The sequence below is a fragment of the Callorhinchus milii genome, unplaced genomic scaffold (assembly GCF_018977255.1).
Source record: "Callorhinchus milii isolate IMCB2004 unplaced genomic scaffold, IMCB_Cmil_1.0 Scaffold4, whole genome shotgun sequence".
In the NCBI taxonomy this organism is placed as follows: Eukaryota; Metazoa; Chordata; class Chondrichthyes; order Chimaeriformes; family Callorhinchidae; genus Callorhinchus; species Callorhinchus milii.
The window spans coordinates 11,276,908-11,337,855 of NW_024704745.1; the positions used below are offsets into that span (position 1 = coordinate 11,276,908).

Sequence of the window (60,948 nt, forward strand, 5' to 3'; positions counted from 1 at the left end):
GTTGCTTAGTAGTTGAATGCAATCTCTCACAGTAAAGGAATCTGGCAAGATGACAGAACAAGATTCAGTTATGGCAGGAATACTGTAAAGGAGCAGATCATGTTCACAAGGCTCATAGAGTTCACAGGAGTAGTATTATTACCGCAACATTAACCCATACGAGCTGTAATATATATTCAAACACATTTTAAACACATTTCCTCAGCTTCGCCATCTGCTTCTCTTCCTAGTTTTCCAATTATTTTTAACTCATCAAAGTCACGTTTCATACGAAAAACAATTAAGCAGACACTGTCATGTCTGTTTTATTTTCGTCCTTATGAAACACAACTTTTGAAAGCTTACCTCTTCCTTCTTCAGTATCTGCACTATAAAATGATCCGAATAATCTTTGCATTTGATACAGCGTGGGGAGGACATCTCAAAACGCTTCAAAGGATTTACTGTAAAGTGCAACGCCTGGGTACTCTGTCGGCGAATGTAGCAACCAACTTGTGCTTGAAGTGAATTGACCAATTCTATCTGGGGCATTGATGATCTGCACTACATAATCCTTGCATTTGATATAGCGCCTTATCACGTCGTTGAGACATCTCAAAGCACTTCACAGAATATATTGTAAAGTGAATTGATTATGTATATTTGTGGGCGAAACGCGACAGCCAATTGCGCACAGCAGTGTTCCACAAACAGTCATGGATTGAGTGACCATATTTTTTTTGGGGGGTGGCAAAATGATCAGCCAATCAATTAACAATCGGGTTCCTACTTACTGCTAGGCAAACAGGCGTGTGGAGTAAGGACCCAGATCTTCGCTTGCGAGACGAGCACGCTAACCACTATACTACGGGACTTCACTTTCCACACCTCATGAATTAGATTTCTGAGTATGCGTTGCTACTTGATGAACCAAAAGGTATTTCCGTGTTCCTTGCTTCCTTATGATCTTAAAAGACAATGTGTAACGATGTAATAGCCTGAAAGCATTCAAGGTACTTGCTGCAATATCCAATTACAGGTGGGGGAGAACCCAGATAGAACAAAAAATGCAGAAAAATCCTTTTGTTTCAATTTCAATATTCTCTGACAACGGTGGACTTCAATATATAAGAAGTGAATCTGATTCTGACTCATTTTACACTGAATCCGTCAGAACAGAAAATAATTCAGCAGTGACAGAACCTGTTCATTACCTGATTATTTTTTTTGGTAGCTTTTTCTTTGAGGAGGAGGAAGGAAAAGAATAAAGAGTGCATTGTGCTCAAAGAAAGCACAAGGGAAGTGATATGAATTCCCAGAGACTCGGTTGGTGTTTGATTTATACTTGCACCAAGAAATTAGGACACCATTTCTTTTTGATATTAGTATTATCACTAATGGCGATTTATTAACTCGGTTAGTGTGAGCCACTTATATTTGGTAAAAGTTACCCTCGCTGTTATTGATTATCTGCAGAAGTAAAGGATTCACTTATAGTATACCCGACACCTGACCTTTGTCTTAATCATCAGACTATTTTCTTAAACTTTTAGCGTGCACAGAATTGTGGAAACAAAACTTCACGTTAGGTTTTTGAATGATCTTAATTTGGAATTTGCCCTTTTTTTACGTAATATTTTTGCTTAAGAAGGATTGCAGAAATTCAACTTCCAAATTTGCTTGGGCCAAATGGCCTGTTTCCCCGCTGTACAGAGTATGTGAATTAAGATCAAATTTCCAAGAATTTTCTGAAAATTCTGCACAATCTTCAATTTTAAGAGAATTACCTTATCCCTGAGTCCATGCTGTAAACCCAGGCCTTTGATCCTTACTTATCCTGCAGAATGGGGCTGAAATACAGAGTAAGCAGGAATCCACAGATTGAGAGAATGTTCAACTTCAAATATCAGAAATCAGGTCAACTACTCTTTGCTCCCGTAGACAGACTGTTGATACGGGCGGTGTCTGCCTCCACCTACACAGGCTAAATATGCACTGAAATACCTCATTGCTTCATGATGCGGAAAACATTTGCTGAGCAGATGGCCTGACTGGGTAGCAATGATAAAAACACATTTGTGCTTTGCCTGTGGGTGTGCATTTGTGGCTACACCACGGTGCTCCTGGATGCTCCGATCTACCAGCTGCACGTTTGATGAGTCATGTCAGAGGTAACAATGTCAAAGGCTTCATGAAAATGTATTCTCACTATTGAATAATTGCTTTCATTATGTATTTGACGCATGAATTGCTTTCATTATGTATATGAAGCATTGGAACTCTTTCTTCCTCAATCCCTCTATCTTGCCCCCTCCTTCCCCTCGTTTAGATCACGACCGAAGACCTTCCTCTTCGACCTTGCTTACGGTCAACTTCTCCCTCCCCCAGCTTGGCGTTGGGCTCCCCCACTGTTAAGTGCTTTGAGACGCTGCCCCGTGTGAAGGACGCGGAATAAATGCAAGTTGGTGTTGTATTTAGCAAGGCAACAAAAGGGGGACAGTTTGACAATCCGTTTCCTACTTTAATGCATCGGAATCCAACAATTATCTTTATATATTTTTAAAAATGAAATGAAAGAAAAGCTTGAACCTGCCGTTGCCAGGTTCTGCAAACTGTGGTTGCTTTGTGTCCACTGTTTGTACATTTCATTGAGTTTCTGAGGCTAGATTCGACCAATAATAAAGTCAAGACCTAACATGCTGGAGCTGTTAGGAGCAATTACAATGAAAACAATTAGCACAGATGTAGATGAATGTCTGCTCACATCAATACCATAAGTTTGTTGCGTGTGTGCACGTGGTGGGAGGGGGGTGCGGGGGGNCGGAGGTGAATCAACACAGGGCTGAGTCCCTTGATCAGGGTGTTGGCAATTTTACCAAGGAATGTTTTGCTCTCAACGTATTAGTTGATTTGAGGGAGTCACCATCCAAAGATGGAGAGAAGAAAAACAAGAGGAGGGCTCTGGGTAATCATCATCCCTAACAGTCTCTGAGACGCCGACCAGCGTGGAGAGCGCTATATAAATCCAAGTTGTTGCTGTTGTTGCTGTCCTCACCTTTAAGGCCATCCATGGCCTTGCCTCCTCCTGCCTCTCTGACCTGCTGACTCCCTACCAACCTGCCCGCTCCCTCCGTTCATCGGGCTCCGGTCTGCTCCATGTCTCCTGCCCAACCCGTCCTACCATCGGTGTCCGGGCTTTCAGCCTCTCTGCCCCCACACTCTGGAACTCCATCCCATAGTCCCTTCACCTCGCTTCCTCCCTCGTATCCTTCAAGGTCGGTCTCAAGACTCTTCTCTTCGACCGTGCCTTTGGTCTCCCTCCCACTTCTCTGCCTTCCCTCACCCCTACACCACCCCTCCCCCATGTTCGGGCCCCGATATCTGACTGTTCAGCGCTTTGGGACGTCCTCCCGACGTGAAAGGCGCTCTATAAATGTAATTTTGTTGTTGTTGTTTTGAATTTCTTCCTTGGCATGTGAACAATTGTTGGCAATGCTGTGAAGCCTTTTACCTAATTACTACAGAATAATCTGCTATTAAGTATCTTCTTTCAAACCTTGTTCTGATTCAGTTAGTTATATTGTATTGAAATACTGACAATCTGACAGTGCCGCAATTCGTTTCACCAGTATTCCTCTTCCTTATTCAAAGCGGTTATAATATAGTAATAATAATTCTTGCATTTGGCACCTTTCGTGTCGGGAGGATGTCTCAAAGTGTTTCACTGTATTTACTGTAAAATGTAGTGACTGTGTTTTTTTTAGCTAAACATCCTAAACTTTAGGAATTTCAGACAAGAAACTTATCACTACAAATGTTTGAAATGACATGAAATCATTGAAAATGTCTTGCTATCTCACATCTGTCCCGATAAAACTGGGGCGTGTTACTTTGCAAGGAAATTGTAGAGATATTTCATGTATGTTAAAGAAACCCTAGTTGATCGATAGGTAGAAGAAAAACAACATGTGTAAAACAAGCCATAGCTTTTACCAGACTTATCAACCAATCAATATCATCAAAGAACCAGAAAGTCTTTGAACTTGAGGGTTACAGTCGTTTAGCATCTGTATTGATTGTGGGATGGATCATAACCAAGTCACAATGGCAAGTCCTCAAATGAAAAGCATCAATATTTTATTTGAGCCTCTGCGTTTTGACTTGAGATGTTACAATAGGTGGCATTAACAGTCATGACCACCCCTTCACTTTTGAAAGCTGCAATGTTCGGTTTTTGTCACATAATTACCACTCGCTAACTGATTTTTCACCTCAGCTTCAGAATAATCTGCTTTTGTAATGATTCCAGCATTTGAGCACAGATTATTTGTTGAGATCTAAGATTACAAAGTTTAATTTTATCAAATTGGGTTTCTAAAACACTAGAAGTCGGAGCTTTTAAAATCCCTGTGCATGTTTACAGGCACAGCTTTGGCCAACTTAGTCCTGAGAGAGAAATAAAAGTAACATTTTGTTACTGTGGGGCTTCCACTGTTGATCCTTACCGTCTATAAATAGCCCTATATTAATATTGTCCTAAGCCTGCCATATAAACAAACTGGGACTAGTATCTTTCCGTTACTTATGTCAGGCTGACTCAATTGGTAGCACTCTCGCTCTGAGTCAGAAGGTTTTAGATTCAAGATCCATGTCAGGGCTTGGAACCCATATATTCTAGGCTGACACTTCAGTGCAATGCTGGGTTGTGCTTCATCCTAGGAGGTGCTGTCCTTCGGATGAGACGTTAAACTGACGTCCCGTCTGCCTGTTCAGGTGGACGTTAGAGGTCCCATGGTACTATTCGAAAAGAGAAGGAAGTTTTTCCCAGTGTCCTGACCCACAATCCCCCAAATAAAATTGGCCACTTGGCTTGTTTCTGGGATATTACTGTGCACAAATTAGCTGCCACATTTTCCCACAAAACACATATAGTCACATCACTTTGCAGTCAATCCTGTGAAGCGCTTGGAATCGTCTTGACAATGTGATAAGGAGCTATGCCAAATGTAAGGATTATTATTATTCAGATGTTTCACATAATAGACCAATTTTCACAAATCTGTAAATTAATCAGAACGTTGCCTAACCCTTCTCATGGATGGAGGCAATTTTTTCAATTTTTATATAATTTATATTTCCATCTCTTGTGACAAACCTCAGAATTCAGCATTCCTGTGGAGATGTGTTACTTTCAATGTTAAGAGGTGTGGATGGGAATGACCCTGCAAGAGGTCAACGAGTGAAATTGCTAAAGCCATGATGTCGTATCATTTGTGAAAATTACAACCTGTCATGTTTTAATTAACACGGTTGATATCGTAGGACACAATCACAATGTTTCCAAGTAAATTTGACTTTGGCACAGTAGTTAGGCTTGAAGATTTCCACTAAGCTATCGTTGTTTTCAATTCTACATTATGGATACCAGCTTAACTCAATGGAAATCCAATATAATAGCAAGCAAATGCCAGCTCCATTAATTAGAAAGAAGATTGGGGCAGGGGAATGGAGGTGTTAATGATGCAAAACAAAGTGGAGGGATTGCAAAATAGTGGTTCAAAGATTTGGGAAAGGGTTTTCAGGCTTAACCACTGTGCCAGAATCAGGAAAAGGTGTGTTCACGTCAGTGGTCTTTCTTTAGAAATACTGTAGATGGAGAAATGCAACAGAGTAAAATTCTCTATGTACGTTAAAGCATTCTTCAATGATAAAAATAATAATAATGTCTTGATTAATACTTACATTTGATCCACCGCCTCTCCTCTCACCTCAAATTCCATGGTTCTGTCCTTGACTGGTTCAAATCATACCTCTCACACCGCCTACACTTTATCTCCACAAATGGCTTCTCTTCTAGCCCCTGGGCGTCTTTGCGGCATTCCTCAGGGCTCCGTCCTTGGTCCGCTCCTCTTCAATATCTATATGCTCCCTCTTGGTGACATTATCCACAGACATGGAGTCAACTTCCACATGTATGCGGATGACACCCAACTCTACCTCTCTGCTTCTACCCTTGACTCCAGGACCACTGCTGTGCTGACAGAATGCTGTCTGAAATCAAGTCCTGGATGAGAGCTAACTTTCACCAGTTGAACGTCAACAAGACCGAGGCTCTCCTCATTAGCTCCCGTCAGCGCCTCCTCACCTCAGGTGCTGACAGCATCACCATCCATGGTTGCACACCCCACCTTGCTAAGCCAGTCCGGAACCTTGGGGTCTTGTTTGACCTTCAACTATCCTTTCTACTCCACATCTGCACCATGACCCGCTCTGCTTTCCACCGCCTCTGCAATGTCGCCCAGCTCCACCACTGTCTCACACCACAGGCCGGCGAAACCCTCATACATGTCTTCATTACATCGAGGCTTGACTATGCAAACTCACTGCTTGTCGGCGTCCCCAACTCCTCCCTCCACAGGCTGCAGATCATCCAGAACTCTGCAACCCGTATCCTCTCCCTCACCAGGTTTCATGACCCTATCACTCCCATCCTCACCCGACTCCACTGGCTTCCCATCACTCAGAGGATATAGTTCAAGATCCTGGTCTTCACCTTCAAAGCCCTCCACGGTCTTGCTCCCCCCTACCTCTGTGACTTCCTATCCTGTTTGCTCCCTCCACTCAATGGGCTCTGGCCTGCTTCATGTCCCCTGCCTTGCCCGCCCCACCATTGGCGGGCGGACCTTCCACCACTCTGCACCCACCCTTTGGAACTCCATCCCGCAGTCCCTCCGCCTCATCCCCTCTCTCGCCACCTTCAAGACCCATCTCAAGACCCTCCTCTTTGACCATGCTTTCAATCTCCCTGCTTCCCCCACTGCCCTCCATCCTCCCCAACCCCAACCCCCAGCTCGGATCCATAACTCTGTCTGTCCAGTGCCTTGGGACATCCTCCCGACGTGAAAATCACTTTACAAATGTAATTTTGTTGTTGTTGTTGATATAGTACCTTTCACATTGGAAACACGTCTCAAAGCACTTCCCAGGATATATTGTAAAGTATGGCTGTATATTTTTATAGGACTAACTTGGGTGAGATTAATATTGGTGTTAATTAAGCTAAGGACTACATGAAAGAATACTACAAATTGTATTCCAGTCTTTCATGGCAGATTCAATAACACATTCAACGATTATCAAATCTGTCACGAAACTCCACGTACAGTAATGCACCCCATTATGTTTTCAGGAAAGCTTAATGTGGAGCAGTGCCCACTGAAGCATCGATCGACAGAGACAGAAAAGATGACAAAGGAGCGAGAGAGAATGGAGGTCAGAGGTGGGACTGATAACCTGTCAGATGACAAGTCTTTTCTCATATCTTGTCCAGGAGTGCAAGAGAGATGTTCAAAGAGCCTCCTCCGATATGGTTTCAAGTCTTGCATGAACTTGGCTTTAATAGAGTTCAGAGTTGTGGAGGAGAATTTTTTTTTGTCAGCTTATTGAAGGCTGCTCAAGCAATCCAGGAGATGTGAAAGTTCCAATTGAACTCAGAGGAGACAGCAAGAGTCAGAATGTCAATGAATATAGAGGGATTAAGACTGGGAGCCATCAAGGGTATGAGCTGGTAGCTATTTATTAGATTTGCAATGAACAAAAAAACTCATCGAAGGGCATGGTTTATTACTTAGCCATTGTCCTGCAAAAGGAACCTTACAGATATATCAGCTCATTCCCAGTAATGGTGGGACGACAGACCAGTTGAACCAGATAGATATTAAATTAAACATACATGGAGACAGATTTAGTTCACCAACCAAGTGGTTTATTAAAAAAGGAGAAAAACCTTAGTGCCTTCCAAGCATCTGTAACAGACAATGCACCCCATTATGTAACAGACAACACTCGCCTCTTTGAAAACCTAAAGGGTTCAGGATCTCGGCTTGCGATTCCAGCGTCCACCACCCACTTTCAGCTCCCGCAGTACCTGCTCTAGTACTGATCGACATACTATGCTCACCAAACCCAAATAATTTGAAGCCAACATTGATAAAAGGTGGGATACTTGGTGTGGGTCGTATGGCAGGAATCTAATGTCAACATCGCGAGATATGACATGAGGTAATTGGTGCTCATTTAAACATTCAAGGACAGTACGTCACATTATATGGCTTATTACTCAGCCCGATCTCTTCTAACATCGCACATATGCTGTCTGCATAATTTACTGCTTTGATTTTATTTAGGTTTGTCTAAAAGCTGCATCACCTTGTTTATCGCCCATCTTTTCATTACACATCAGGATATTACAGTGCCCAAAATGCTGGCAGAAGCAGCAAGTATTCGCTGGAATGATGTACAACATCTCACTCCTGGAAAGTTTAGTTCAAGTGAATCAAAAGACACAAAATATTTAATTCAAGAAATGCTGCTTCATAAATCACCCAATGTTTCCACCCCCCAAATACTGTGAAGCACTTACTGACTTACAGCAACAACAACAACAACAAGATTTCATTTATAGAGCGCCTTTCACGTAGGGAGGATGTCCCAAGGCCCTGGACAGTTGGGTCAGGACCCGAGCAGGGGGGAAATGGTCAGGGTGAGGGGAGGGGAGGGAGGGAGCGAGGAGGGAAGCTGAAGGCACAGTCAAAGAGAAAGATCTTGAGACCGGCCTTGAAGGAGGAAAGGGAGGAAGCGGCGAAGGCACTGGGGGATGGAGTTCAGAATTAAACAATGGTGCCACCAAATGTGATTGGAATCTTTCAGCTCGGAGTTTTATCGGATAAGTGCTCCTCAGAAAATGTGCCATTTTCAATGCCAATTCTGTGTTTCTGGTTAATTTAGAGTCCTGTAGCTCAGTGGTTAGAGAACTCGCTTTGCAAGCGAGAGACCTAAGTTCAATTCCAGGCAGGGCGAAACCTTGGGCAAGTTTCCTTACTCCACACGCCCAATAATAATCCCTCCAAAAACCAAAAACAATAATAAATTCGTCATTTTCAACCTAAGACTGTTTGTGGGACATTGCTGTGCGCAATTGGCTGCCGCGTTCGCCCACAAATATGCAGTCAATTCACTTTACAGTGTGTTCTGTGAAGCGCTTTGGGACGTCCTCCCAACGTGAAAAACGCTATATCAAATGCAAGAATTATTTAGGATTATTATTTAATGCAGTGGGAGGGTGTATCGCTTGTATGATATCTGATGATAGAAAAGAGAAAATGGATTGTAGAAGAAATTGCCAGACTGGGTGCATTTATACTGATAATACTTTGGAATGGGGGCTATATTCACACAATAATTATGACAATAACAATAATAATCCTTGCATTTGATATGGCGTCTTATCACTTCTTCGAGACATCTCAAAACACATCACAGAATATACTGTAAAGTAAATTGAGGGTATATTTTGTGGGCAAAACGCAGCAGCCAATTGCGCACAGCAGTGTCCCAGAAACAGTTGTGGATTGAAGTGACCAATTTATTATTATTTTTTTGGAAGGATTTATTACCCCCAGAAAAGTGATCTGCCAATCGACTAATAACCAAATTCCTATTTACTACTCGGTAAACAGAGTCGTGTGGAGTAAGGATGAAGTGCATTTGGAAGTCACACGGCTGCCAATTTTCACGCAGCAATGTTGCACAAACAGCCATGAAGTGAATGACCTCTGGACAGGAAAATGTGCCAAACTCCCATCTCTTTTCGAATCATGCCACTGGATCTTTAAGGTCCAACTGAACAGGCAGATGGGGTTCAGTTTCATGTCTCATCCAAAGGACGGCAAGCATAGTTCCGTAGGATCACTTGCTGTCATTCGTGTTATATGAACGGGTGTTATGGACACAGGGTTTTAAATTTCCTGCCTGATTCTTCTCGTTATTAATTTATTCCATGTGTGACGGAGATTGCTGGTAGGTGCTGGGTGCTGGATTGCCTCTCTGCTGGGGCTGGGGAGGGTGGGGGTTGCATTATTTTCTCCTCGTCAGGAAGATTTCCTTCACGTTGCTGGGTAATTATTGCATTTTTAAACTCAATTGTACACAGACATTGCCTGAGATAAACAGATTTTATCACACTCTCGTGTGACATGAAATTTATGACACGGTGTGATAACATCTGGAACTAGGTTGTTGCCTCTAGAAATGCATAAATATGACAGTAACAGTAGAGCTGGTGAGAGTGCTGCAGAACACAGAGCCCACCAACACTGAACTGTTGTTACACGCTCCCTACCTCTCACTGCAGCTTTAATAGATCCTCACGCCAATCCCGATGTTACAGTGAATGCAGGCTTTTTAAGGGCAGGACATTGGATTATCAAAGAGGCTGTGAAAGATATTGCCGTTATATAAAAATTAACTTCACTCACCGCTTGGCCCTCAAAAAAATCTAGGTCGTAAAAATTTCCAGACTCACACTGCCCTTCTTATTGGTTTACAAATAATCTTTCAAAGCATTTCTACCCTTAAAGATGTTTGCTGTTTTGGGGAATGTAACCTGCACATCACTCTGCAGGAAACTCAGTTCCCACTGATACTAAACTACTAACGAGTTAAAAATGCAAGTGCAATGCTTTCAACGCAGTGGGTTTAGATAATTCTGTTTATTATTACTTTTGTTACTAATAATAATAAAATAGTAATACCCTTCCATTTAAATAAGTTTAGCGTTCTGATCTCAACTACACTTCTAAGTAACAGTTACAGTTGTTAATTATCTTCTGGGTAAAGAAAGATTTGCTGAAATTGCCCCTTTGGAACCCTGAACCTGAGCCCTCTTATTCTGTTGTATCAGTGCATTGAAAAGTATTGTTCTCGATTTAATTTTGTCAATCCCATTTAAAGAGCAGGCAATCGATAATCATCAACTAAAATTGTGATGTTTCTTTACAAATTAAACCAACACATTTGTGAGATATGGTATAAATTTGTTGTAGTTTTTGTCAACCCAGTAGGTGTTTCCAATACTGAATGAAATCTGTTCCTCTTCTGCCAAATAAGCATTGATTGCTTTGGTTCCAAAAGCCACCCACAAGGTAGGAAAGCTCAACATTTGTACAAGAACAAAATCACTTAGACAGCGGTGTTCCAAATAATGGCTCAAATAAACCTTAATGGCAAATTATCTTTTTTTAAAAAAAAAGCCTTGGCAGAAACTCTGCAGGGAGAACAATCAGTTTCTCAGGGAGTTTGTGAAGCTCGCAATGCAAAAGCTAATTTGTTAGTTTAATCTATCAGTGGTACACCTAGGGAATTCTGTGGATAACATACATACACCCAACAAGAAGGCTAGGCAGGGCCACTCTGTCATGGGCTGAGCGCTTTATCAAATTGATACATTACAAATGTTTTTCTGCATACACTATGTGTACACAATGTAAAACTCAACATAAAAAACACACGTTGAATACATTGAAATTTTGTTTTGCAGTTTCGCTCAATAGTAATCTGGCAAATGTTTATTTATAAATTGCTATTTACAGAGTTGTGCACAAATTATGTTACAGTAAATGCTGTGAAGTGCTTTGAGATGACCTCTCGACGTGAAAGGTGCTAAATCAAATGCAAGGGTTATTATTATTGTGTCAAAATGCCTTTAGGAGAGAACAAAATTGGAGGAGCAATGCTGTATTTGGAAATTTAAAAACACATGTGTTTTGGTGACAGTATTATTCCAATAAAACCAGAAGGAACAAAGGTTTACAATGAATCTGAAAGTTAGAAACAAACATGGAATTGGAAGATTTGTGACAAAATGACCAGTCATCAACAATGACAACGATATGAAAAGAGAGAATTGCAGCGGAGGTGAGTGTCAATGGCAGCAGCAAGCAGCACGCTAAGGCTGCAAATAAGTGCATCACCAGTATGGGTGTAGCGGTGGGAGCACAGGCCTCAGTGCTCAGCAGTGCGGCAGATATCACAAGTGGCTGTAATTATTATCACTACAAAGCAGCCCTTTGGCTGCGGTGCCAAAATGGAGTCAAATCAGCAGAAAAATACCAGGTAATTCAGTCTCGTTTGTGCTTCTGAACACTGTGCGTGAGTTGAAAGCATTTGGAATAAACAAAGGTCACCTTTTGAGAATGTTCTAACTGGATTCAATGAGTATAGATGCTGTCAGTTTGCTTAGTCGGAGTCACGGTGACAAAGGAATATGGTGTTGTCAGTCTGCGTTCTCATACCCTTTGCGGTTCGCCCACAAAATGCAGTCAATACACTTTACAGTATATTCTGTGAAGTGCTTTGAGACGTCTCAAAGACGTGATGAGGCGCAATATCAAATGCAATGATTATTATTATTATTCTCTTGGTCGCTCGTTGGCTTTTCTACCTTTAATCTTCCTTCATCTTCTAAAACGTGGCACCTTAGGCAGGGGTATAAACTCCACAGAAAGCCTCTGTTGTCCAGTAGCATGTCCAAGTGGCTATTTTTTCACAACAAATAATCAGAAATCTCACAATCTGATATTTAGAACCCAGAAGCCGCAGTTAACACAACAAATCCAATTTGGGAACATTGCACTTTAGAATCCATTTTCTGCTTTGGTTGCGGGAAACACGAGGGCTCGTTTGTAACATCTGCAGAGTGGCTATTCTACAAGGGTTTGTCTGGGACACTTAAGACGTACATTTGCTCAATTTCTTGAAGGTTTTCTCCTATCGTAGAGTGTTTTGAAGCTAAAATATCAGTTAACTCTGCATTCTTCAATCTTTTCATAAATCATTAATTTCTGCAGAGAATTAACTATTTATACAAAAAAAATTAACAATTAAATATTTATTGGCAAATAATGTGAGCAGGATAGCAGCCTCCTCTGCTGTTAAGGGTCAAACTCTGGTTAGACCTTTGCCGTCACACCGTCGCATCAATGCTGCTGCGCAGATCTTGATATTACAACAATTTTTGTAATGGTAATTTTTTAATGTGATTTGGCTCAGATATTTTTGTTTAGTGCGATAAAATAAGTCAGAAAAAAAGATCTTTTAATATTTGTGTTGCTCAAAATGTTTAGACATTTTAAAATCCTCTTACAGCCTGTCTTTTACATAGAGTTACATAGAATGATGTGGCACAGACACAGGGAATTTGACCTAACTAGTCTATGCCAGAGTTCATACTCCACGTAAGCCCCAGCCTCCTATTCTCCTCTCTCATACAACTCTATTCCCTTCTCTCTGTGTGTGCATCAAGTTTCCTCTTAAATACATTGATGTATTTTGCTTTAACGGCAGTCTGTTAATAGTGTTTTGCTTGAACCAACTCTTAATGCTACACATAACTTTTCAACTGCTAAATTGTTATTCCTTGCCTCTGTTTCAATCCTTCCAACATTGCAGTTCCCAGTGCCAGTTAACTTCCTCTGCACTTCCACTCCTTCAGTTCTGTAATTCTCTTGTCCCTCTAAAACAGATTTTTGTATATAAGGGTGACCAAAAAGTCATGATAACTACCCTATTATCTAAAAAAAACCCTAAAATATCATCATTTCTTTAAGATTTTTTAGACATTGTAAAGGTATCACCTCTTTTTGGTCGCCCATACTTTGTTTGAATCATACAAAAACATGTCATACTTTGTTTGAATCAACAAACTTATTTTTACTTTTGGCTGCCTTACTCTTATACTGAGTCCTATTTTTCCTCCTCTGGTGTTTCTTCCGCTTTGCTGATTCAGTCTGTTTTTTCTATCGGGTTGTTGTTTACAACTCTCAGTCTCCCTTTTGTTATTTTCTTATTTTCTGCCTCCCCTCAGAGATGCAGTCAACTACCTGAATTCTCTATGCCTTGATTTTTGTCCTATTTATCTCTCACTAACTTTTCTTATCTGTTTCCGAGCTCTCCCATTCTCTGAGATAGCCTGTTTTGTTTCCACCACATTACATTTCATAGCAGTACATAGAAGAGTCTTGTAGCACAGTGGATAGCGCACTCGCCTCGCCTCGCAAGTGAGAGGACCCAGGTTCAATTCCCAGGCGGGCAAAACCGTCGGAAAATTTCCTTACGCCTTTGTTTATCTAGCAGTAAGTAGGAAAACAGTTGTTAGTCGATTGTTGGATCGCTTCTTTTTGAAGGGTAATAAACCATTCAAATTTTTTTTATTAAAACTAATTTGGTCATTCAATCCACAACTGTTGTGGGATACTGTTGAGCGCAATATACAGTCAATTCACTTTACAGTATATTCTGTGAAGCGCTTTGAGACATCTCAACGACGTGTTAAGGCGTTATATTAAATGCAAGGATTATTATTATTTCGTTGTTCCTCTTTCTCATTCGCACTCCTGTGCCTCTCTTGGTTTCCGTGGTACTTTCTGCTCCTTCCCGCTTTCCCGTTTGGCTGTTCAATCCTGCTTCCCATTCCCGAATGCACTCCTCGTAGCTGCTACCGACACAGCTATTCAAATACTAGGTTGCACACCAAGGGAATTCAACTACACAAGTGAAATTTTTTTTAAAATTGTATAGATCACTGATGAAGCCACTTTTGGAATACTGTGACTTAGACCTTGAGTTTAGGACTAAGGATGTGTGTTTAAAATTAAAAAAAGGCTCAAGTGAGAAAAAAGAATAGATTTTTTTTTACATACACCGACCAGTGAGTATGTAGAAAAGACTTTAAACCAACGTTTTTCATTATCACTTTTATAAAACAATGGATTAGTATCTGGTTGAAAGCAATGGATGTTACAGGGATATATCCAGACTGAGCTGAATAAATGCTTCTTTGGATATGATGGTTTCTGTACTGTTGTGGCTTTGGAGGGTGAGAGCATGGAGTGGGGCAGGCTAGTATTAGGAGGTGGATATTGGGAAGTCTGTGCTTAGTTGTCTTCATCAGTTGAGGAATGAGTTGAGGGTGGAGATTACGGTGGAATGAATTTTGTGTGATCTGCATCAAGAGTAGAACCATGGAAATCTACAGGACATAATAAGGCATTTTGCCCATTGTGCCTGTGTTAGCTTTTTAAAGAGCAATCCTTTCAGTCCCATTTACCTGCCCTTTCCTTGTACCCTTGACGTTTACTACGTTTTAGGTAGAATGGAGTTGATAATAATTCTTACTTTTGGTACAGTGCCTTTCACGTCGGGAGGATATCACGAAACACAGGATATACTGGAAAATGCAGTAAATGTGTATTTTTTTTTGCGTGGGCAAATGCTAGTCTTCAAATGCTAGTCTTTATATTCGATGCTTTCTTGCACTTTTACCTTTTACACCAATGCTAATTGCTTTATCTTTCCGCACTCCTCACCTGTGTGGCCCCAGTACATTTGAAGACTCCATTTCGTACATTTCCTGATTCAAAATCCAGCCGCTGGGGTCTAATTTGCTCTATTTTCTATAAACAGATTCTTTAAGAAGTCACGCAAATGAGGACTCTATCCAATATCTATGTGTGGGAATTCTGCTCATAACGTAAGCTACTCCCTGAGCAGAATTCCCACACATCAGCAAAATTCCTTATTAGGAAATCCCACAAATAGACTGTATCAGTCTATTGCTTCTTTTTAATAAAAGAGAGGTCTAAATTGCAGCATGTGATATTATCACACAGATAAAAATTATGGTCGATAGATATTACTGGCTGAGCGGTGGGTGGGGGAAGTGGGAGGTGGGGGTAGAGGAATGGGGAGTGGAAGTTTACCTCTGAGAACAGCCATAACTATTAACAGCACACACAGAAACCAAACTATTCCTTATGTGTCCTGTGCTGAATGAAAGAAACTGAAAAAAACTGTATTCTTATTACGATTTATTACCACAGAGATACTCACATTGATTTTAGCAGAGGAAGAATGTTACAATCTGTTTGCGTTACAGTTTGCCGCTGCCCAATCGCTTTGAGCGAAGAGATTATGTGGAAATCAAAGTGCAAAAACAACAACAAAATTATAACAATAATCCTTGCATTTGACAGACGTCTCAAAGCGCTTGAAATACAAATTACATTTATATAGCGTCTTTCACATCAGGAGGATGTGCCAAGGTGCTGAAAGTGCAGCAGCTTTCTCAGACCGTAGGCTTTTAATTGCTCGGTTAACTCGGGTCGTTTAAGGCCTCTTTACTTTCTTGCCTCCCTGAAAGTGCTTGCTAATGTAGAGTGGTCGAGGCCTGTTTTATTTTGACTGAAAATGATATGTACACGGTGCTTGCACTTCCACTGTCTGGAGCACGGACCTTCCACTGTTTAAACCACATGTACAAACACTTGAGTTGGTGACTTTCAAGGATTGAGTCACGTGCCCGAACCTGAAGAAACAATACACTTTAGGAATTCCGCAACTGCTTTACCAGATGGCAATAACGTCGGGCTATAATTAACTATAACTGAGAGAATTAACCAGCCATTTCCTCCGTAATACACATTGATAATTTATTATGCGGTGTGTTATATCAGTACCTTTAACCTTCATTTTACAAGTGAGTTTGCTCTATAGATGTGCTACATGTTTCCTCAGTGTCTACTGCACTGAGTGTCTACTGCTTTCCCTGTACAGCTCCTTTCTTGCCATTACTGCTGCCCACTTTTGCCGACAGAATGAACAAGTGAGTAATGGATTTCTATCTAGGTGAGTAAGATGAGGCCACATCCCATGAGAGATAATAAGAGTATCACAAGGCTGATTTATAGAGTGTTGCAAAGTTTTTCATTAGATAATAATAGGCAGCTATGAGTAGGTACAAGACAGTTTCAATAATCAAATAGATTGGAGGACATTATTAGCCACTAGCTTTCAGGCTTGGACTTTTGCGCTTGTTATACAATCTAACATTTATGTAACGGGTTTGAACTAATTTCTTTCTACCTGTTATGTTTTTATAGTGTGTAAAATACTTCATACTATTTTTTTTGCGTAGGAAACTCAATTCGAGAACAGTTTTGTATTGTATTGTACTGCTGTTGTTTTAATGTCACTGAATATATGAGAAAAGGAAATGCATCAGTGAATCTTCCTCAAATCAGTTATTCATTGTCTTGTGGACATAATATTTGCAATTTGCCCTGTATTTATCTAATATTTACTCTGCATACCTGCGTTTGCTCACAAAAGACACAGTCAGTACACATTACAGTAAAGTACTTTGAGTTGTCCTCACATGACAAGACGCTATATCATATATAAGGATTATTGTTACTTACTCAACATTTACAGTGCATGCCTGGATTTACCCAATATTAGCATTGCGTACCTGATAAGAAGAGCTATCACTAAGCATGTGTTAATCACAATGCTGGGTTAATCTAAACATGTCTTATTTGACCAAATTGTGCTCCATTTGTTATTAGGAATGCACAGGACTCAGAAACGATCATTGTGGTTCATCTGGTCAATCTTTCATACCATTCTCACATTTCTCAAAGGATCACAACTGAACCTGCTCTTGCTTGCCTTCAATCATTTGAAAGGGATTTACTTACAAAAACACATAGTCACTACACTTTACAGTGAATGCTGTGAAGTGCCTTAAGACATCCTCCTGAACTGAAAGGCAATATGTCAAATGCAAGGATTATTATTATTATTATTAGTCACATGCACTTTCCAGCATGGAGTTTCCATTCCCTAACCCAGAAGCTACAAAGTCAGTCTCTGTGTAATCACTGCTGCTCGGATCAACAAATAAGCCAAGATTGAAATAGAGGGTCTGTGCTGTACCATACAATGCATTGATATACTGAGCTGTCATACAAGCCCCCACTGAATATTAAAATGGTTGTCCCTGATACTAATTCTGGGAAAAGGAGGCTTTATTCCCCAACAGTAAAGGAAGCGAGAGCAAGAAAAACAATTGAATATATGAGGATCTGCACTGCACCATCCAGAGTAGAGTACATAGTATTTTAATTAGAAACATCGAAAGAATATCTCCACAAAACTGTAATTATATTTCCTCACACGTTATGGTCTCAATTCATTGTTTCTGTTTTTCTGATCTGCTTAAAATAACACAATGCAATCCAGCCAAACAGGTTTCGCTGAACTAACTCAGTAATTCTGGAAGGATGACATCAATCCTGGCCAACAATCTCCCAAATAACATTGGTCATTCACTTCACCGCCGTTTATGGGACTTTGCTATGTGCAAATTGGTTACTGGATTTACTGACAAAACACAGTCATTGCACTTTGCAACATATTCTGTGAAGCACTTTGAGATGTACTCGCGATGTGAAAGGCCCTATAACAAATGTAAAGATTATTATTAATATCAAATGGGCTGAAAGACCTTTTTCATCTCAACCTCTTTTGTGATGGTGTAAATGAATGTCCCTTACAATGGAAAAAATACAATACAGTACAATTTATATTTATGTTGTACTTTTCATACGGTGAGTAAACAATGTGCTTGCTGTGCTTTAGCCTTGACCAATATGTAGCTTTTTTTTCTACACATTGCCAATGATTATCAAGTCTATTATTATTGATTGACTATTTTTATCTACATCATCAATAAGTAAGTTTCTCCCGGTGTCCTGGCTAACAATCCCCCCAAATAAAATTGGTCATTCGCTTCAGTTTGTGGGACAATGCTGTGCACAAATTAGCTGTCATGTTTTACAATAGATCCTGTGAAGTGCTTTGAGGCTTTTCACTCTGGATGTGAATAGCGCCACACTAAATGTAAAGATTATTATTATTAAGTCAAATTAAACTGCTGTTTTACAAAAAAGGTGTAATCTTATAGGAAGGCGTATCAGGTTTTGATACCATATGTGACAGGTAGCAATATTTCAAGACAGCACGACAGCTTTGCAGAACCATAACAAGGCTGAGCAATGTATCAAAATGATGTTGTCTGAGAAGAAAACAATGCTGTTTTGAAAGATTTTGTGCAGGTTCACATTTATTCTGCTCAGAAAGTACTCCACAGTAATATTTCTATTGCTCATCTGTCAAAAGAATAGACGTGATCTTGAAATTTGTGCCCACGGTTTGCAATTAGTTAGGCTTAATGAAAAGGATTCTGATAAAGCATTAGTAAAATTTGACATGCTCATTGTGGGGTAAACATTTGGTTTAAGCCTGTGTTCTGTACAAATTAATCCCTCCCAGACTGGTTGTGCTCATTCGTTGAGGCACCATCAGGCTCCAGGGAATGGCTGACAAATTTACTAACCCTTTCTATGTTTGACACATTTAAGCCTTCAAAAATTCAGACTTTGGGATTTAGATTGGCTACAAAACATGCCTTTGGAGCTGGTTTTGAACATGGATAGTCTCCTTGTTTAGACACTTGCTCCCACTTTCCACAATGGATAATGAGAGACAGGAGAAAGGAAAAAATACTTCCCTTAGGTTCTTTCAAGTATTTCTTTTTATTTTGGAATAATAATCCTTACTTTTGGTTTAACAACCTTCATGTTGAGAGGACGTCCCAAAGCGCTTCAGAGGATATACTGTAAAGTCTAGTCACTGTGCGATAAGATAAAAGGTTAAAAGTAGATAGATTTGATTAGATTAGACAGAAATAAAAGTGAATTAAATTAAAAGTAAAATAATATAATAATAATCCCTGCACTTGTTATAGTACCTTATCACATCATTGCAACATCTCAAAGCGCTTCATGGGATATACTGTAAAGTGGATTAACTGTATATTTTGTGGGCGAATTATAAAAGAGGAAAAAGAAAATGAGGGTGGGGGAGCAGAATTGAAAGCGTTTTATTTTATCATTTCTATTTCAACTTGGCCTGTAAGAAAGGTTAGCGGAAATTGATTTTTTAATTCCTTTTCTGATTTCCGTCAGATAATATCGCCAATTATTTTTATTTAACCGGTTTTTCAATTTTTACTGATTCCCTCCTCCAGGTTATTTTTTCAACCACAATTTTCATCACTCGGAGGACACGAAACAGGGAAACAGGGACAAATTGACAAATCATAATCAGCTGAGGATTAATCACAGACACTCATCCTTCAGATGAGACATGAAACCTAGGCCCGTCTCCCTGTTCAGGTGGATGTTAAAGATCCCATGCTTCTTTGAATAGAGAAGGTCCTGGCCAACAATCCCCCAAACAATATTGGTCATTCACTTCATGGCTATTTGTGGGATGTTAGCTGCCACATTTGCCCACTAAATACAGAGTAACAACACTTTACAGTATATCCTCTGAAATGCTATGCGAAGTCCCCTCGACGTTAAAGGTTTGATATCAAAGGTAAGGATTATTATTACATAAACTGGAAGCTTTAAGAGATCAATGACAGTAGAGCTAAAGCATAGATGAGAACCTGTTAACTTCCAACCTGATGTTCACACCCAAATTGGTGGGAGCCATGATCAAACATACTCATCAGCCGTTTCCCTCATTACTGTAACATTAATATTTACTACAACACTTGCTCTCATCAATTTAAGCAAAGCAGCAGGGTTCAGCATCACTCGGTCTTCACAGCACCTGTGTGGTGCTCATCTGTGCAACCTGGCTCTGGTAAAGCCTGAGATGTAAGTGCAAACCCGGATGAACTCTGCATCATTTGCAGCTGCAATTGATGTCCACGATGAGGAAAGGGCGATGGGGCCTCGGAGGAGGCACTGACCCAGGACTAGGACAGGAATTCCCTAATTTCTGATGTGTCAGACAACTAAGGTATTAGCAGATGAAGGCTCAGCAGGAATGTCAAGAGTGGGACATGTCAAATGGCCGTGTCTAATTTGGAGCGGTTTTCAAGTGCTCCAACTGCTATGAGGTGGCTACCTCGAGTCACGGCAACCATCTATTTCCTTCAGGCACCAGGGGGTGCTGTTCTTACATTGGCAAAGGAGATCCGGAAGCTTTGTTGAAACACACTCCCATTGAAAGAATGAATGGCTCTTCTTAATGAAGGAAGGAATCACAGCCAAAGGGTTGAATTTGAGCTACAAGTGCGATAGTGTGGGCAGCAATTCTCTATGATTCATCAGTTTCGGACCAGATTGTCCTAATATCTACTATTGGATTCCTGTAAATTAGTGGTTAGAGCGTTCACCTCACAAGCAAGAGGACCTGGGTTCAATTCCCGAGCAGGGCAAAATGTTGGGCAAGTTTCCTTACTCAACACACCTCTGTTCACCTAGCAGTAAAGAACCCGGTTGTTAGGTGATTGCCGGATCGCTTTTCCGGTGATAATAATCCCTTCAAAAAAGAATAATTTAGTCACTCAATCCACGACTATTTGTGGGACACATTGTGCGCAATTGGCTGCTGTGTTTCGCTCACAAAATATATAGTCAATTCACTTTACAGTATATTCTGTGAAGCGCTTTGAGATGTCTAAAAGACGTGATTACGGGCTATATCAAATGCAAGGATTATTATTATTATATCTTAATAATAATCATTATAATAATCCTTGCATTTGATAAAGCACCTGGCATCGGATTGGGATGCTGGGGATCAGACTTTCTGAAGTCAAAGATTTTACATCTAGTCTTCTCCAGGGTATAACTTTTCGAATAATTTGTAATCCTCACTACTATGTTTAGTTTCTGATTTTTTATTATATATGTTTAAATGTTTAAATTTAATTTTCAATTTAGTGCAAAAATGTTGAATGCAGTTTTCACGGGATAGACCAAATAATAAATGATAGATGTCTTCATTTACCCTGAATCGGGAAAAGACTTAAATCTCAGCTAACTGCTCAGATTTTGATTCTTATCTGCTCGTATTTTTACGTTTTTTTTAACAAAAGCTGACTTATTTTAGATGTGCATTAAACCTTGAAACCTTCGGTAAGCGAACATTTGACTGACGTTCACAAGTAAAATAACATGCACTCTGCAAATTGGTTCCCCATCTCAAATGATTACTATCATCTTTGCACAAATAGTTTACTGCCTTGAATATACTAGTGTCAAACAAACTCGGTGAAGTTCGACGAATATTTGTTTTCCTGCTATACGACTGTGATGAAATATTTGTAATATGAATTGGGTTAATCTTTCCCACCAGAATCTCTCCCTCCCCCAAGACCTTCTAAGCCTTATAAAGTCTCAGTCCAAGATTGAACTATTTTTCAGCAATTATGTTAAGAAACATAAAAACTTACAATTGGCATAGCTGGCAAGAAAGAAAGAAAGAAAGAAAGAAAGGAAGGAAGGAAGAAAGAAAGAAAGTAAGAAAGAAATTGCATTTTTATGATACCTTATCACATTGAACCATGTCAGAGCATTTTATAATTATTACTGTCAATAATAGTGAGTGTTTATAAACGTGCAGCTATTTTGCACACAGCAGGGTTCCACAAACACCTCTGAGGTAAATGAACAATTTAACTGGAGGATTGTTGGCCCAGGAAGCTGAGAAAACCTATTTTCACATAGTGTCATGGAATCTTTAATATACAGCTGAATAACAGGCAGGACTTCCAAAGGACGGCACTTCCAACAACAATACTTCCCTGGAATGTCAGGCTAGACTGTGAGCTCAATCCTGATGTGGTGGTGATTGAACTCACAACTTTATCACTCAGAGATGAGAGTGCGACTGACTGAGCCAGGCTGACACCTAAATAGTTAAATACAGTCTGAGGAAAGAATCGTGTTGTGTTTTAAGATTAGTTTCAGATTTATCACAACTACAGCTCACTACCTTTATTAGACAGTCACATAAAAGACTAATAATTAATCTTACTGTTCATTCGGCAGCAGTCAGTATTTTAATGGTAGGATAGTTCCACTGATGGCAAGACCCTGTTGACCTTTATTATGATCTTTATGGGTTTTCTGCGCTGCTGAGATCAGTCAGCTGTTTTCAAGTCCCCCTTCATTTTTGAGATTTTATCAGGTGGAAGGGGGTGGGGTGAGAGCAACTGTAAATGTGGACATTTGAAGGTCCGTTGTAAGTAAATGGAGATGTGCCTATTCAGTATTACTCTTTCATTTTAATTATTTTTCTTATGTTAACAGAAAGGTGAAAACTCACTGGCAGCGTTAGTGGGGTTTGATATGCCATTTGATTCAGTAACAGTACAAAGCAAGCCAACCCTGCTCTTGCCAAAGGTCAAGTGCATTATTTACAGTATTTTAAACTCTTTAATTTGCATTATTGGAGATTGTATTCTTTTGGGTAGTTTAACTTACCATCATCCCTTTGTAGAAAAGTACGAAGTGGCAAATGAACAGCTGGGCTGATAACTACCTGTAATTACTTCGCAGTTTCAACCAAAATAGCAATAACAACTGCAAACAGGGCAATTTCACCGAGAGCTTTATATTGCCACTGTGGCATTTCTCCTACACAACTGTTATAAATCAGTGCACCTTCAGTCTTACTTTCACAGTCATCAGCAAGTAGTGGAGAAGTGTGTGCAAGTCTGTAATTTAATCTCGGCTTCATAGGATTATCCGACAAACCTTTTACTCACTCCATCCAAAATGTTGCATACATACTACCTCGTGTTGTATAGCATTGCCTAAGTATTTTTTTTTGGTCCGCCGGGTGTCTGGCATACGTGGAAACCCATAGCCATGCATTAGAGTATCCACACCAGACTGAGAGTTCCACATTCAGGGTGGAAGTTTGACTAAAGATGATGATTGAAGTGTTGGTTCGAATAATCCGCAGTTTGAAACAATAAAACCGCATTAATCACAAGATGTATGTCCTGTGTTTAAATTTGTGTGAGGGTATGATATCATTCTATTTTCTCCCCAGGCTTCGAAAAATGGTGTTTTCAACTAATTTTACTGGGAGGCAGGCAAGTGCAGCCAAGGGACAATGCAATACTGCAGGAGTACAAACATCATAATTCAGCTTGAGACATCTTTGAGAGAAACACTATCTTTTTTNCTGTTCTAAGTGAATTTTTAATTTGCTTTGAAGTCTCCTCATACTTTGCACAATTGTCTGTGTCTTAGAGGCTTCCTCTATAACAGCACTGGCCTCACCATAACAAAATACTGTAGAAACTGATTATGAAATTCCAATTGGATATAAGCAATATCCCGCACAGTAAATTCAATGAAAGATTTTTTTGTCTGTTCCTTTCAATAGTCATCAGATCAGATAAACAGTAAACAGTTTTCCTTATATCTATAATAATATTACGCAAAAATGCTCTAATATATTGAAAGCTTTGATTACCTATATAACTTGCAAAAGTATAAAAGGGTTTAAGGTTATAGTCCTTGCATTTAATTTAGTGCCTTATCACATTGTCAAGGTGTCTCAAAGTGCTTCACAGGTTACAGGATGTACTCTAAAGTGATTTTTGTGTGCAAATGTGGCAGCCGATTTGTACACAGCAATGTCCCACAAACGGAGAATGAATGAATGATTTGGATTATTTTATTTATAACTATAATACACAATACAATTTACTCTTACATAGCCTCTTTCACATCAGGAGGACTTCGTTCGCCCACAAATATACAGTCAATTCACTTTACAGTGTGTTCTGTGAAGCGCTTTGGGACGTCCTCCCGACGTGAAAAGCGCTATATCAAATGCAAGGATTATTATTATTATTATTATTATTATTCTTAAAGCGCTTCACAGTGCTGGATGCAGAACTGAGTGGGCGTGGGAGCCAAGAGGAGTGGGGAAGAGAAAGATGACTGAAAGTTTGGTAAAACAGGCATTTTTCAAGATGGGCCTTGAATGAGAGGAGGGAGGGAACGAGTTGGAAGGACTGTGGGATGGAGCCTGGAGAGTGGGAATGTAATACTAGCACTGCTGAAGAAAGGTGTGACATTACATGTGCCATTGAACTGTGTAGAAGCAGAGCTGTGTAAATCATTTATTAAGTTCCCCAACATTTTTATTGCAACCTTATCTCATATGCTTTGGGAAACGTAAACTTGTTTTACACTCACAACATATCAGGGATTACTCAATACAAAAAAAATGCTGCTTTTATACTGCATGCTTGGTGGCAAATTGTCACCAAATGTGCAGTATAAACAGGGACAAGGATAGTCCAGTAGCTCTGGAGTCCTGTGACTGACCCAACGTGGAAGAGGTGGTTTCAGAAGCTGTGTGATTTGTGTCCAAGCAGTCAGTATAAATGTTTGAATCATTTGGCCTTGCTTTCTCACATGCTCTGATCTAGGTTCTTGAAGACAGTGCAGGAATGTTGAATAGACCATTGTTAATGTTATTAAAGAGATCATTACGTAACCAGTTGTTGTTAACAATAAAACTGAATGCACAAGTTCAATGTTTGCATGCACCAACATGTCGGAGGGGGTGGGAGAGGGGGGATGGGAAGAAGTGCCCAGCTCTGATTCAGAGAAGGAAGCATAAATCGGGTTTTCTGCTTCATATCGCCACACAAGGAATCCAACTCTAAATAAAAAGATTGTTATTTTATAATAACAAAAACTTATCCTTGCATTTGATTTAGCGTCTTTTGACATAGAAGGGGCATCTCAAAGTGCTCCACAGGATTTCGCAGTGAGGTGTAGTGACTGTATATTTTGCCTTTTGACATTGAAAGTGCAACAAGGGAGCTAATTTATGCCCAGCAATGTCCCACAAACAGCCATGAAGGGAATAATCAATTTTATTTGGGTGATTGCTGACAAGAACACTGAGAGAAACTCACTTCTCATTTCAAACAGTGCATTGGATTTTGTTTTAACATTCACCTGAACAGGCAGACTGGACTTCGGTTTAACTTCTTGAATGAAGGATAGCACCTCTGTCAGCCTACACTGCGAGTTCAAAGTCCCGTTGTGGAACTTGCATCCACAACCTTCCGACTCAGAAGTAAGAGTGCTGCCAACTGAGACAGATGGACAACCTAAAGTCAGTAAGATCAGCAAGGATCAAGTCTTTTTTATATAAAAAACACAGGAAAATATTTCAATCCTGGAATGAAATATAACAGGAAGCAGGCAGATATAACGAAAATAATCCTTGCATTTAGTACAGCACCTTTGAGGTCAGGAGGACATCCCAAAGAGTTTCACAGGATATATTGTAAAGTGCAAATTGGCTGCTTCAATCGCCCACAGCAACATAATAATAATAATCCTTGCATTTGATATAGCGCTTTTCATGTCAGGAGGACATCCCAAAGCGCTTCACAGAACACACTGTAAAGTGAATTGACTGTATATTTGTGGGCGAACGCGGCAGCCAATTGCGCACAGCAATGTCCCACAAACAGTCGTAGATTGAAAATGACCAATTTATTATTGTTTTTGGTTTTGGAGGGATTATTATTAGGCGTGTGGAGTAAGGAAACTTGCCCAAGGTTTCGCCCTGACCTGCCTGGAATTGAACTTAGGTCTCTCACTTGCAAAGTGAGTGCTCTAACCACTGAGCTACAGGACTCCACAACATCACAACATCTCACAAACAGCTACGGAGTGAATGACTAACATGACCAGTAGCAAGCCACACAAGTTATCATCAATCTCAAAGTGTCTGAGAACAAAAACAGTGCAATGCCTACAGTACATCAGTGGTCGGGCCTTCAGCCTCTCTGCCCCCACCCTTTGGAACTCCATCCCACATTCTCTTCGCTTTGCTCCCTCCCTTGCCTCCTTCAAGGCACGTCTCAAGACCCCGTCTCTTCGACCATGCCTTCAGCCACCCTCCACCTGACCTCCACCCTCCCTGAACCCAACTCCCCTGCTCAGGTCCAAATCCCTGACTGTCCAGCGCCTTGGGACGTCCTCCCAACGTGAAAGACGCTATACAAATGCAATTTTGTATTGTATTATACTCACTAGCAGGATTCCAGGAAACTCGCAAACTCACAGGTGATGGTGGCAAGCACATTTCGGACTGCCTACGTGGGTGCAGAACACAAATCTTCCCAGTTGAGGTAGTGTGTTGCATTCTCAAGAGATTTCAACACGTACCCGATCAATTATTCACAGGACCCGAGGGAAGTTAGATACAGCGCTAAAATCTGGCTGAGGTTTCTGTTCCTCTTCCCTGGTGTCTAAGAAACAGATGTGCCAATCTTCCACCCTAATTAATGCAGATGGGTCCCGCTTTACACGGCAAGATACAGTGAATCGGTTTACATATCGCACACAAAGACCTAAAAGGTAACAAAAACAGAGGTAAGAGTAGCTGTCACCTTCACTGTTATCAGCAAGGCTGTGCTCGTTGCAGAATAATTTTTGGAATCAGCCCTCTCTTCCCAACAGGGGTCAGAGCTCACTTTGATAATCAAAACCTTTGCATATACGAGATTATTGTCAGGCCACAAAAACACCACTGAGACTGATGCATTCTCAGAAGAAAATACTTCCCTCCTACTGCTTGCCTACATCCCTATAATGATAATGGATGGGGAAAAAACCTTCTACTTTCTCGATCTTAAGTGTGCTTCAGCCTGTCTGTATGTGCGTCTGCTTGCTCTAACAGGATGTAGCATCAATCACAAATTGCATTTAAACATTGAACAGGAAAAATATGTGGCAAGTAAAATCTTCTTTAGGTCTTCCCCTGCCTATTAGTGGATTGATTAGATAGAAAGCTAGCCTCATGCAATTAAGCCCCGACGCGACTTTTCATATGCCCTCTTCACCAATCTCCCCAGCTCCACCTTTCACAAGATCCAGCTGATTCAAAATTCCACCACTCGCATACTCACCCGCACTAAACTCGGTACTCCCATCACACCAGTTCTAGCCAGGATCCCCTGGCTCCCTATCATCCAATGGATCGATTTCAAGATCCTCGCGCTCGCTTTCAAATCCCTTCATGCCCGACATCTCACTACCTCTCCGACCTGCTTACACCCAACCCACTACCCACTGCCTCCGCTCGACTGGCTCTGATCTCCATCATATCCCGCGTGCCCTCCATTCCACCATCGGTCCAGCACTGCGCCCCGAAACTCTGAAAGACTCGGGCTGTCTTGCTCCTCCCTTTCTTTCTGAAGACCTAAGCTGCATTGAAATGCTGGACTCCATGGCAGGCTGAAAGGTGGCTTTGAGCCCAATGTGCTGAAGGGTCATACATAATAACTATTAATTATATGATTATATTAACGTAATAATAATTCTTGCATTTGATATAGTACCTTATCAAATCTTCGAGATGTCTCAAAGCGCATCATAGAATATACTGTAAAGTGAATTAACTGTATATCTTGTGGGCGAATCATGGAAGCCAATTGTTCACAGCAGTGTCCCACAAACAATCGTGGATTGAGTGACTAAATTATTATTAGTAGTAGTTTTTTCATTTTTTTTGGAAGGGTTTATTATTATATATTATAATAAATGTAGGAATTATCACGTCACACTTGACTTCTCCCCTGTCCCCATAGTACTTGTCTGGCTGGGACTGCCCTACCAGCTAGGTCTTTAGGCATGAGGACATATCAATATTAAAAGTCTGCCTTGCATTATTACAAGTGTCAGCCGTGTATCCTTAAGCCTCAGGATGACCTCCACTTTACTGTACCTCTCTCTTTCTCCTACACTCCGCCCCTCTTACCTCCCCATTCATCCTAGCTCTGGAACACGAGTTCAGCCTGTTTAATGGACTTCACATGCATCAACTCAATAATTTGTGTGTTGCCATTCGCATTGGGCTAGGGTCAAAAGAACCGCAAATACAATGGAGAAACAACCATCCAGCTCATTGAGTCCTCTCAACTACTGCCTTGGTCCATGTTACGACCTGTACAAATTATGTTTAATTTCCTTAAACCTTGGCCCCAGGAACCTGCTGATTTTGTTTTTTATTGTTAGAGCTAAATCAGTCCTTATGGCGCTGGGCATTTCATTGCAGTCAATGCTGGGGGATGAGGATCTGGGGAACGGATGGACAGTGAACAGAACTGGGTACTATTTTTAGCACTTAGTCTATTGCTTAAGTTAACTACCTTCGATATGAAACACAATTCCTTAACTATTTAGCTCTTCCACTCCTGGTTTTCCTTTCCTAATTCTGCGCAAAAAAAAATGCATGCCCGCATCCCCCTATCAATCCCTTTTGCAATTTTAAAAACATGGATCAGTCTTTTTCTAATGAAAACAGATGGTGCTCCCTTAACCTCCCTTCACAGTTCAATGATCTAAGATGAAGAATGAACCATGTTGTCCTTCTCTGATTCCTTTCCACTACCTCCGTATCTTTCAAGTTCTCTGAAGAAACCTTGAAAAAAAACACTTCATGCATAATCTTACAAATGATGTTTAGTTTTCACTTCTTTACATTGATAATCCAAGTACCAACTTATTCATGTTTACATTGTGATGCAAATCATTGCCTTAAATGCTTCCTTTTTTAAAATAAATAATAAATATTTGCATTCAATTTACCACTTATCATGTGGAATTGCCTGAAAGACCTTTGCATAATAAGCTGCCGTTAATTGTTGTTATGCAGGAATGCATTGGCAAATGTTTCTAAGGAGAGGGTTTGACGATTATTTTGTGTGTTGTTGTGAGCTATGAGATCCCAGGACTAAGGAATGCAATTCGTAACCATTTTTATATTGTGTCAGAATCAATCACTCCTTGTCAGGTATAACATGAGATACACAGCAACCATCCATTTACACTGCTAAGGGAATGAGCCTTAACCCTCTTCCAGAAGAAGATCCCCACCAACACCAGCACTATCAGTCTGATATTTTAATTTTCTACGGCCTTTTCTGCAGCTTCTCCAAGTGAGACTGCAAATTCAATGCAAAATTACAGCTGGTGCTGTGTCCTTGCTCAAATGAACTGGCTTGATTTTGCCCAAACCCATTTAACTTAGGACCCTGAACGTTGGCACATGAAGGAGATTTTTGGCCTGTCATTCAAACTCGAGTCTCAGTTAAACTGTTAAACCTATACCAGTGGTTTTGATATTTGATCAATTATGGCACTCGACACTTCTGCCTGAATTGCTCGATTTTAACAATAAGGATTTTGGTGTGTAGTTCACCACCATAATATACTGTAATTAGTTCATTATGATACTTGGATTGTTGTATATCACAGTTGGGAAAAATATTAATAGCTGTTGGGGAAAAAAAATGTTGTTGGAGTCTAATATCCAATAATTCCCAACAAACCTTTATAATGTCAACTTAACAGAAATACTCAGCTCCATTTGAGAAGATGGGATTCGATGGCGAGATGTGGGATTCCACTTCTACAGAACTTGGAGGGCTGTCAGAAGCATGTCCGAGAATGGCGCAACCCACCTGCAGCCAAGAATTGAACATAATTCTTTCATCTCCACGTTTTCACTGTTTTTACGATTCACACATGACCTCTTTTGCTCCACAGGAAGTATACCCCCTCGTCATTTTGCAGACCTGGATCATGTCCCCTCTCAATTTTCTTCAATCGTATTTCTACATCCATGAACCACATCTGATAACATATAACATGAGCTGTGAAATCACTCTCATTGCTCTTCTCTCAACCTCTTCAACTTAATTCATGTCAACAACATGTTTTTTTAAAAACATTATATAAATTGTCTCCTACAGTTTCTGAACAGAGTAAATAAAAGGGATCCCAAAACAGAATTTTTATCCTCACATGGAACTTTGTTTTGTTTACATATCACTCTATGCCTGTTGGTTTAACACTCTGCCTGTTCATGTGGACGTTAAAGATACACTGGCACTATTCAAAAGGGAGTTTCCCCCGGTGTCTTGGCTAACAATCTTCCAAATAAAATTGATCGTTCACTTCACAGTTGTTCATGGGACGTTGCTGTGTGCAAATTGGCTGCCACGTTCATCCACAAAGCGCACAGTCCCTCCACTTTACGGTATATCCTGTAAAACACTTTGGGACATCCTCCCGACATGAAACGCGATATATCAAGTGTAAGGATTATTATTATTTATGCTTCCTGTTGCTAAATCAGTTTTTCAATTCGTTAATTTGGCGTTATTTCCATGAGCTTCAATCATTTTAAAAAATCTCATATGTGGAACATTATCAAGTGTCTTCTGGAATACCAAATAAATTATTTCTACTGGACAAACCCTAATTTACTAAAGTAGCTTTATTACTTTTCCCATAAAAATTCCAGTAGATTCATGAGCCACAGATGACCTATTGCTTTGAAATCCACGCTATCTACTCTTTATGCCTGTGCTCTTCAGATGAGCATTGATAGGAAGCTATGCAATGCTCTCAAGCATTTCCCCATTACAGATGTTAAGCTAACGGGTCTAAAATTTCCAGGTTCGGGTTTCATTCCTTTTTTTTGAATAATGGCACAGCATTCATATCCTCCAGTCTTCAGGTACAGCTCCAGTATTTATGGAGCTCGTAAAAAAATATTAAAAAGAGCCTCACAGCTATTTCCTCTCATAGTTCCTTTTTAGTATTCTAAGATCTATTCTACTTGCTTTACAGGCATTAAATGCTTTGAGTTTCTTCATAACAAATTCTACTTGTACTAAAGATTCCTGAAACAAAATGAGTTGATTTGTATTTTGACAACACTTGCTTTTGTGAACATTAATCAACATATAACTAAACCTCAACTAACAAATGAGAGTGACAAGATTTGCTTTGGGAATGGAATATGTTAGGTCACCTTACTTATAAATAATAATAATGATAATAATAATAATTGTTGCAATTGTTATAGCACCTTATCACGTTGTCGAAATGTCTTAAAGTGCTTCACAGAATATACTATAAAGCTAACTGACTGTATATTTTGTGGGCGAAACGCACAGCAATGTCTCACAAATAGTTGTGGATTGAGTGACTAAATTATTATTATTTTTTGAACGGATTATTACCCCTGGAAAGCTATCTGCCAATTAACTAACAACCGGGTACCTACTTACTGCTAGATAAACAGAGACGTATGAAGTAAGGAAACTTGCCTAAGGTTTCAGCTTGCCTGGGAATTGAATCCAGGTCCTCTTGCTTGTGAAGCGAGAGCTCTGATCAATATGACTCAAGAAGCTGCCTTGATTTTCACATGATTTTACCTGAATCCTGGATTGAATCCTATCCCTTCCCAGAGCAGATGATAGGAATGGAGAGAGAGAGAATATCACTCCCAACCCAATATGTTTATTGCATTTTCATTAAGAACTAAAGCATTTGGATGCTATAACAAGGCTAATATTTTCAGATAAAAATATATTAACACATCTGAATAACGTAGATATAGACTGGGCAAGCAAATTATATTTCACTGTAGCACTAATGCCCGAACTGTATCCTCAAGCTTTATAAAAAATGTTTTTTTGCTATTAGGGCAAGTGTTAATAAATTATTCTAATCTTAGCTAATTCTTTATGATTACACATTTCAGAAAACCAGCTAAGCCTTATGAAGATCGAAAGGTAAACCCTTACAACTGAAGTCATGTTTTCATGTTACAATACCATTTTTTAATACTTAACTATTACAAAATTAAAGTATTTACAGGAAAGCTTTTCTTTAAATAATTCAAATTTAGTTTAGTAACTATCGTCTTTGTTTCTCAAACAATAACAACAATAACAAATTATATTTATGTGGCGCCTTTCACATCGGAAGAACATCCCAAAGCACTGACACATCTTTTGGATGTGAAAGGCACTAAAATACAAAACAAAAGCTTGTTAATGTCAAATGCTGAACACGTGAAGTTTAATCTAAGATAAGCTGTACCTTACACTGTAGACTAATAACAATTGAATACAAATTCTCCGTATCATTATTGATCACATTATGAACTACAGAAATTAAACCTTGTTTGCATATAGAATTGCCAAATAACCTTTACCATTAATCAATGTGATCAGTACATGTTATGAATGCAATACACCATACATATTATATATATGCCATAGAGGAGCATTGTTATTAATATTTATTGAGGGTTTCATGGTAGAAAGATGTAGGTTTGAATTTTATTGGAACATTTGTTTTATCTGCTGTTCTGGGTGTCGGCCTAAGTTTTACATTATTAAAGACAAAGCTGCAAGGCTCTTTAGTGTGGGTACATATAATATTGTTTCTCGGTTAATCTGACAATAAATATATTTATATTACTCATTAAGAGTATTGAATGCCCAAATTGGGAAAATGATTGATAAAATTGTACGTGTACACGCTCATTTGAACAAAATGGAAATTCCGTTTTCTATAATGCAAAAATAAATATTAACTTTACTTGGTGATTGCAAAAACTGTATGTTTATAAATAATCTTTTGCTTAAAAAAGACTAAAATGCATGACACTCAGTTGAATTTTGGCAGGGACGTGCAGATTCTTTGAGCTTGTTGAGTTCCAGTAATTAATTATCAGATCTGTGAGCTGGGTGAAACATATTACTGATTAAAATGACAATGTAGGAATGCACCAATATCATTATTGGCAAACAATGTGTCTTTCTCAGGATTGTCAAACACTCAGAGCCATGCAATGCATTCTGCTATCATTGCAACCATGGTTTAATAGTTTTAAAATATTTTGTGCAAAACTAAAAAAAAACCTTTCACAGGACACATGTTAAAATTGCCTTAAACTTCATTGCAATTGAGATGTGAATTTTGAGGAAGATGATGTGATTTGGTTAATGTAATGAAGGACTGTATTCTGATTCCTTTATATGGTTTAACACTTTATAGGGGTCTGGTCTGATGTGATTCTCTTTCTTTTCTTGACTTTGCCTTTTTTTTCTCTCTCTGCACGCTCTATCTCCTTTCTCTGGAATATTTGCTGTCCTATTTTCAGGAATATTTTGTAAACAGTATGTATAATTGCAGAATGCAGTGCGTTGAACAAAATCACATATAATCTGTCACAGTGTTTCTGAAACTCATCTCTCCAGTGCATGGATTCCCTCATTATAGTACCTAATTGTATTTTGAATGAACCCAATGTTTTGGTCTCTGTTGTCTGGCCTGAGAGATTACGACAGACATTTGATTAAACGAGTTTTTTTCCTGATATCTGTTTGCGCTTTTTTTTTCTTGTGTGAAATATTAACATTCAGTTCTGGATTGTAGCGATCAGCAGGGAAGCTATTGCTCTGGTATTGATTTTTTTTACTGCAGAATGTGCTCTTTGTTGCAGTGTAACGAACTGGAGATGAACAGAGAAAAAACTGGTCCCAGTTGCTATCACAGAATTCCAGTACTAATAATTTGGGATTGGAAGAGATATAGAGAAATGTTCACTTAATCGTTACCAGGTGTATAAAATTCTAGAAATAATCAAAATGCCACTTCGTTTCCCAATGTCCTGATAAGACAATCAAACTAGCTCCTTCAATAACTGCCAACGTAAGTGAGCATTTTCAGAGGGGGAGAAAATAATCAAAATACAAAGAAATATTGTATATCTGTAAGTTCATTTTACATCTGTGCTTGTGAGTTATTGCATTGGTCTTTCACAGTTGCTGGAGAGAGTGTCTCATTTTGCCCACACTGTATTTCATTCACATCGTTATGTTATTTATATTGTTTCTTGTACACTTCCCACAGATTAGTTTTAAAAATGATAAAATATGAATACATGGTTCAAAGAGGCTTCCGGCTGGCAAATGTTTTCCAGAGAGAATATTTATCCACCTTTGTTACCGTGTAAGTCCCAAAGTCCTGTGACAACGTTGTTGTGTGATAGATTTATCAGACAGAGATTCTGGGACGAAAATAGTACTGATGCTATCAATGTGCATTGCAGGAGCCTGCTCCCAATATAAACATTGTTAAAATAGCAAAGAAACAACATAGAACGATTCTAGGTAAAAAGAAAATGTAGCTTTATGACGATGAGAATAAAAGCCAAAAAAGTATATAAAGGTTAATGATTTGATTGGTGAGGGTTTGCTCTGGGACTTGGCCATCAGGCACCACAAGCTTGTTTAGACATTCCAGACAAGGACCCTGCACAGGGATCACTGCCAGTCAGTTTGCAACATAGAAAGACTTTGGTGACATTTCACATTGGAAGCAAGGTCTGATACCCAGGTAATCTGCATGCTCAAAGGCTGTCTGTCTGTCTGTCTTGTCTGTCTGTTGCTACCAGAGGGTGATGAGAGCACCTGAATTTGCTTGGTTTTATTGTCTTTAACTGTGTTAGTAAATTCATTGGTTTCTTTTGAGTTTGAAATGGTTCTGTCTGTCTGACTAGTTAAGTTGTGTCGCCTGTCACCTCCCCCCCCCCACACACACACTCCCCCATCAGAGGCCACATTCCTTCAGCCTGAGGGAGCAGATTGCCATACCGCAGCTGTCACTGGAGCTCAAAATAAGCAGCAGTGTTCAGACCAAGCTCTCATCTCAGCCCTGGCCTTTTCCTGGTCTGTTTGAAAACTGGCTAATCACATCAAAATGTTATGTAAAATGCAATGCAGCTCAGAAAATTATCTGATTTCTGCTTCTGCTAAATCCTATTTTTTTTGTTGATATCAGAGTCCAAACATGATTCTTCAATGTGAAGCTAAGAATGAAAGATGATTTCAATATCAAGGCATAGTTACAGAGCTGGAACTTTATTCTGTGCGCATTTTAATCTTATTTTCCCTTGTTTAATTGATTTGATTTTTTTGTTAACGAATGACCGATTGCTCCTAATATTACTTTAAAACCATAAACACGTTGACAAGATCTTCCACCCGTTGTTCATGAAACAATAGGATTCAATTGAGAAATATGCTGAAACATTTGGAATAATTGATTTTTTTTCAAAAAAAAGTTTGAAAATATAAAATCATGTGTTCACAATATGTGGCCTGCTGGCAGATATCCTCTGCCTCTTCCAAATCATTCCAAATCTTTCTTGACCATTAAATTCGCCTGTGGAAGGTTGAGCTGAAGAGTTTGAGAGATGTTGAGAGCAGAAAAGTGTTTATTACAAGTTAAAAGTGAAATATGTCTTTGAAATTATGTATATATATCTGTTTCATAGGTATATGTTTATCAACATGCATCTTGCATATTTGATACATTTACAGGCAAGAGTGCAAGAGTGAGCAAGTCGCTGGTTAAAAAAAAACTACAGGTCTGATTTATGTGATTGAGTTGCTAATTTTAGGTTTATTTCCATTTTATTGCAATCCATAAAGGTTGTCTATTAAATCAAGAGGAGGAGAGAAAAAAATTCTAAACCAACCAAAGGATATGCATAATAATTCTGTATTATGGTTCGATATAACATATGGGGCACCATTATATTATGTCTGGAAGTAACTGTTGTTCCCTTTGACAGATTTAACTAAACTCCAAAAATAGAGTTGTGACTTATATATCATTTGATTCAACAGTGTGTTTTACAATTAGATTTACCATTTTTATAATTGTATCTCTGTTTGTATGAAGTTAAGTACAGTGCTACATGTTACATACTTGGTGTGTGAAATTTGGTTTGGAATGTTCAATTAAATTGAAGAGAGCATTAAAACAAAAATTGTATCCATAATATTGGCATAAAACCAGTGGGATTTATATCAGAGAATTAAATGAAAAAATATCAGCACAAAAGACTATTTGAAACTGTAATTATTAGCAGTAAAAGGCAAACTAACCATAGGAAAAAAAATCCAATTTTAACTCTACATATCTGTGCAAATTAGCACAAGAGCACAGACAGGAAGATTCAACCCCTCACTTTCATATTGCTAGAAGTGAAATAATAGTGAGCTAACTGCAGTACCATCAATAAATATCTAGACAAGCTAGTTACAACATAGTGAACAGATGCAGATCACAGAGAAATTTTGTTCATGAGGTTGATAACCTGTACAATAGGGGTATCAAGTTGAGAAAGATTGTGATGGAGAGAAAGAATGAAGGCTGGAGATGAAGGAAGGATCAGCTACCTCTCAAACATGAAGACTTTTCTTGTATTCTGATCCGAAGTACATTGCGGTATTAGAAAATATTGTGTTGGTCAAGATGCAATGCCTAATTTCAGATTCAGTGTACGGCGACAGAAGTTTAAAAAGCTCCATGCATCCTTAGTTACCACGGTTGTAAATTGAAGCCTATTGAAGTGTAGAGAAAATAAAGTATTTTTCGTTGTAGAATAAAGAAAGGAGTATTAAAGCCACTTAGAGCACAAATAATGTACAAAGCCAAAGTACGATATTCAAACCTAATTTTATTTAGTCAGACTTACACATACAAGTACAAAACACAAAATACTGCAGATGCTGGAATCTGAAACAAAAACGGAGAGAGCTGGGAAAACTCAGCAGGTTAGGCAGCATCTACGGAGAAAGGAAAGTGAGTCAATGACCCAAAACATTGACTCACTTTCCTTTCTCCATAGATGCTGCCTGACCTGCTGAGTGTATCCAGCTCTCTCCGTTTGGTACACGTACAATGTTGAATCTGAAATGATTTAGGCAGAATTCAGATTTGGAGTCCTGTAGCTCAGTGGTTAGAGCACTCGCTTTGCAAGTGAGAGACCTGAGTTCAATTCCAGGCAGGTCAGGGCGAAACCTTGGGCAAGTTTCCTTACTCCACACACCTAATAATAATCCCTCCAAAACCAAAAACAATAATAAATTGGTCATTTTCAATCTACGACTGTTTGTGGGACATTGCTGTGCGTAATTGGCTGCTGCGTTCGCCCACAAATATACAGTCAATTGACTTTACAGTGTGTTCTGTGAAGCACTTTGGGACGTCCTCCCGACGTGAAAAGCGCTATATCAAATGCAAGGATTATTATTATTATTATTATTAGATGTTCAGAAAAATATGTGTTTGGTATCCATCTTTTCTACGTGTATTGTTTTTTGTTCACTTATTGATATTGTGCAATATCTCTGCACTTTGTCCTATGAAGTACTTTAAGATATCCTTGAGACGTGAAACATGCCATACCAAATAGAAGCATTATAATAATAATAAAAACCCTTATATTTGTTATAGTGCTTTTCATTTCAGGAAGACATCCCAAAGTACTTTCCAGGATATACTGTAAAGTGGAGTGTGTGGTGTGTGTTTTTCGGGACAAACTCAGTAGTCATGTGCACACAGCAATGTTCCACAAATAGCCATGAAGCGAATGACCAATTTTATTTAGAGGATTGTTGACTAGGACTATGGAGTTTAACGTCCACCTAAATAGCCAGACGGGAAATTGGTTTAACATCTCATCCAAAGGACATATTATTATTATTATATCAGAAAATTGTTAGAAATTTTGCCTGACATTATTGATGTTCATGACTGACTTCAGAGTCAGACAAAGACTAAATTTGGTGCTTTACCTATCTGCATTTATCTAATTCTTCACCAGAGTTAAATTGCTAGACTGACAATAAGCAATAATATTATGATGCTCTAAATTTTCCCAGCAACGTCTTATTTCACAGGAGATTTTTGAGTCTTGAATTTCTACAGATTTTCCAGCCAGTTGTTTGAAACCTCCGTGAAATATATCTGCCTTTCGTTGACATCCTCAGAAAAAAAAACCTTGTCCATGAAGGAAATTGGTTTACTGAAGTCCAGAAATCAAACTGTGGTTTCACCCCCGGATGTCAGTATCGTTTATAAAATGTCAATAGGCATTAATTCAAGAAAACAGTTTTTGATTTCTTTTAACAAACCTAAGGAAACCCAGGCCTTGGACATATTGTATGGTTCTACCTAGATCAGAGCAGCATTTTCTGCATAACAGAGCTTTCTTAAAGTTGGGCAGAACTGTGTATACATCAATCGAGATGACCTGCAAAAAACTTACAGTGACATTTCAGAAAGTATTTTAACCTGAAAGATACCGGAGGTTTTTCCTTTTGGCCTGTGAATCGATAGTAATTGCCAAAATAAGCTGCAAGAAAAAAAATGCAATTTAAATCTATTTTCGGTTTGAGCTGTTAATATAGAAAGTTTTCCTGAATTCAATTGAAAGGAATTGCTTTTTACTTGCATGCTGCTCACCCTGCAGGCTGGCAATCATATGGTCTTTGTGGCGCACATCAAGAGATTTAATCCAACATCAGCTTTTTGAAAAGAACAGAGAACCATATTCTAAATTTCCTCTGCGATCTCTAATGAGTGAGGCTAAGTGTTTTCTTTTATATGTATATGAAGAGAGTGTTGAAGAAGAAAAGACATTACATATGTTTAGGGGGTAATTTGAGGGAAACATTTAAAATGCTGATTTGAGTTAATTACATCTTTTTCAATGTCTTATTATTTCAACACACAAAAAAATCCAAAATAGTACCTTCATGCTGTTTTATCAGGAACCATACCTATCACCTTTTGATGTTGTAAACGTAATTAAGTAAACTTGAAACACTCTGAAACAGCTTCCATTGGAGCTACGGTGAGGTGTCTGGATTATGAGTCATGAGGTCTAACATAGTAGATGGTGTGCGCCGGATGTAGAACATATGGGCTGACCGAGGAAAACTGAAGGCCAAACCGAAGTACTCTATAAATTTGGAATTAAATTATGCAGGGTGAGATGATGGAACCTCCATGAAGGTTCAGTAAGGCATACACATTTGTAGTCAACATTAGGCATGTTGGACGCTTAATGGAAAAAGTACGAGTAGTATTATAACTGGCCGCATGTCCCAAGAGTGCGCAACAGGGCCTGTTTGTTCAGAGGATATTCAGCTCGATTCACTAATATGGTGTCTGAGGGGGATTAGTTAGACCCATTTTGTACGATAAGGGAAAGAACTGATAAAATAGAGAGCAAATTGTATTATAACATGTTTCAACAATCTTATTCTTTTGTGAAATTAGGTGAGTTTTTTTATGCCAATTCAGATAATTTCTGATATTTATCAATACGTACAATACAATTTGCGTAAATAATAGAACGTGCCAAGAGTGGCGTATATATTCATCTGTGTCTATTCTCACACTGTTTGTGTCAGAAAGCAGCAATGCGCAGAAGCAGCAGTGTGTTATCTCTGTCAGTGAAGTGAAAGGATATTTGATTCTCTCATCCTGATAATCTTCTCTAAATTCAAAGCTGTGTATTGTGTGAGGTGGGGAACGGCGGTGCCTGGAAATGGAGTCTTTTCTTATTTTAACTCCAATGACACAAAAATGTTATAAAGAGAAAATGTAAGAATGTATACATCATACCATTGTGACGCGTTGCGATTTTCTGAGATTGGGATTAAGAGGCATTGACAGAATAGTGGAACAGGGCATGGGAATTGTATTTATTTTAATATATCACATCTCTATATATAGAGACTCAGTTTAGCTGAAAATGTTTATAGTGTTTGGCTCCTGTCATTTTGAGGGGATGGGTATGAAGGTACATTATGGAGCTTCAAGCCATCGCTTGGTCTCACTGCGCTACTCACCCGCTATGTCTAAGAGAATGGGCATCTTCTGTAGGAAGTCTCAATGGATTTTACCAACATTAAGTGAGAACAAGTCATAGAATCATTGAATATTATAGCACAGAAGGAGGCCATTCAGCTCATCGTGTCTGTGCTGGCTCTTTGCAAGAGCTACCCAACTAGTTCCACTCTCCCGCTCTTTCCCTATATCCTTGCAATTTTTTTCTTTTCAAGTACCTATCCAATTCCCTTTTGAAAGTTGTTATTGAATCTGTTTCCGCCATCCTTTTAGGCAGTGCATTCCAGACCATAACAACTCTCTGTGTAAAAAAAATTCCCCTCATCTACCCTCTGGTTCTTCTATCAATTGTTTAAATCTATGTGCCCTGGTTACTGACCCACCTGCCAGTGGCAATAGTTTCTTCCTATCTACTCTATCAAAACCGTCATAATTTTGTAAATCTCCCCTTTACCTTCTCTGCTCTAAGGAGAACAATCCCAGCTTCTCTTCTCCACATAACTAAAGTCCTTCATCCCTGGACTTTAGGTAAGGACTTTAGTCCTTCATCCCTCGACTTTAGTCCTTCATTATTATTATGCCTCTATTTATAAAGCCAATTATCCAATATGCTTGTTTAACAGCTCTATCAATCTGTACTGCCACCTTCAAAGACCTGTGTATGTGAAGCACCAGGTCTCTCTGCTCCTGTACCCCCTTTAAAACTGTACCTGGCATGGGAAGGTGCTGTCAATTCTCCGCCATTTCCGGCACCTCCAGCATGATCCAACCACTAAACATATCTTTCCCTCCCCTCCCCACTCAGCATTCTGACGGCGACCGTTCCCTCCATGACTCCCTGGTTCATTTGTCCATCACCACCAACAGTTGCTCTCCTCCCCCCGGCACCTTCCTATGCTAGTGCAGGAGATGCAATACCTGCCCTTTCACCTACTGCCATTACCACTGTCCAGGGCCCCAAACACAGAGTTCAAGTGAGTCAGTGATTTACGTGTACTACCAGCAATGTAGTTTACTGCATTCGCTGCTCACGATATGTCTCCTCTACATTGCGGAGACAAAACACAGATTGGGTGATCAATTTGCCGAACACCTCTGTTCTGTCCGCAAGCACAACCCTGAGCTTCCAGTTTCTTGCCATTTCAACTTTCCCTCCCACTTGCACTCTGACCTTTCCATCCACGGTCTTCTACGTTGTTTCAAAGAGCCACAGCGCAAGTTCGAGGAACAGCACCTCATTTATCTGCTAGGGACCTTACAGCCCTCTGGCCTCAATATTGATTTCAACAATTTCAGACCATAACAGCTCACCTTCCCCCTCCCCCTCTTCTGTGACCATTGCCACATCATCTGGGTCCCAAGCACCTTTAGGAACCCGGCTGTTGCTCGATTGGCGGATCGCTTTTCCAGGGGTAATAATTCCTTCAAAATAATAATAAATTGGTCACTTCAATCCACAACAGTTTGTGACACTGCTGTGCAAAATTGGCTGTCCTCTACACCATTTTCTCCTTTGTCTCCCTTGCTCTGCCTCCCCCCTCTCTGTTAGCCTTTAAAAGCCTCTCCCTCCCAACCTGCCCCAGTTCTGTCAAAGGGTCGTGAACCTGAAACATTGACTCACTTTCCTTTCTCCACAGATGCTGCCTGACCTGCTGAGTGTTCCCAGCGACTTCTGTTTTTGTTTCAGATTTCCAGCATCTGCAGTATTTTGCATTTTCTTATGTAAAGTGAATTGACTGTATATTTTGTGGGCAAAATGTGGTAGCCAATTGTGAACAGCAGTGTCCCACGAACAATCATGGATTGAAATGACCAATTTATTATTATTTTGAAGGAATTATTACCCCTGGAAAAGTAATCTGCCAATCGAGTTATAGCTGGGTTCCTACTTACTGCTAGGTAAACAGAGGCGTGTGGAGTAAGGAAACTTGCCCAACATTTTGCCCTGCTGGGAATTGAACCCAGGTCTCCCTCTTGAAAAACAAGTGCTCTAACCATGGAGCTACAGGACTCGTTAGCCAGATGCTCTCCCATTGAAACCCACTCCACTTGCCCCACTTCATTCCCCAAAACTAGATCCAGCACTGCTTCCTTCCTCATTGGGCTGGAAACATACTGTTCAAGAAAGTTCTTCTGTACACATTTTAGGAGTTATTTCCCCTCCTTGCTCTTTACACTGTTTTCTTTCCAGTTTATGTTTGGATAATTGAAATCCCCCATTATCATTACTCTATTGTTTTTACATCTTTCTGAAAGCTGCTTGCAGATTTGCTCCTCTATCTCTTTGCCACGATTTGGCCTTCTGTAATGTACACCCAGCAGCGTAACAACTCCTCTTCTGCTCCTTAACTCTAACCAAATAGATTTCATCTTTTATCCCTCTAGCATATCATCCCTTTCCAGGGCTGTAACAGTATCTTTGATCAATACTGCCACCACCCCACAATCTCCTCTTTTTCCTTCCCCATCCCTCCTGAATACATTGTAGACAGGAATGTTAAGCTCCCATTCCTTGTTTGAGTCAGGTCTCCGTTATTGCCACTACATCATAATCCCATGCAGCAACTTGTGCCTGCAACTCACCAACTTTATTTGTTTCACGCATGCACTCCAAAACTGCTTTTACCTGCTTTGCACTTCTCCCCTGTCTGATCCCTCCTCTTTCTGGACTGCTCTTTATTCTTAAGTTATTTGTCACTCCCAATCCTCTATGTTCCTTGTTTCTCCTCTTTGATGTTAACTTCCTGTTTTCCCACTGCCAAATTAGTTTAAATCCTCCACTACAGCATGAGGTAAACTTACCACAAGGACATCGGTCCCAGTCCTGTTCATGTGCAACCTGTCCACCTTGTACATGTCCCTCCTGCCCCAGAACTGGTCCCAATGGCCCCAGTAATCTGAAGCCCTTCCTCCTGCACCATTTCTCCAGCCACGCATTAACTTACTTTATCTTATTCCTAAATGCACTAGCATGTGGCATGGAGAGTAAACCAGAGATTACCACCTTTGAGGTCCTGCTCTTTAGTCTCCTCCCTAGCTCCTGAAACTACCTCAGCCACTGCCTGGGTATAATTATTGTGATTGCCTGTCTGTAATGCACTTTAGCTTGGGCACCTTTCACTGCTTTAAGACTCCAATTCTCTTTGTTTTCATGTAGAACTGGAAAGCAGTTATGGCAACATCCCAAGATACTAACAGTGAACAAATTGTTCCAGAGAACAATGACCAAGATGACGTGCTCTCGGTTCAGGCCAGATATCTCCGCAGTCCGTCCCCCAGCAGGTAAGTGTCCTTACAACACAAAGTGCCTAATGATTCATTCCTTGGCATAGTTGGGTAGAAGCACTGCCTTGTGTAGAACTCACCCACACAAACCAGTAAAGTCACAGATTTGACGCCTGGTCTATGCAGAATTGGCTAAAAGGTCCACCAGGGATTGTGGTCCTGATGTCTGCTGGAAAATATGTCTGCATAGCGCCTTTCATGTAGAAAGGACATCCCGAGGCACTTGGTTTGGCACCTGAGCTGGGGGTGGAAGACGTAGGGGTTGTGGAGGGGAAGGATGCCTGAAAGCGTGGTCAAAGAGGAAGCTCTTGAAATGGACCTTGAACGAGGCGAGAGAGTGAGCGAGTCGGAGAGATTCAAATGAGAGGACCGAGAATAGCCCATTGGGTTGTTAATGATGGGTTGGTATTTTAAATCCAAATCAGTAGAAATTTAAAGAATTAAAATGTTAGATTAGAGGTGGTCAGAGTCGTATATTTGAGTGAGATCACAACTGAATCTTGTATTATATATAGAGCTAAGTAAGATAAGCTACTAGCTTCTCCTTCCAATATCCACTTGATTCATTTCAGTACTTAGTTGGTTATTCCTTCGAATTACACTATTACTTTGTCTGGATCCACTCTCATTGTCCTCAGCATTTGTTTCCAAAAAAAATGTCTGTGATAATATTTCACCTGCAAAAAAAAAACCTTTCTGCTTCCCTTCACCTCAGACAAGGATTCTGCCTGTCTGTTATTTCAACATCATCTCCCCTGCAATTAACTCCAGACAGCCAACTGGTGAGGTAATCTCCCAGACAGACTTTCTAAAGATGTCATATCACATTGTCACTGCACTCAGAGCACGCCAGGTCACCTCCCAGCCATTCAACAGAATGCTGATAAACTGAGCATCTGCACTGAGAAACAGACATGGGCAAACATGGCCTTTCATACTGATCTACATAAATAGATAGCATTTAGTTAGTAAGAAGAGGTTAGAACGTGAGTTTTGTGGATACTGAGGTAGAGTACCTTGAGAAATGGCAGACAGTGCAAAGAAATGGCCTGGAGGTGCCAGAAAAGAGATTAATGATAGCTGAAAAAAGATGCTATTAAACAATGGAAGGAGGGGAAAAACATAAGAATCAAGTATGTCACCAAAACACCATTAGATTCATACGCCTACTGAGTGTGAACCTACGGAGTCACGTAGCAAATTTTAGTTGGAAATAAAGTTTTTCTTGATGGCTTTGGAAGTCAAAGGAGAAAAATGCTGTGTGCTGTGATAATTATCACATCACGTTCCCCATTTGCCCCATAAGTGGAGAATTGTTGAATGGGGTGTAAAGCCCAAGGATGCAGTCCCCTAACCCAGAGATCACTCAGTGGGTTTGTACTCTGTGACACTGCTCTGCTTTTGATGTTCGGTGGTAAATATGGGAAAGTTATCAAGGTGAATGCAGTTTTAGGATTTCAGTTCAATTGTCAGTAGTCATCGCCACCGGTTAAGTTGGGACTTGGTCATAACAAAACCTTTAGGTGAAGTTGTCAATTCAAACAATTTTTAATCTTGCAGCAAATGCACCTCCGTTCCACTCAGTTAGGAACAGTGCCGGTTTTGGTTGTCAAGGGAGATTTTGATTCCCTCTTACTTGTAAATAAAGAAATACTGAGAGGGTAAAGGGGATCAGAGGTGGTTACTGGATGGGGGGTGTACTAAATACTGAAATAAGCAATTTGCTCAATGGGATAGCAGGTAACGATGGGGGAAAGGCTAATATTTAAGCACAAATTTCTTACAATCAAACAATCCTGTGCTTTATAGGTTTTCCGTCATGTCAGACACGGACACAGAGAGCATCTTCATGGAGCCCATCCACCTCTCATCTGCAGTTGCTGCATCTCAGATTATTAATGAAGGTAAATCTATCAGGTGCCCCATCCCAACTAAAGAGCTCTGTTTTTTTTTGTTATATGTTTTTTTTCACGTTTTTTTCCTTTTCCTTTAGTTAAATCTGAAATAAATAGTCCCACCATGACAAAATACATCCTGCAAAAGACATAAACAAATTTGTTTTACAATTTGTTTGTTTTGCAAACAAATTCATGTTCACTCACAATATAAGCAGTACAATGTATCTTGTGAAGCGCTTTGCAACATCTTGATGATGTGATAAGGTGCTATATTGTCCGCCTGACATGAAAGACACTATATAAATGTAAATTTGTTGTTGTTGTACCAAATGCAAAGTTTATTATTATAGTATTATATTATGTGATATATTATTTTTTAAAAATCTGGCTAGTGAGTCTTTCTTATTTTGATGCAATTGAAGGAAATACTGTATTTAAACCAGTTGCATTTCAGGGGTTACATTTGTGACATTTCACAATAGATCTCACATGATAATCATTACATCAGATCCGATATGAACACGCAGACACCCCTAAAAACTGACCACAGAACTAACCAGTCCCCTCCCTACCCCCACTACCTCAGCATATTGGATTCCTCCTATTCCTGTTTGGTGAAAAAAACAACACAGTCTTGGCTTCCTGGAACCTGGCACGAGTTTGCTTTTAAATCCCGGAGTCAGCGTTTCACCACTTCTCCATAGGATGCCCGCTGAGTTATGTTGCTCTCCTGCGTTTAGCTCAAATGCTGATCTCCGTGATTTAGAGCAAATACTCGAGCAGAAACAAATCCTTGGGTGGAAGGGTATCATCCATCCCCCTTCCTCTCCCCAGCCTCTACATAATGGTTGTGTATGAGGATTTCTCTGCTCGGGTACCGTTCCCAATCGCCGAGATCGGCACTTGAGTTGCAGGTGAAAACAGGTTACAGATTTAATGCAGTCAGACTCCTGTGAAGCAGCACTCAAATGCCATCGCCAGGATTTAAAAGCTTACCTGTACTGAATTCCTGATTTCCAGGATGGTGCCATTTCCCCCTCCCCCCAATGCTCAATAGGCTGAATCTATTAATGACAAATAATAATGCTCCTTGCATTTGATACAGCACATGTAACGTTGAAATGTCTTAAAAGCTTTACAGGAAATGGCTTTCAAGTGTTGTGACTATGTAGGAGCAGGCAATTGTGGTGAAGGTAGGGAAGCAGGGTTTAATTCCATGATTTGTCCTCAAGAATGGCTGGAAATAAGTGAAATAATTATCACAACAAATCTCTTATGAAATGTTGTGAATTTCGCCACATAGTCCCTTTCAATGGTTTTCATCAGCGTGATAGTTCATTGGTATTTTAATACACTTTCTTTCTATTAATGGAGCGCTCATGTTAGCTTCAACCAGTAGTGGGGTACTGTGAACAAAGCTGTAATCTTACATTTTTTGCAAACCACACTTTAATTCCAATGTGCCATTTTGTGCCATTTTCTGACCCATATTGTGTTTTATACAACAATTCAATGCTTCCACCCACTTTGTACATATGTAGATAAGTAATTTCCATCAATGCTTCCTTTCTCGAGAACAGTGCTGAAAAATGTAATGAAAATTTGCTGAGGGCACAGGGGATAATTGGACGGGCTACCAAGGGTAATGATATTGCTTGTTGCTGCTGCAGTTCAAAAGGTCACAGCATAAATTAGTCTGAAAACACACGTAGCATAAACTGGCTCCTGGGCAGAGTGAGAGGCAAACTGCTGTGAAGCAGAAAGGCTCAAAAGGATAGAAAAGCAGCTATGCATGTTGTAAGTACTCTTGAACGTAACTGAATTCAGGATGTACACGTTTTGCACTTGTGAACAGGTTTTGCATGCTCTGCTCCTCACACACACAAACTCCTATTTCCATTTCTGGATGGGAATTGGAGTAATTAACTTAAGCTTGGTTCAGGGAGAGAGATGGCAGGGATCATACAGCTGCTATGACCAGTGGAGGTTCCCACTAGAGATGAGCATGGGTGGGAGGGGGTGGGGGAGTTTGGGGTTGTCCTGAAGAGCAGAGAGTGTTTTCTGAACAAAAAAGGAAGGACTATGTGACTGTTCTAAATTGGTGATGTTTTCTGATTGCCTAAAAAGAGCAATATTTTCACGGAAAATGCTTGGCAGACTATTTTTATGTGTACTGTTGTTGTTGCATAACAGAATCCTGTCAATGACTTTGAAAAGCATCATCTGAATGTGAAGTTATTGTGGTGAAAGTGGTATTTCTTCACTTTACCAGAAGAGTTTCATTAAATACTCCCATAAAGGCAGTATCCCTTCGACCGTTCCTGGAGCCATTGAGATATTAATATCTAATAATAGTAATAATAATAATAATCCTTGCATTTGATATAGCGCTTTTCACGTCGGGAGGACGTCCCAAAGCGCTTCACAGAACACACTGTAAAGTGAATTGACTGTATATTTGTGGGCAAACGCGGCAGCCAATTGCGCACAGCAATGTCCCACAAACAGTCGTAGATTGAAAATGACCAATTTTATTATTGTTTTGGGTTTTGGAGGGATTATTATTAGGCTCTGTGTGGAGTAAGGAAACTTGCCCAAGGTTTCGCCCTCTGCCTGGAATTGAACTCAGGTCTCTCACTTGCAAAGCGAGTGCTCTAACCACTGAGCTGGAGGACTCCATCTATTCTTGAACTGGGAGAACGCAGAGTGTATCACAAAACAGACATGAAATGTTGCTGAATCCTTGCTCCTTCTGCACTGCTGCAGTGGAGTAACTACAGTCGCAGCATATGATATAAATGGCTGCTGTTTTCCAGTTGTTTTGCTGATTTTAAAAAGGGTCCATAGCTATTGGTGTAGTGTTGCCTGCATTACAGATACACTTAGTCATTGCCTTAGAGGAAAGGTACTGATAAAGGCTGGGCACTTCCCCATGGGGATGGAGAGCAAATCAAAGAGCAAGTCCCCTCAGGCCACTCTCAAGCACCTCCTATCAGTCAGCTCCAGAGACGCATTGGTGGAAAACAGGCAAGCGGGTCACTGTCCAAACCACTGAGCTGGGGAATTGTGCAATAGAACGGGGAGACATAAAATAACATTAAAATAGCTAATGCACCTTATTTATTTATGTCCTCTCTTTTTTCTTACTTTGTTTTGATATTTTATTGCGGTTAATTTATCAACCCCTCCCCCAAACCCTTCACCTTGTCTCAATTTCGCCAGGTCAGCTGGAGTGGCAGACACAGAGCGGGCCTATCATGTGCAGTCTTCATAATAGGGTCAGACTGCAACGGGATGACGGGTTGGGGGTGGGGGATTAGTTCACTGTCCTTTCACTTCTGGGAATCTTGATTTACTATACATCCACCCCTGCCTTAATGGAATGAAAGTCCTGGTCTGTGCGAAATAATTCAGTAGAAATTGTTACCAAATAGGACATTCTCGCTTAAAAAAAAAAGCCAGAAAGATGGCTGTTGTAGGAAATATCAGTGTTTCACTCATGCAGCAGGAGTGGGGTCAAATGTGTTGTTGCGGCACAGTAGGTTACCTTTAGCTGACCATGGAATACTAACTCCAGATTTAAGAATTGGTCAAAACAATTATGATTCCCCAGCACGAACATCTATCACATTGGTAACTATGTGATATGCGATTAAAATAAAAAATAACTTGTGAGAGGAAGGAAGCAGATACAAGAACAGCTTTCACACATTAAAACATTCCAGCATTAACAGTTCTGTCCATGGTTGAAGGAGATTTTTTAAAAAAAACAGGTAAGAGGTGAAACTCTAAGATAGAAGGTACAGACACAAATGTGTTATTGCATCAAATATCACCATTACAAGCTGCTGGTTATCAGTTCAGTTATCCTCATGAATGGGGAAAGGGCTGCAATTCACTTGCCCAGTAATGGATTGGGGGCATCTACTAGTTCCTGTGAATGCAATTGCCCTTCTACATAACTTGCAACAATATCTCCAACCCTTTGAAAATCTCAGGAAGTGTATAAATGGAGTCCGTTCTAAGAATAAGTTCTGATGTTTTATTGGGATCAAAGTCTGGATTTTCCAAAAGTTTTCAATTTTGTCTAATTGAGACTAACCATAACAGCAACAACTTACATTAATATTGCGCCCTTCACGGCGTGGAGGGCGCTATATAAATCCAAGTCGTTGTTGCTCACACGATGTGATGGCTTGGAGCACTGAAAAATAGTGGCAGTGAAGCCTGTCCCTAAAAAATTCACATCACATGTACATAAAGGGAAATGCTACTGTTTTGTCTCTTTTTATTCCCACTATTTTCTATGTATCTTGCTGGTTGGAGCAGTAGATAATGAGGAATGTTTATGTCTGCTAGTCTTGTGATTCAATGTCAATAACTCCCTATTTCCACTGGTGCCCTCTACTCTAATTTCCAGTGGTTCCCTCTATTCCTATTTCCACTAATGGCTGCTATTTCTATTTCCACTGGGGCTTCTATTCTTATTTTCACTAGTGGCCTCTTTCTTCTATTTTCACCTTGTGATATCCACACAAAACCTTAAGCCGAATCCCAAGTCTACTGTATGTCCAAATGCTACTCTGCAATATCAACACATTCATTTTCTATTGTATCTGAAGAGCTAAAACATAAGGAGATAAAAGTCGAGTCAATGTCACCAAAGATGATGGAGTCAGCTGAGCAACTGCTGGTTGAGGACCTGTATAACCGGGTTAAAGGAATGATCGATGACACCAGCAGATTCAACACCCCATGTATCATGGACATCCAGCGCGAACTCATGCAAAAGCTGGAGGCTCCCAGGAATGCCGTAGATGAGGTGTGGCCAAACATCTTCATATGTGATACGTAAGTAAAGGAGGAACATAACAGTAAAGTCAGGGTTTAGGTTCCTGTGCTCATGAGGTGGACCTGTCAGAGACTGACTCTGGAACTGATTTTTCATACAAGGAAGAATAAATTGACCGGTTGGTGTAGGGTGACATAATTATTTAATTGAAACTGGTCATTTGCTACATTTTGCGGGTAAAGGTTATCGGTGCAGAGAAACAAACTGTATTCCTCTTTGGCACCCAATAGGAATCAAATAACATAAGTCAGGGACTCTAGCCTGGCAAGGTCCCTTAACCTCAATGAACATAATATACCCCTGCAGTATCAGTGTGTTTTTATTTCTGTTTTGTGTGAGATTTCCAATGCAGACAAAATGTATATGAAATTATGGGCAGTTTTGTACTAAAATATTGTACCCATCCTTACTAGGAGCTGGGTTTACTTGTGACTAACCAACTCTTTTCACATCGAATGTCCTATTAACCACCAGAGTGAGAGGAAACTTTCAACATAGCCTGAGCTGAATTCATACCAAGGCCCAAGAGATGAAAGGACAGTGCAAATCTATTTTAACCATTCAAAATGATATTGCAACTATTTTGGAAATGCAGCAATTTCCTGAATAATAATCCGTGATTTGATACAGCACCTAATCACGTCTTTGAGATGTCTCAAAGCGCTTCACAGAATATACCGTAAAGTGAATTGACTGCGTATTTTGTGGTCGAAAGTGGAGGCCAATTGTTTGTGGCAGTGTCCCACAAACAGTCGTGGATTGAGTACCAAATGATTCTTTTTTTTAATTATTTTTTGAAGGGATCTTTGAATGTGGTTTTTTGTATCTTTCTTAATTCTTACTGGGCTGCACGTGTACAATGGGAGATTTCCTTTATTGCTACTCCCTGCCTATTCTTGAATTGTCCAGTGGAGAAAGCCGCATGATATATAAAAAATATTTAACCAATTTACTGCCAGTGACAAATTGCCAGGCATATCCTCTTTTCAATGCCAGTGAGAAGATCGCTTGTCATAAATAACATTTAGGAAAGGGGCTCCTGCTGTGCTCAGCGACTGCTGCAATCATGCAGCTATGAAAAAAGTAAACATACAGCTTTTCTGTTACCCCCCTCTAGAATTAATTTATTGGGGTAAGGATTGCTTACTTCAATAATTGCTTTATGTTAATTAACAAAAGGAGCATTTTATGAAAGGCACCAATAATTTTCCCATGGTTTCAGAATTAAACACAACAGACATTATTAAATGACTGCACTTTGATGTCTATCTGCAGTTGATCGCTGTCCTGCACGTTTGAAGCCCTAGCTTTGCTATCAGCTCTGAGAACATTTTGTTGCGTTTGGAGGAAGGGGAAGAGAAGAAAATGTAGCAAAGGTTTTGGTTGTGCCTGTTCAGGTGGGCGTTACAGACCCCATGGCACTTTTCAAAAAGAGTTTGCCTCAGGGTCCTGGCCAATGGTTCCCAGATAAGATAGATGATTCATCTCACGGCTGTCTATGGTTCGTTGCTATGCACAAATTGGCTGCCCCATTTGTTTACAAAATATATAGTCACTTCACTTTACTTATAAAGAGCTTTGAGATGTGTTCCCCAGTAGTAAGGGTGCTATATCAAATGAAAGCATGTGTATATATATTATATATATTTATTGCCATATTTATATAGTAAGAAAGTGTCAATTGCCTTTTTCTAGGAGTGTGGCAGTAAATAAAGGTCGGTTGAAGCGACTGGGAATTAGTCATGTCCTCAATGCTGCCCACAATACTGGTGTGTACACCAGGCCAGAGTTTTATGCAGGAATGGAAATCCAATACCTTGGGATTGAAGCTGATGACTTCCCTGATGTCGACCTTTCCAAATACTTCCGCAAGGGTGCAGAGTTTCTGGACGAAGCTCTTCTGACATGCAAAGGTAAGTGGGATCAAAATAAACCTGTGCCATGTGAAACTCAGTGTAGTGCCTAACAGGAACAGGCAGGGATGAAAATTGAGGTAAATGATGACAATAATGAATGTTTCTGTTAAAAAAACATCCAATCCTCAGAACTAAAATTTAAAAAAATTTAAAATATTCTTAAAATAATTTGTGAAAATAGCTGATCAGTATAGAAAGGTAAGTGCTACAATAATTCACCTCTCCAACTCTCCCTGAATCTTTTCTGCTGGCCTTTATAAAAAGGGCTTACAACGTTTGATCCATTGTACTCCACTGGTCCCTGGGCAACTCATGGGAGGAACCGTGCCTTGACCCTTGCAATTTAATGGGGAGCAATATTGTATTTTCAGGCCTGGAGAACAAGATATATGTAGTTCTTCTGAAATAAGCACGGGTTGTGTCAAGACCGGTTCCATTTGTCAACCACGCAAAAATCAAACACCCAAATAAATGAGGCAGTTGAATTTAATGTAGAAAGTTGTTTTAAAGACGGATCTTTCAAGCGCTACAGTTATTTTAAAATATTAAGTCAACTTTGTTTAGTTGGTAAACACTCAATATATTTTATCCAAACAGGTGGAGAATTCATAATAAGCACAAAAAGAAATTTTAATTTTCGAAGCACCTTTCATGTTGGAAAGACATCCCAAGATGCTCGACAGTCCATTGTTTGCACCCAAACTGAGGGTGGTAGCAAGTATCTTGGGGGAGGGTGGGGAAAAGATGACCGAAGGCATGGTTACTCAGATCATTTTCTTCCTTTCAATAGGTAAGGTTTTGGTTTCCAGTGTCATGGGAGTCAGTCGCTCTGCAGCACTTGTAACAGCCTATCTTATGATCTTCCACGACATGACTATCATGGAGGCGTTAATGACTCTGCGCAAAAAGCGGCCAATTTACCCAAATGAGGGCTTCCTGAAGCAGCTTCGAGAGTTGAATGAAAATCTTCTGGACGAACGTGGCAGATCTGACTCTGATGATGAGACACAAAGCCAATGCTCTGTGATAGAAGCAAAAGCCCACACCATCTCTGTGGCTGAAGAGGAAACACAGAGCATCATTGGAGCCAAGGTGCATTCTATTATGGTGGAAGAGGAAGACACAGCTAGCATGATCACTGGTAGTGTAATGAGCTCTGTGGCAAAATCCAGCATAGCATCAAAAAGGCCGACATTAATTGATGTGGATGAAGAGGAACGAATCTATGAAGAGTGGAGGGTAAAACAAGGTTTGCCACCAAAAGAACAAAGCAACACACTAGAAGAGAAGAGACCTGAACTCCCTGAAGATTTTGAAGAAGAGGATGATGTTGACTGGCTTGTTAGGGAATGGCAGCGTAAAAATGAGAAGTTTCAGTCCTGCTGGCAGCCTGATCATCTGAGTGACGATGAAGAAAATAGAGGGTCCACATTTGGAAAGGCAGAACAGATGGTGCAAGTGAACGAGATGATACAGAAAGTGTTGACAGTCTTTACATTGAACTTCTTAAGCAGAATTTAGACAAAAGTTTAAACAAGCCACGTAGAGTTCGAAATGACTCAGAATCCACTGACACTAGTACCTGGGACATGTGGGATGAACGATTACTGGAGATAAGCAAAAGAGCTTCGAAAGGAAATGATGACAGTAATCTGTCCTTTCATGGAAATGGTGGAAGGAAGAGAGATCCAGATGAGGAAAGTTCTGTATTCTCAGATACTAGTTCTTTCTTCAACTTCTGCAAGAAGAACAAAGACAAGCTGACCCCTCTACAAAGGTGGCAAATCAAACGGATTCAATTTGGGTGGAATAAGAAGGATTCCAAAGCAACTGATGGGAACCAACTGGAAGAAAGTGAAGAGAGGGAGGAAGCAGGGAAAAAATCACTCGACGATGTTAACCTGACAGCTTATCAGAGCTGGAAGTTGAAGCATCAGAAAAAGCTGGGGAATGAAAACAAAGATGAGATCATTGATTTAACCAAAGATGAAGACACGGCTTCAAAGAGAACTAAACAGAGACGAGCTGAGGTCCTGGAACGCTCCAAGCAGACCCTGGCAGAGAGTCAATCCATGTGTGGGTTTGAGACAGAGAGCTCGATGAGTGGAAGCATTCCAATGTCTCTCTTCTTACCTAACTTATCTGCCAGAAGTGTAAGTGATGATACAGCTTCTGTATTGAGCATGCAGAGTAATGCCTCTTCAGTGTCTCGAGCTAGAACTGTTTCAGGTCTTGGTCTAGCCACTGGAATAGCTGCACCTTCTTTGCAAGTAAACAACGATGACACCATTTCCATTGCCAGCATTCAGAAATGGATTGCTTCTGTGGTTAGTGAACAAATTGCAATAAAACAAAATGAGATAATGGGTGGGCAAAGTGCTCCTGGACCCACAGAGGATGATAAACTGTCACACTTTAGCATGCAAAGTGGAAACTCCTATGCTGGTTCCCTGCTGGGTTCAAAAGCAATACAAAGCACAGATGTGAAATCCACAATGTCATGCAGAAGTTTGTCCAGCCTGCAATCCGAAGGCTTGCGTTCAAAAGAGAAAATTACAAATACAAGCAAACCTCTCTATAGCTTGTTCGCAGATGAAGTTAACCTGAAAGAGTTAGACCATAAGCAGAAGCAGATCAAAAGTGAGATGAAAGATAAAATGGACGCATACAAGAAAGAAAAGTTAGTTTCAGACAACAAACGCAGCACGTTGTTTAAAAAGAAGAACAAAGGTGAAAATGAAGATGATGGTTTGGGTGGAACACCTTCAGGCAGGTCTTCCTATTCAAGGGCAGAGAAATATGACATTGCATCTGATTTTACAGGTGCATCCACAGGTGCTGGTGCGTCAAATACAACTATCAACATACACAAGTGGCTCAGTGATGTCAAGGAAGTATCTGTCGAGAACAAAACATTAAAGGAAGTTCGGGATGTGGACAGAGAAAAAAAATTGAATGAAGTTTCTTTCTTCAAAAAATACGACAGTCCTTCATGTTCTACTTTGTCAAAAGATTCAGCATCTTCACATCTCAGCAGAGATGTTGATCTCAGAACATCAAGTTTCGCTAATGTGCCATTGACAGACTCAGATTATATATCTAGACGGTTTCCCTTATCCTACAGGGCAAAAGATGATGATACCACAAATAAATTGAGACGTTCTACCCCATCGCCCCACTCTGAATCGTACACTTTCCAAAGGCCAGAGGTTGAGGAAGCTAGACCATCTGGAGAATCATTTTCTGGGGCCTCTTTGATGAGAAGCTCCCCTATCGAAATGCAGCCCTCAGGCAAAGACCTTGGCTTCCAGTCATCAGACCAACCAATGATTAGTCCTTGTCCCCGGAGATCACGATTCTGGAATTCTGAAACAGATATGAATGACTCTGATCATGATGATTCACTGGAGATGAGGGCGAAGAGAACATTTAAGCAGAGTTTTACGGCTGTAGAGGAAGAGGGGAATGGAAAGGGCAGCGAGAGTGACCATGAGAATCCCGCGGCAAAGAAAGGGTTAAAATCCACAGTGAAAAGTAGCAGTGTTGAAGAGGATGATGAAATCATAGCTGCTTGGAGGAGTCGTCAAGAAGAAATGAGAATGAAATTACATAAAAGGCATCAAAAAGAATAAATGTAATACTCACTGGCATAAGAACAACAATGAATGAGATGGTGTGGAATTAAAATTGAATAGGATTTAAAACAATTTAAACAAATTGTTGATATGAAATAACTATGGGAATAAAGTATGTTGTAACATGAGTTTGCCCGCTTTTGGATTAAATACAGTATATTGAACAACGTTTAACTATGGTTCACTGGCAGAGTCTGGCAACATATACAGTATTCAATCCCCTTCACTGGCAATGAAATCTATCCCTGTCAAAATATATTGCATGCTTAAATTGTTAGCTTCCAGTTTACCTTTGCTGTAGAATGTCTACTTACACAGATGTTATTCATTCTACTTTAAGATGTGAGAAGGTTTAAGAGTTTTATTTTCATTGCCCTTTCAGGAAATCAATGATGTCTAAATATATAGTTGACACATTCTAAGTTTTTTTTAATATGAATACAGTAAGGCTGGGATTAATTGAGAATATCTATTAATATCTAAATAAAATGTTTGGCTGCTTTTTTTTAGTTGTGTACGTTTTTTTCAGTCTTTTAAAAGGGCATAATTTTTATCAAAATGGTACAATGTTTCGGTCCAATTTTCTCATGAGACTAAGTATACGTTAATAGCTAACAATCCTTCAACAGTTTATTTGTAAATAAATTGACTTGAATTTGTCACACAATTTGTTTGAAGATCATTCCCCTTTAAGACATAACACATATAAATCCAAAACACAAATTATCTATTTACGATGATATCAATCCATAAATGGTCCATCTGTTTTGTTTGTCCTCCTTGTTAAGGGGAGAAACTTGGCACAAAAATATCATGGATATGCACATCAGTAATTGAGAATCCATGGAAATTATTCTGGCACAGAAGACCATTCAGCCCATCATGTCTGAATATTGAGTAGTGAGACATTTGCTGCATCAGGATGCAAATGACCCCAGGTTAATTTTTACAGCACTGAAGGAGGCCGTTCGGCCCACTGAATCTGCATCTTGGAAACTTTGTGAACGTTTGGCACTAATGAAAAGAAGATTGCTTTTTCTATTAGTATTGTAGGTATGCACACACCAATTCCCAGTTGCTAAAAGATTATAATTGTAATTTTCTTCTCATTTCTTGAATAATTATGACCAGTTTAAAGGAAATACACAGTACGTTGCATGCAGTTGTTGTGCTTTTGCTCACTTATTTGGATAGTTCATCAAGAATTAATTTTTGATAAGATTCATCATAAATGTTCAAAAATACTGTTTTGTGGTAAAATGAAGCCAAATAAAAAATAAATTCTTAATGAAATGTTTTGTACTTTTTGTCTTGATTTTCAGTTGTGATGAGTAGGCCAAATACAATATATTTCTTTAAACAAACTTATCTCTTATCTGGGAAAATGAAAAGTCAAATCAGAGAATGCTGGAAATACATCTTGATCAGCATTTGAAAGAAACATGAGTTGATACTTTAGGTGTGACCATGTAAAATTTTGCTTTAACTAGCAAGTTGTCCCCTCGATGTCGAGCGAGCTAATCTCAAGCTCAGGGATGTGAAGCATAAATTGGGGTCAATACACCAGGATTGCTATCAGGGATTCTCTGCTGTAAAGTGTGCATGTGTGGACATTGAACAAGAATCAGGCTTAATTGGGATGCTTACCATCATCAAACAACCTGCCAGCACTCAAAGGAATATAAGCAGATCATTTGCTCCAATAAGTGTGCCGGGCATTTTATTAATCATGGCAGCTTTTTTTTCTTTCCAATCCCATTTCCCCACCTTTTCTCCATATATCCCTAACATCCTCACTTACCCTTAAGTACCTATCTGACATCCCTTCCTACATTTTGCTCCGCACTCCTGAAGGTTTGACGTTTTCCTCATATTGCAATAAGGTTTCATGCTTGCCGGGCAACCTCCAACACATCACCCAAGTGGCCATTTAAAACCTGAGACTTTTAAAAGTTAATTTTTCAAAAGTTTAGCACCACAGATTTTGTTCACTTTAAATGCACAGCGCTTGTGGGAGACTACATTGGGACCCTGGGTTTGTTGGCACAGTACTGCTTTCGCTGGGAGGCAATCCATTTGATCTTGGTCCCTGGAATTCCCTGGGGAAGGAACAAAGGTTCCTGTGTACATTAACTTGTGGCCCTGCTGGTTGGGGTCAGTGTCCTTGCCTGGCTTCAAGCAGGGTGCTACTGTTGAGTTATTTCCCCCTTGTGACTGCAGGTCATTAACAGGTTTAGAGTAGCAGTGACGACCAACATTTGAAGATTACCGTAGATCAAAGGATAAATTACAACCACAGCTTGTCCAGAAAAACACTGATTTTTTTGTAGCTTTTTTAGTTTTTGTTTAAACTAGGGTTACAATCTTATAAAAAGAAAATGAAAACATCAATTAAAAACAATAATAATTCTCAATAAAGCACCTGACGAAGGAAAAAGGATGAAAGAGCAACCAGTCTCCTCAGGTCTTCATTCCCACCCAGAATAGGCAATAGCATTTGTGGGACCTATAATACAATCTCAACACAAAGAACCTATTACGTTACGACATAATATTTATTCCATAATTTTTAAACTTTTTTTCGGGGGGTCAAAAAAGCCATTTCCTGTAATGCTTTTGTATGCAATGTAAGGGTTAGTTACCATGTTTGGAAGATTGATTTGCTGCATTGTACTTAAAATATAATAAGATTCTCAGATTTTCTCATTACCAAATAACCTCACTATAGAAACAATTATAAGGTGTGTGCATCATTGATTTTTTTATTTTCCTGTGTTTTGTTTTACCTGTGTTACTTTGTTAATAAGTGCAACAACTTATTCTAACTGAACCAGGTTGACATCTATTGTTTTTAGGAGCAAACATATTATTGCACAACAACAGGTCTAACACTTGTATTACATAGCTATGAAGAAAAGAAAATGGGGCCACAATAATGTAATGTTTTCTTTCCTGTAGTGCATAGCAGAAGAACCAATACCATTGCCTAGGAAAACAAATGCAATGGTACAAGCTGCATTTCTTCACGAAAGATTACTTTCATTCAGACATCTGCTGGAGATTTTTGTAAATTAAATATTGAAAATAGCAATTTCTTCTTTCAAAATAGGATAGAAACATCTGGTTAAAAAAGCCTTCCTTCATTGTAACTAAAATGATTTAAACTGTAAATGCAGCAATCCAAATATTTAAATTATTGATGTTTAAAGTACTGGGTCCTTATCCAGTTGACAAAGTGTTTTTATGGAAAGTTACTTTTTTGCAAAGTTGATTGAAGTAAATGCATTACATTCAAGAAGCTTTTTATTAATACACTTCAGTGATGAAGGACATTTTCAGATTGAACTTCAACCACTCGAGTCCATTGTTAAAACACATAATCAGAAAGCTCAGTATGAATGACAAAAGAAAATGCAAGGCTTCGGGGTGAATATCATTATTATGCATGTGCCTGTGCATTTAGGACAACAGTACATCTGTGGTGTGTGCTCTGAAAATTCAGTTACAAATATGATGCTTTAGAAATGATCCAGATACCATCCATTGTTCAACTGAGGTCATTGTTTTTGATTGTCCATAACAAAAGCAGCCGTCTGCCTTGAAACTATTTTAAATTATTTATTTCTTCAGATCTCTGATGAATCACTGCCTTATTGAGTTATGCACAACAAAGAGATCTGACAAAATAAAGAAAATAACTAGTACAAATAGTTTATATCCCGTGAAGCGCTTTGAGATGTCTCAACGACGTAATAAGGCGCTATATCAAATGCAATTATTATTATAATATTATTAGGAGTCTACTAAATTCCAAATAAAATATAGTATAGCTCTAAGCATGTCACCGCCTTCAATAATTCTCAGTATTTAATAAAAATGTAAGGCTTAAAAAAAACTGTAGTACAGCATATCAGAATTGTGCTCCAGGCAGACATTTGCATCTCCACCACACCAAAGGTTGCAGCTTTCTATTATTCTGTGAACTGTATATACTTCCCCAGTTCTTTTCCAATGATTCCGTATTCACTCTGCTTGATGGGAGAACTCGGTTTTTCAGTGGTAACACCAAAAGTCAGACATCTTGTGGTTTCCTGTGGTTAAAATCATACCCCTTATATTTTCACTCTTGAATCCATTCTGCAAGGACATTCTTAGTTTCCCCCCCTCCCCCACCCCACTATTAGATTTTTATAATGTTGCGCATTTAAACCAAGTCCCCTTCCCATAATTGTTTCAGTAATGTGAACAAATAAAGCTCTCTGTATAGTTGAGTGAATTCAGTTTCAGATAGCAGATGCTGCATCAATTTCAGTTTTGCTTTTTGGTGTAATTTATCAATTTCTATCAACTTAGTGAATGACTGATACTGACACTTTAAACAGGCTGTTCTTCAGGTGTAGAACTGCTAATGAGCACTGGTATTCATATGGGGTTTAGTTCAATTATTAATCATTTGACATGATGCAATACTGTTGCAAAAACTTGAAGACATTCAAAATAATTTCAACATTGGAGTAAATATTATTTGTCAGTTGTGTCAGCAAATGCAATGCTGTGGGAAAACTACACATTACTTTGAACAGCAAAGTACATTGTTGATATATTTGTTGAGTAGCTTAATGATTAGAGCACTTGTCTCGCAAGCGAGAGGACCTGGGTTTGATTCCCCGGCAGGGCGAAACGTTGGGCAAGTTTCCTTACTCCAGACGCCTGTTTACCTCGCAGTAAGTGGGAACCCGATTGTTTGACTTAAAAAATACTATGAATATAATTTAATCACTCAATCTACGACCGTTTGTGGGACACTGTCGTGCACAATTGGCTGCCATATTTCGTCCACAAAATATAATCAATTAACTTTAAATTATATTCTGTGAAGCGTTTTGAGACATCTCGAAAATGTGTTAAGGTCCTATATTAAATGCAAAGATTATTATTATTATTAATTTATTAAAAATGTCTTGTGGGAAACAAATAATAGAAAGATGTGTAGTGTTGTTAGCCTCCATCCAGAAAGGTGCATGCATGCTATAGTGATCAATTTTGTACGCTTTATCCTTGCACACATTTTGTCTGGGAGATGTCTGACAAGACACATCGATTTTTCTCTGGGTAAAGAAGAACTGATTACATTTCCACTTCAAAGAGCACTGTTTTGTAGCGATGCTTGAGTTGTAATTGAAAACCCTGGTGGGTTTTGTTGTAGCATGCATGCATGAACACAACTATTGAACACCACAAGTTATACTTCATGCTTTTACTTGTGTTTCACTC

At 39.5% G+C, this 60,948-nt stretch overlaps 1 protein-coding gene across 1 annotated transcript; it reads left to right on the forward strand.

The window, feature by feature from the left end:
* Window positions 1–34,699: 34,699 nt before the first annotated feature.
* dusp27 (dual specificity phosphatase 27) lies at window positions 34,700–56,423 on the forward strand. The gene is given in 7 exon segments (XM_007895827.2): window positions 34,700–34,775; window positions 43,246–43,370; window positions 45,183–45,277; window positions 49,894–50,122; window positions 51,819–52,036; window positions 52,830–53,482; window positions 53,485–56,423. Coding segments are annotated over 6 exon segments (3,492 nt in total). The 5' UTR covers window positions 34,700–34,775; window positions 43,246–43,260; the 3' UTR covers window positions 55,672–56,423.
* The last annotated feature ends 4,525 nt before the right edge of the window (window positions 56,424–60,948 follow it).